General features: G+C 46.7%; 1 protein-coding gene across 1 annotated transcript; it reads left to right on the top strand.

Annotated features, from left to right (window-relative positions):
- Window positions 1-22,445: 22,445 nt before the first annotated feature.
- On the top strand, window positions 22,446-69,148 carry tnmd (tenomodulin). The gene is made up of 7 exons (XM_023794854.2): window positions 22,446-22,757; window positions 26,500-26,631; window positions 52,699-52,839; window positions 54,914-55,021; window positions 59,795-59,948; window positions 62,449-62,555; window positions 68,006-69,148. Exons 1-7 carry the CDS (start codon window positions 22,683-22,685, stop codon window positions 68,213-68,215), a joined length of 927 nt encoding a protein of 308 aa, XP_023650622.2. The 5' UTR covers window positions 22,446-22,682; the 3' UTR covers window positions 68,216-69,148.
- The last annotated feature ends 2,941 nt before the right edge of the window (window positions 69,149-72,089 follow it).

Raw genomic sequence — 72,089 nt, 5'->3', positions numbered from 1 at the left:
AACGCTGTGACCCGTTGGGCCGGGACTCACCCTAACAGGAGGTGAAGGCTCGCGTCGTACAGCTGTCATGCTTAAGAATTCTGCGGGACCAGCTCTGCCGGGTCATCAGTGAATGGCGGGCAGAGAGCCTCCTGCATGACAGCGCCCCACGCTGGTGGGGTATTGAGTTGTCGTCCACACGAATCACTGTCTATAACACGTAAAGCGAGGTGCTGTTTTATTAAGAGCATAGCAGTAGATTTACATTGATCTGGGTCATAAGGGACTCGCTGTGTACATATCCACCATATCCCCAGTCAGTAACCCCCCCCCCCCACAACGGCCAGGCACATCACGCTTAGCCCCGCCCCCCACGTGATGTGTCGCCTTTTATCGATACTTATCCTCCATGACATTTTAATAAAGAAAAATACCCCAAGCATAAATCCAGTGGCGCTCCATTTCGGCACAAATGGTCAATATTCATTCCCGTTATATCATTTGCTATCGTCGTGTCGGGAGTGCGGTGCAGAGCATCGCGGGAGGGGGGGGGGGGGGGCGGGGATTAATGGATCACAGCTACCTCGTTAGACGCACAAATCTCGCCTTTGGAACAATGAGCCAGACGACAGGCTGCAGGAAATCTCCAAAGTGCTGGAAGGGCAGCAGAGGAGAGGTGTCCTGCATGCAAGACGGGACAGGCGCGGGGGTGGGGGTGGGGTATCACGGGCACGGTGCCCTTGCCGGGGAGAGGGGGGATGAGGAGGGGGTGGAGTGGCAGGAGACTTAGGAAAGTCAAGCGTACACTTCAGAGTGGCAAAGGCACGGCAGCTGACAAGGAACATGTGGTTGATGCTAGCCCAAAAGGGGGGGGGGGGGGGCGTGGGCTAGATGCAGGAGGGCAGATGAGCAGGGTGGAGATGGGCTGCATGTGTGCAAAGTGGGGGGGGGGGGAGGGGGTTGGATTGTATCCTGTACATAGTGTACTCAGCGGGCAAAGTTGTCTTTGCTGGACTTCAATGCTGCAATTGACCTCCGGACAGCAGTCACCTATTCAGCAGGAACAGCGTCACAGAGCCGTCACACACGCCATAGTATTTACTGTATACTATTATAAATTATCTGCTCCTGTAGCCTTTTATGCACTTTTGAGGTGACAATTAACTTTTACTGCGTGTTCGCGTTGTGAAAGCAATTATCAATAATGTGATGTAATTATTGGTAAAAGCAATTATGGAAAATTGCAGTTATTTTCAAAGATGTTATCATTAACATTTAAAAATATATTTTCTATTACATTTTAAAATCTTTAAAACTTTTTAATGGCCCTTAAAGGACTCTGAATGTCACACGTGAGCGTGAATTCTGTATTCCACTGGTGAGCATAAAAAATGCATGGGAGCCGACGCGGGGCGGCCGCGTTCGAGGTGTTTCTCAGCTTCCTGTCACACTAATGACTGGAAACGGTGCCCTTTAAGCATTCTGAAAACACGGAGCAGGAGGACGGGCTGTGCCACACAACCCTGTCATCCGAAATTGCCAGCGATCCCTCCTCTAGGCACCGTATCACCCCCCAAGGCCACGTGAGGCCCCCACAGTTGGGCCCCCACCTCCACCAAACGCATTCCTGCCACACGTTCCATCTTCCCCATTCCCCACAGATCTGCACAGACCTCGGCACGTTGCAGTTTGATCCCTGAAACTTACTGCCCCTGTTTCGTATTTCCGAAGCTCGCTCGCCTGTGATATTTATCTGTTGTAATTTATACCTTTGCTACCAAAAGCTATTTCAATCTTTGTTAATTTTCCTCTTCAAACTGTAAATAAATATCAATATCACATAACAGCACAGAACACAGCTATTAGTGGCTTAACAACAGAAAACAACAAAAGCAGTGGTCATGAAAAGAGATATTGCTTTTATATTAAATGAGTTTATTCATTCATTCTAGTTCAGAGGTACTCCTGTAGCCATTGTGCCCCTCATAGCCCTAGACGAACAATTTGAACTGCAGAAAAAAAAATCCATTAAACTTAGAAGGTCCCACTAATCACAGTCTAATTATATCACAGAGTAATTACACAGCAATTACGTCCCACTATTCTGTGTGAATCGAGCAAATTCATAAAAAGGAGAACATATGGCTTGAGTAGAATTATACATGAGATCATCTGTATGAGGAAGTGTCAGTGGAATCTGCTATGCTCGATCCAGATGTGGGTGGGATCAGGGCGTGGGGACTGTGGACCTCCACCAATCAGGGACCAGGTGTTCATCTTCTGCAGCCAATTGGAGGACTGAGCTCAAGCCAGTTCCTGCGTCCAGCCCATGCTGGTGCAAATATGTATCTCTATACAGTGATAATATGACTGCTGCTGTTTGTGTTTTCATTAAAAGCCCCATTATCCAGTGACTCTACAGGTGCCTTTATCCACAGTGGCTCCAGTGTTACACTCATTAACCTGATTGTTTTACTGGGACGTTTCTCCAGAGTCCAACAGCAAGTTCAAACCCGGGACCTTCCAGTTATAATTTACAAATTGCAGTTGAATGTCCCACTTCTTTGAGGGGAGTGAGAGCACTCCAGGCCTGTCCTGACTTCTTCTTCCATTCCTGTTGTTGGAAACAGGGCCATGCAAGGTCACGGATCGCATCATAATGAAGATGGAGATCGGTTTGCGGCCGTGGCAAATTTCCCGTGGATGCGGGTCTTATTCACATCCGTCTCCCCGGTTATCTCGCCTGGTGTGAGTCGCTTCTCCGTCACACGGTCATTTTCTGGGTTCCAGGAAAAACTACAATCAGATTTGAATGTGTATTAAAGGATTCCAGGTGTCTCTTTATTTAGCTTGTTACGCTTTACTTTCTTAACATGCCATGTTATTAAGTATGAAAACCAATCAAGAATTGTACTCTGCACCCTCCCCCCCCCAATAATTTATATGCAAAACACCTGCTTCATTCTTGCCCCCCTAGTCTGGTCCTTTACTCACGCTAATGTGACCTGGGCCGCATCTGTCGGCTCTGATCGATCACGCCCCGTGTCGGCTGCAGGCCGGCGTCGCCTGCTCCTGCCCGTGCAGCCCAGAACTACGGCCATGAGCTTTCTGTCGCTTCTGCTTAGACCTGCTGGTCACAGTCCCTTAATTGTGCTGCATTAGGTGCGGTTGGTTTGGTCGTTATCATATTGTCTTCAAGTTATGAGTGCTAATTAAGCAAAAGTGTTCAAAACAACTGCCACCTCAATCCGTAACAAACAGACAGGTAATACTTTGTCGGACCAGTAGGTGGCACTGTAGTTGAGGAATGGACCTCAGCCTGAAATCGCAGGAGGGTATTCTCTAGGGTATGGTGAAATCATCCAAAAGAATGGATAGGCTGTAGTCTGTGCTTCACGCAGTCATCACTCAACTGATGATTAAAAGTAAGAATGGGAATATCCCAGCTACAGAGCTGTTACCGTTATTCCTGTTTTTGTTGTCATTTTTTCAAGGGGCCAGGCAAAGCCCCAGTGGCTTCCAGTGAGGCGTGCTTCCTTCTAAAATATCGAGACAATGTTCTCTCAGCAGGAAATGACATTGATTTTCTGCATAGAGACCAACAGACCCACCAGCACATCCGTGCAAATGATGCATAACCAGCTCAATCTGTCGTAAGTACTGGCGGGCCTGTTAGCACTGCCTTCTCCACAAATCGCCGCCACTTGCCCTAAATACTTCTTTAGATACAATTATTCGCATTTTCTTTTGTCACCAGCGTGATCGTAATTGCAGTGTCTGAGGGTGGCGCGTATCACAAGTAAAGCACACGCCATTTTGCACACCGGAATGCCGACCACTGCTAAGACTGAACGCACCTCGGAGGTGCACATCCCCCGCTGCCTCACCTATTGACCTCCTCGTGATGGGGACACCGCCGTGACACCGCATGTCTGATGCCAGTGGATCCCCGTGGGGAACCCTTGCCATGCCAGTTTCCCAATGAATCCGAGAGCCCTTGCACACATTGGACTGGTGACCGTGTGCAGGGTTTAAATATAGATGATGCAAGACTGACCCCAGCTCCACCTCCTATGTCCAAATCGCACCTTGCCGGGGCACAGCTCTGCTCCCTTCATCATTAACCTTTTTTTTCTTAATGTGCCAAAAATTAGCAAAAGATTCAAAGTGAAGAGTATAATAAAAGGTCAGTTTTGTGTTAAAAGTCCTGTGTTTTCATAAGGTTTAATGTTAATTTTCATTAGCAGCTTTGACCAGACATTCATTTCTCGAGTGGATGAGATATTCCTTCAGGTCCCATTGATTTCTCTTCTCTGTTTTACTTATGGTGCTTTTCCACTGCCACCAAGAATGGAGCCGTAGCCCAGCAGTACCGCAAACTGACGCTTTTCCATTGTAAATAATGCGAGCTGTACCTGAACTGTACCCTGGTCCTGCTTATTAGTGTCACATCTCAGAACCACCTGCTTAAAAATACTACATACCAGCTCAACAGAATGGATTCGCAATGCAAATTCACACAAACGAATGTTAATTCCCCTTGTGTTTCATTCTAACATAAGGCAGTGATTCTCACAGACCTCCATGCAGAAATTAACACCATACACCATGTGAACAGTAAATAAATGTCTTTGGTTTTACGTCACTGTTGCTGTCGAAACCCGACAACGCCTTCACTGAGCCGATCCCTCGGCAGTGGGGAACCGAGGCGAGCGGAATGACTCTAGCTCCATTCCTGTACGCCAGTGGAAAAGCACCACCAGACCCTGCTAGAGGAAAAAGCCATCTTTGAATTACTTCTTTTAATATTTTAATGCGTTTTCACAGGGACATTATGAATGAATAATAAAGTATATTACTTGCAGTGATAAGCCATTGTGATGCATTTCTAAGTTTCATTTTCATGGTATTTTTCAAAAATTCAAGTACTGTTTAAGCATTTGATATGTCCATTACCCATACAAAATAAACATACAGTACTTTTTTATACAGTATTTTTCCATCGCATTTTTTAGTTTACCTTGTATTACGTCTTTAAGATTGTGATCATAAATACATATGATAACCAATAAACCAATGTACAGAGTGGCTGATTCAGGACCCCCCCCCCCCCATAAATGACAGGGCTCCCCCTCCTCTCCGGTTCTGATTAAACCCCTGACTGCATGTAGCACAGCATGCAGCAAACCACAGCCCCTCGAGTCTGCTGCATGACATTCGGGCTGCAATCTCAGAAGTAACAGGGCCAGCAAATCTACGGATCTTAATGAGGCCGAGATGTAATTGTGGCACAGAGTGGCTGGCAGCCCGTTACAGAGCAGAGACTCAAACTGCAGGCAGGAGGTGGGGGGGTCCCGGCCCGAGCCGGTCTCTGCCTCGCATTCGAGGGATCTTGATCTGAGGAACGCGGCGGCGGTGCTGACAGAGGCACAGTGACATAACTGACGCAATGGGGCCGCGAGCGCGAGCCGAGACAGCAGGGCGGCGCCGCCGAGCGCACAGCTTCTGTGGCCAGACCTCTGACAGCCCTTTGTGCTCCTCGCCATGGCGGGACGGCGGAGAGCCCCACGGAGATCTTGCTCCCTCCACCTCCTCCGAGCTCCTCCAAGCCATCCCTCATCTCTGTCATGCAGTTTGTGTAGATCATGTTTCCGTCTCTGGTGTCGAGCGAGAAGGCCTATTACCAACAATACTGTACATTTACTAACAGCTTTTCCAGAATTCTCCCTGCCAGCTCCCCTGTTACTATTATGGGATGCAGTCGTGCCGACTCCAAACGTGCGATGAAGCTTAATCGCCTGATATAACATGGCTTTCTTAAACAGGCCTTACAGGTGAGCTGGCTCTCCCTCTGTCATCCTGCCACCCTGCAAGCAACAATAACACCTTTGGGTTTCTCCCGGTATAAAGGCGCTTTCAGGTTATTTTAATCCTACTCCCACGCTCAGTGTCTAAGTCGAAATCCACACCATTTTTGCTGTGTTAAATTCACTATAGACAAACTTTTAAGTGTAACTAGTCAAAGATCACCATTCAGCCTGCGTGACTGCTGGGTGCTAATTAATGCAACAAGCACCAGACACGCTCGTCTGTGGGCATGGCCATGCCGGTGGGTGGGTCACAGAGCTCCGTACTGCCTGATAGTGTTTCACCATGAAAGAACCAGAGTGACACGATTCTAACAAACACTCTAACTGCTTGGATTCATGCAACAGAAGCATGAGTAGTGTTTCTGCTGCAATTTGGGGGTATAACACTGTACTATAATACTCCATAATATTGTACTATAATACTGCATTAAAATTCAGTACTATAATATTATACTATAAAACTACAGTATAATACTGAACTGTAATACTGTGTAATACTGCACTGTAATACTACACTATAATTCTGTACTATAATACTGTATATTATTGCACTATAATTCTGTACTATAATACTATCTAAGAATATTGTATAATACTGCGCTGTAATACCATATAATACTGCTCTATAATTCTGTACTATATCACTGTATATTACTGCACTATAATTCTGTACTATATCACTGTATATTACTGCACTATAATTCTGTACTATAATACTGCCTTTGTGGTTGCAAAATCAAAACCTTCCAGGTGGCTAAATTCGTAATGCTAACAGCTAAGAAAACTGTGAAGGAAAAGCAGGAAGTGAAAACAGCAGGGCGTGTTAAGGAACGTGACCATGGTAACGAGCCGGGGTCCAGGATTTGCCTTCCATGCTTTTACGGAATAGCAGGATGTCAACGTTGGGCATGGCACCAAAACATACCTGCCATCCCAAGGTGAAGTGGCATCCATGTCCCAGCTCGACGAGGGGAGCAGACAGCCAGGCTCTTCGGCGATAACAGACAAGTGACTGAGTGTGGCCCTTCCACAATAACGACATAAGTCATGTATATTCTGAGCGAGCTTCTGATTTGTGCAGCCCCTATAATGACAAACAGGCAGGATGCGTGAGCGTTAGCTGGCGTTAGCGCTGCACGCTAATTTAACGCCACATAATAGACTGTACCTGCACAGGCCCAGACAGCACACCTCCATCTCCACACAGCGAGAGTGGGCAGTGAGGTCCCCAAACACATCACGCCAGGCGACGGGAGACCACCGGCTGCTGGGGTAATTTTAGCCTGTGTCTGTCAAAGCTGCGCACCGCTCTCAGTACCGAGCCAAACTCAGGTAGCTACAGAAATAACAGGCCCCGTGTGTCACTTTAAGACACGTCTTGTAGGGTTACGGAGGAAAAGAAGTGTGATTCGGCAGCCTGGGGTAGACAGGGGCACGTGTGTGTGTGTGTGTGTGTGTGTGTGTGAGTGCGCGCGCGTGCGTGTGTGTGTATGTGTGTCAAGGCACAAGTTTAAAAACTTTGCTTTGGTGTCACAGGGAGCTATCTGACTTTCTCTGGGGTCACCTTGGGTATTAATGAAACAAGGGTAATAAAATGGCAAAAGCAGTTATTCAATTATACTCCTTAATTAAAACGGTGATAAATTACGTCCATTCGTCTTCAGCTACACGCGCGAGCGGAATAGGGCCGTGTTCACACCGCCGAGGTTCCCTTGTTAATTCTCATCTGATGAAAGGGCCAGCAGAATATGACTGCATTAAAATAATTTAGGGGTCATGTTTCAATAAAGGAGCCGCTGCCGTGAATGACGGCTATTTAAACGGAAGAGACGTCCATTTAATGTCCTGTTTTTCAAACCGTGTCTCAGATTATCTTCATTAATTCATAATGAAGGGGGTTGTTTTCCTATCTGACATAAAATGAATGGGGGAAAAAAAGCAGACATTTTGTGTCCGGCCTCAGACATTTGTAAACGGCGCCCTCGACCTTAACAAAAGCAGAAGTGCTTATTTGCAAAGGTATTGCACATGCATATGAATATGGATATGAATATGCGTGTTCTTGGGCAGAAAAGGGACTGAGAACGATTCTCCAATTTGTCTAAATGGCTCTTTGGTTTCTTGAAGGTTTTGTGTTTAGGGCAGCAGGTACAGATTACCGGGTTTCTGATGTGTCTGACAATGCGGACACCCGTCCTCATACGTCAGTCAGGGCTCCGCTGCTGGAAGGGTCCGGAAAAACCGTGTGAAATGTGTTCTCTCTCCACGCTTATGACCATGTGGCCAGCATCTCAGATGGACCTGCTGCAGATGAGTGGCCAGCACATGTTCACGCTGACTAGGTGCCCTCACGGGAAACGTGTCCTCAAAACTGTGTACAGCTGCCATGCATTTAGACTTCAATATGATGATTATTTTTTAAAAGTACTGGATGGATGGATGGATGGATGGATGGATGGATGTAGATTATACATTCACTCAACCATTTTCCACACCTGCTTATCTAGTGCATTATGAAAATATACTGCATCAAATGTTTATGAAGAAAAAATGTAGCACTTTCAGGGTATACAGTGATGGCTGTGATGATGGTGAGGAAACCAGAAAAGCCCCCAGTTCCTCTAAAACTGATCATTCATTCAGACAAGTCTGCTCTTTGGCTAACTTTATTACCAGGCCTGGCTCTCCGTACCGTCAAAACAGACAGCATTTCAAAGTGACTGTTTCACTGTTATTTTGCCATTGTGTGACATTTTAACATTTTCCCACCTGCCCTTGAAGTCAGCGTTCAGAAGGTTTAAGAACCGCCGCACAAATGAATCACAGAGGGAGAGCCCAAAAAAAAAAGGATCATATATGGAGGAAATGATCTTCCCATTGGATACGGGGCCCAGGGCTGACAGTGACCAAGCCGTTCCTCAGTCACACCATCTATTTATTTCCTAGCGTTGTACACAAAGCTCGCTCCTGGACCAAACAGCTAGCTGTCTTAATGAACACGTCTCCACGGGTCTCCCGCAGTCTCCCGCCGCGGCTCGGCAACAGTTGCCTGGAAACGTGTCCCGTGTCACCCTTGGCGCCCTGGTCGCCGCTCATTGTATGACTTTATTTACTTGATTCCCAGACATGCGAGGCCACAGATCGGCCCCCGTGCGGCTCGTACCCTGCTGCTCTATCACTCTTTTCCGGGGAAGTTTATTAGCCTCGATTCAACAAACAGTTATTTACCTGCATTGATAAAGCAGATGGGTGATCTGTAGGGGATTTCTGTCCCGAGTGAAAAATGATCCCACATTTATAATCCAGTTAATGAATGTGCACTGGTCCAGTGACTGGGAAGAGCTTTTATTTATTATGATAACACGGCTGTAACCATGGAGGAGGGTAATAGTTACCGTGGTATGACATATGTTTACTCGACAGAACTTTACATGCATTCACATTCACTTGACCCGCACCCTATAAGGCATCATTATATTTCTAAAACAATTTCATTTATTAGTCAGTCAGTCTGATTATTAATGGGTGAAAAACTGTTAAAGTAGAAAATTTAAACTGCTAATTACAGTGTGTGAGCCGTACCCAGCAGCATCCCCAAAATACCTTTCTGGTTATGAATACCTTAATTAGCCGGTGACTTAATGGGTCATGGCGACTCGACGGTCAGCAGAGTCTACCACGCTGGTCAGCAGGGATTCTGGAGGTGTCCGTAGGGGGTGTGTATATGTCTGTCTGCGGCAAATTTCACCAAATGAATATTTTCTGAACATCTGGCAAAATGCAGGCTGTCTTAGAATATTCTTTATAAAAATGTAATAGTAACATGCTGCACCCCATCCTGGGTTGTTCCCTGCCGCCATAGCCTCCAGACCCCATGCAACCCTGAACAGGAACAGTGGTCACAGAGTATGGAGGGAAGGAATAATAACACATTTTGTATTAACAATTAGTACTTGATCCCCATGGAGAAATTCTCTTTTTTGCCTCCTCCCACTTGCCCTGTGTAGATAAGGTCAAGCTGGCCGCAAAGGGTAAAGAGACCGATGGCAGCGGCCAGGGAACTGGGGGGGGGGGGAGAGTGGGTGGTAAGGGCCTCGCTGAAGGACCTGCAGATATACCCAGATTGGGCTCAAACCAGCAACATTCTGTCTATAGGCACAGAGGCTTAGCCCACTGAGCCACACACTGCCTGTCACACCCGGCTCGTCCGATCCTCATGTGTACCACACCCCCCTCGTTACCGTGTGTTACTTCCTGATTGTGATCAACTGTTGCCTGTTATTTTCTGCTTGTCTTGTGTATTTAGTCCACGTCTGAGTTAGTTTTCCCCAGATCGGTCATTTATGTTGTCTGCCATGTTTCCTCGTCTTCCCTAATAAACCGTGTTTGCCTCGTCTCTCCTGTGTACCTGCTGGTCTGCACAACGGGCGTCACAGAATGACCAATCTCCCAAACGCGCCTCCTCAGACCGAGGATCAACGCATCGGCCTCCTACAGGAGGTCATATACTGGCTGAATCTGCCCGAGGTCTGGGAGGACCCCGTGGCCCTGGAGTTGGCCAGCCGGAGCGGAACTCGTTGCTGCCCGGGAACGCGCACTGCATCGCGGAAGTGCGCGATAACCTCCGGCAGCTGGTGACAAGGGTAAGAGAGAAGCGGCTCCAGCCGCTCGCTCCCTCCTCTCGGTCGCCATCCATCGTCCTCGAAACGACGCAGCCGCCCGCCACCCACTGGAGGAAAAAGAAGAGGCGTAAGGAGATCACACCAGTAGATGAACCGGCCATCTTCCTGAGGGCCTGCTCTCTCTCCACAGGGCTCACCTCGGACAGCCCCACTGCCTCGCTTTTACAGGTGCCCAAAGCCCGCCTAGCCACTATAGAGCAGCCACCTTTGGCAGCTTATCCCTTTAGGGAAGCACGCCTAGCTCTTAAAGGGGCCAGCGTGGTATGGGACGCTATCCCGCGGGTCCCACGGGCTTTTAAAGGGGCAACGCCTGTCCTGCCCGTCCCGCCTGACTCGCTGGCGCTGCCTGTCCTGCCCGTCCTGCCTAACTCGCTGGCGCCACCTGTCCTGCCTGTCCTGCTTGTTCCGGCGGCCGCCATACCGCCCAGTGAGACTCCGGCTGCTGCGGCACCCCCTGCTGGCCACGAGTTGGTGGTGCCTGCTGCCGCCGCTATGCCTGCAGCCCGCCTGCCGGCTGCAACCGCTACGCCCGCCCGGCCTGTCTCACCAGCTCCGCCCGTCCTGCCTGTCTCGCCGGTTGACACTCCAGCCCCTGTGGCTTAGGTCCCTGCGGCACCTCCGCCTGCAGCTATGCCCAAGATCCCAGCGCCGCCTCCGCCTGCAGCTACGCCCGCACCTGCCACTCCACCGGAGGTCCCAGCGCCGCCCGTTGCTCAGCCTGCTGCTGCACCCGGGGATCCTGCTGTAGCTCTGTGTCCACCTGCAGCTACACCCAGGGCTCCTGCGCCAGCCCCGTCTCCGCCTGAGGTCCTGGCGCTGCTGCTCCGTCCGAGGCCCCACCTCCGGCTGCTGCTCTGCCCCCTGCAGCGCCCAAGGTCTGCTCCGCCCACACCTGTTACTCCTGTTCCTGTGACCCCGGTCCATGTCCCCGAGGAGGTCCCAGACTTCTCGACCACCGCTCCTTCCCACTTGGAGGAGGAGCTTGAGTAGGAACCCTCGTGGACCTCCCTCATGACTCCTCTGCCCTCACCCCGGCAAGGTCGATCCCGGCAAGAGCCCAGCCTGTCAGTGTCCTGAAAGGGGAGAGGACACAGGCGCAGGGCCAGGGTCCCACCCGCCCTGCCCCCTGGCTCACCCCTTGCTTGCCTTCGCTGGGGCTCGAGGGGCGCCTGCGGGTCCTGCGGCTCTGTGTCGGTGGTCGCCTGCGGGGTCCCCCTCCGAAGCCTCGTAGCCTGGCCTTGGTCCTGCCTCCGACTCCTCGTCGGTCGCCTGCGGGTCCCCCTGCTCCGGCGCATCGATGGATGGCGCCTTTGCCTTTGCCAGCTATGGCTTACCCCCCCTCCTTACCTTCGCCGGTGCCCCCTCCGACTCCCTCCTCGTCCCCTTCGTCTGTCCATCGGCTTGTCTCCTTGCCCCCTTCATAGTTCCCTCCTGCTCCTGCCTCCCTGTCGCCTGCAGCCCCTCCAGCCGCCACCCGCCTTGGCTCCCTTGGGCTCCCCTTTGTCCCCTGTCCGTTCCTGTCTGGCCTCCCTTGTCTGCTCCTCATCCCTTTGTCCCTCCTGTCTCTGCTCCTCGTCCCTCTGTGCCTCCCACGTTCACTCCTCGCCCTTTCGTTCCGCCTGTTGCTGTTCCCCCTGTGTCTCCCTTCCTCATCTGCCTGTCTGTGTTTCCCGTTCTTTGTCAGGTGTTGTCGTGGCTGTTGCCCCTGTGCTTGTTCTGTGTTTCTGTTCTGTTTCCGGTCCCTCGTTGATGTTTTTGGTCTTGTTTTTCAGGTCCCGAGTCCCTGGTCTCGTCTCGTCTGTCTCCTCCCCTGAGGCCCAGAGTTCACACCTTTGGGGGGGGGGGTTCTGTCACGCTTGGCTCGTCCAATCCTCGTGTGTGCCACGCCCCCCTCGTTACCTCGTGTTACATCTCGATTGTGATCACCTGTTGCCTATTATTTTCTGCTTGTCTTGTGTATTTTGTCTGTGTTTGAGTTAGTTTTCCCCAGATCGGTCATTGATGTTGTCTGCCGTGTTTCCTCGTCTTCCCTAATAAACCCCTTTTGCCCATATTTACGGCTCGATTCTCCGGTGTACCTGCTCGTCTGCACAACGGCCATCACACTGCCCTTATAGAGCAGTGAAAATAATAATAATGAGAACAACAACAAAACAACAACAACAATAATAATAATAATAATAATAATAATAATAAAAAGCATATCAAAGATGGTGACCTAATTCATTAATATGTAACAAAAAAATTATGTTAAATTTATGTAACATAAAAGCAAAATATTCACAGATTACTTTAGGTGACACATGGGACATTTTGACACTTTTGGTAACCTTTTTTCCAACTGATACAGTTTACCGTAAGCGAAAGCAGGACAGCTCATTGGCTGCAGTAAAAGCATGACCCCCCAGTGCAGCTGAGTGCTGACTCAAGAAAGCTGTCCAGGTCAGTGGGTATAAAGGCCTCCCCCAGGGTGGACAGGTGACCCCCTCAGCGGCCGCGGCAAAGGTGGCCCCGCCCTCTGCTGCCACCGAAGGCGCCAGCTGAGCTTAAGTGCCACTTTGGCAAGTGCACCAGCTGACGGTTAAGTACGGACTTGGCGAGAGAATCAAGACAAAAGCAATCAAGCAAGAGTCGGGCATTACGCTTTTAATATTTTAGCGGCGAACTCGTGTTTACACAGCCTGAGTGTGATCTGGCGGATAGTAGTGATATACCCTCTCAGATGGACTGCATTATTGAAGATGCCCGTGTGTGACGTAGCACACGGGAACGGACGAGTCTGCGGCAAGTGGCAGCTTCTCAACTTTAAAATGAACTCCGAGGCGCTTCCATGACACAAGTTCTTGGGGGAAATTCAGCGGCACCGTAGTGAGCAGCAGAACCATGTTCTGGAGGACAGGCCCGCTGCGGGCTCCTGGCAGGATCCGATTGGATTCTACTCGTGACAAATTACCGCTACTGTACTAAATTAGTCAAGTCCTTAAAAAAAAGGCCAAAATAAATTCATCAATACCAAAGTCATTTCTGCTGAAGCCTAAATAAACATTAGAACATTGCTACACATGAATGCTAAATGAAAAGAAACTCAGCTGTGACTGTAGGATGTTGGTTTGTTGGTAACTGGCGATTAGTTTTACCCATTTATGAGGAGTTTGCTTTCTTTACAGGGAGGAAGGAGATACCATCAATGGAAAATTAATTACACAGGTGAACACAATGGCAGGCCAGCACTGGTCAACTCGCCTAGGGCACCAGCTCCTGAGGGGGTGCTGACTTAACCAGCCGATACCACTTTGCCTCAGTCGGGGGGGACGGGGGTGAAGACTGCCTATGGTGCCAGATGGATCGACCGACATCGACGCAGGCTCTTTTGGATTAATCTGCGAAGGCTTATTTGCATCTCAGGCCCCACTGACATGTGACACGAAGCAGCTGTTTGGATTGGTTGTAAGCTCACACACATCATCCCTGCAATGGGGGGGGGGGGGGGGGTTTGGGCCAGGATTCAGAGGGATCTTTCCAGGTAAAATCGAGCAAACTCACGGGCCGTGTCCATGTGGGTCTGCTTCCTCGATCAGCTCAGAAAACAAAACCAAAATATATTTACTCTGTCATGTCTCCCTCCACAACCCCTGGCATTCTTTAGAAAATGAAGAATTTATTAACCATCATGCATTGTTGTGCTATAACGAGCTACTGATAAATTATCCCTGTGAATAACGGCCTGACTATGGTAATAAACAGTGACGTACCTATATTAGGGTTATAAACGCCGCCCGAGGCACTGATGGTGCCCAAATGAATGGGATGTCTGCTATATGATGATGTCGTTGCTCAGCTGATGGCCTTTATCTCATGGTTTCATGAATTCAGCTGAATATTTTTCATCGGTGCAATTGCAGCAAATTATCATTACCAAGGACACGGCTGCGGACGACTACGCCCGGGACCTAACCCTGACACCATCAGGTGGTGGGACGTGTCCCCAGTACGCTGGGGGCTGTCTCCACAGAGAGGTGCCTTAATTGCTGTGTGATCGTGTCTCGCAGCAGGTCTGGTGTCACTGTCCCAGAGACCTGTGGCTCATGGAGGGGGGGGGGACTTTGATCACGGTTGTCACCCATGCGCAGCGTATCTGTGGAACAAGAGCCAAGCAGGGGAGAGGGACAGCGTGTGTCACTGAACACCTGGGGTCAGCGCTGTATCTCGTGGTGTTCGTTGACCAAACCCAGCGCTCGTGTGAACAGCCATGTGCTCTGGGAAAGCTACTAATTGTGCATGTTCACTTGAAGGCTCATTTTCTTTTCATTAACTTTATTGCTGCCTGTTGGCTCACAAAGGCAAATGTGTTTCTCTGCATGATCATTTCATGTTAAAAAAGACGGTGCTCACAAGAAAGACGCAACACCGTTTTCCGCTTTTATGGAGACAAAAGGTTCTTGCTGAGGTTGTCAGGAATCGGGGACTCTCCATGGTTCAATGAGAGACGGTGAAACCGTCTCAGTGGCTGTTTGTTGTCGAGTACGGCGATCAAACGAGGCTGTTTGATACCTTTATTGTTACCGTGCAGCGATGGGGATTTAAGCTGAAATATACTGCTGTCTGTGTGCAACCCAAACTGTTGTTTAGTTTCTAACTTTTTTTTATATAAAATGCAGCTTGCAGCAGAATTCAGGGCGGCTGTTAGCTGACTTGTTTCTGTGCCACCAGTTATTTTGCTCTTTTCTGGCAGAGAGTGGTGAAGTGCATGGAAAACGATTTTACAATATTGCTGTCAAGATCATTTTTTCTGATGTGCTTTTCTTTCTGGCTCTGAGTCGTATTAACTTTTAATCACATTATGAACTGGATGAGGAGCAACAGGATACAACAAAGTCCCAGAGTAAATAGACCGGTACGACGTAGCAGGGAGATACGGGGCCGGGCGCAGGGGGAGTCTTACCCTCTGGGGGGGGGGGGGAGATATGGGGCCTGGGTACAGGGAGAGTCTTACCCTCCGGGGGGGAGATATGCGGCCCAGATGCAGGGAGAATCTTTCCCTTCATGGGGTGGAATACGGTGCCTGGCTTCAGGGACAGCCTTTCCCTCTGCAGGGGGAGATATAGGGGCCCAGATGCAGGGAGAACCTTTCCCTCCAGGAGGAGATGCGGGGCCCGGGTGCAGGGAGAGCCTGGATGAGTTTTGCCGGGTCGGCTGTGCCCTAATCCGACATCCCGTGTCCGTCCTCTTTAACCTAATCACCTCGTGAGTCTGGAGAAATCTTGATGCCAGGTTTAGTAAGCAGTGCTTTAACAGCGCTCTGTCGGGTTACATACACCTGTGTTACCACCTTCTGAAAGGGCACCAACTCAGCCAGCCGATTTCACTCAGAAGGGGGGGGGCTGGGTTTTAATCATCCCTAAACTTGCAGACATAAAGTTTATATATGTTTGTGTAGTTTTAGTATGTACTTTCACACCAATTCAGATTTCTTAACAGCATTTATCACAAAATTTTCGATTCATCCCAATTTTTTATATCGGAGATGTTTGTTTCAGTGTTGTCAATAGCTAGGCACTTTATGCAAAATATTGAGATTAATTATGAATGCTGTTTTTAATGAATCATGTGATGCATTAGCGGCTCGCACTGTGATTGGTCTCGTGCTGTCAGCTGCCCGTTCTGGTTGCTTTTTTTGCGTTTCCTAACGCTTCATGATTGTACTTATTTGGGTCAAGCTGTGACGGGTCTTCATACTACCGAAACAAATGTTTGGCAATTATAGGTACCCTCACAACTCGTTTGGAGTGGCAGCACTTGGCGTTAAGGGATGCCAGGCCTCCTGTTTGGGGCGACCACAGTCACCCATCGTGGGAAATCATTATCAGCCTCTGATAAAAAAATATCTCACGCTTGTACCGCAAGCTTGTTTAGCGCACAGCTCACTCCCCCTTCGCGATCAAAATGATGTCGCACAGGGTGTGATGTGGTGGAAATGAAGAGAATTGCCTAAAGCACACACTGATTGGTCAGCCTATATTGCATTTTTCTGTCTTTGTTGCTGTGCATGCACTGCGCTGCCCGGAACAGGAGGCGTAGTAAACATCGCAGGCATGAACAAGCATCCGCGTCTCGGCTGAAAGGCATCACACCACGCACACGGCCAAGTAATTGCCTTAACCACTCATTTAAACCAAGTCCAACTGTGATGTGGAGGGCATTCCATGTGATAAATTAATAAGCTGCCAGTTTAACTATTTAAATCGCCATCATGTTGTATTTAGAAAATGCAGCTAAGCTGGACAACTTGATTGTACATATTTCCGTTTTTTTTTGCATCATTATGCAATGTTTGGTACGCAGGATTGTGTTCTCCATGTATTACCATACATGGCATGGCTTTGCTTTTATTGGACGATCCAAGGACACGCCCCTTGTTTAAGATCGAAATTAATTGACAATTGGACTGATGCAGGGTGGAAATTAGCTCACAAGCTACTTGGCTGAATGTGATGTCACATGTTTGTGGAAGAATTATATTTGCAGCGCTCAATAAACTTGATAAATGAGGGCCAATCATTCTCTCCATAACAGACATGCTGCACCTTCCATCTCTTTTCAGAGAAATAGATTACTTTTAGACAAGTGTGCACCTAAAATGATTATTTTTACTGGCTTATTAAATTAAGGTAATGACTCATGTACGTGTATATATATTAATGAGGCATAATTAGCTATTGCAGTCCCGCATCCGTCTTCTTCACCATGTACAGGAATGCCGCGTGTGTGTGTGTATGTGTGTGGGTTTGCATAGATCACATTTGAGGACCAAATTGTCCCCAAAGTGTACTAAAACCTGAAATTTCCCTACTTTTGGGGACATCTTTTGAGGTCCCCATTTGGATAACCTCAGTTTTATAAAAATCTGTGAATGTAATCAAAAAAGTAAAAATGCCAAAAGTCTTGTATTTGGGTTGGTTACTTATGGTTAAGGTTAGGGATGGGTAGGGGTTAAGGGTGTCGTGATTGGGATTAGGGTTTTTCCCATAGGAGTTAATGGACAGTCCCCATTTAGATAGAAAGACCAACTTGTGTGTGTGTGTGTGTGTGTTGGGGGGGGGGGGGGGGGGGTATGCCAGTGTGTGTATGTGTGTGTGGGTGCATGTGTGTGTGTGGGGGGGGGGTATGCCAACACATTTTCCTCACAGAAAATCCATCCTGAGCGTCACGTGGCCCTCGGCGGCATTCCAGAGCTCCGCATTTCTGTGCCTGCATCCTTTTCTGTGGTCTTTGGTTCTCCGCTTCACGATCCTGCCCCAGGTTCTGCTCTCTCCTGCCTGAGCTTGCAGCGCATCCATCCACCATAACTGTTTACCCCTTGGGGGCTGCAGAGGGGCAGTGTCTGCACAGCCTGCATCCCTGCCTCCACGGAGCAGGCCCCTGTCGGGGGCAGGCGGAGCGCTCAGCCAGGTAATGGACTCCTGGAGGGGATAATGGACCGTTCTGACATGCAGCCAGGCTGGCGCTGGACAGCCAGGCTTCTATACTGTACGTCACGTGGCTCAGGGGTCGGTCCCAAACCTTTTGACCCCCTGGGGTAAACACGCCCCTTCGCCACCCACGCAGTGCCTCCAGAAACCACGCCTCCGGACTGTGGGGCTTTACGGGAGGCGGTCACATCACCGGAGTGCGGATATGCTTAAGACGTGCGTTTTTTTATTGCCGTTTTAAGAAGCGACTCTCAAAAGCTCTGCAGCTTTGGGCCATTTGCATCTCTATCGCCTCCGACTTATTCCTTCTCCCTAGACTTAGAAAAGCTGTTTATGCGCCTCAGCCTCTGCTCCTGACGAAAGGGTGCCCATCGCCGTGCCTGAATCCCACAAAAACAAGTGATAAGGTCTGGGACTTAATCAAATTCTTATCGGTGCTAGGAGGGGCGAGCACTCGAGTCTTAAGTGGAAACAGCAAATGTTTATTCTCTAATTCCTCCAGGTTTACCCAGGCATCTTCAGCCAGCTCAGCGCTAATCTGCCGCTATCTGGTGTTCGCTTTGCCCTAAATTGCTGTTTATTATTATCTCCGGGTGTGTGGAACCTTCTCCTCTCACCAGCTGCTGCCGTGGGATTGGACTCGTCTTCCGGCCAATCCAGAGCTCGTTCCACACTATTCTTGAAAGGGCCAGCTTGATTTACCCAGGCAAACTGCTCTGGTAATTGCTGAGATTTATATAAATGGGGAACAGCTGAGTTAGGCCCTCTGGCTATCAGATCTGACAGGCCTAATGTCTGTTCAAACGTTCCCCTGCCATAACAAACCACGTCGATCTGACCGGGGCGGGCACACGCTGATGGGATGGAGAAAAAAACACTCTCTGCAACAATGGTGTGTGTGCATATGCAGGGAAAGGGTAAAAAACAGAGCCACACAGACAAGGGGGCTGTCACATGACCGATCTCCTGCCAAAGGCTCTCAGTGGGATGAAGTGATGAACCTGTACCTGGCAAGGCAGTATGGGGGGGGGGCTTTATCCCCTGCCTTGGAGACAAAGACACCAGTGATGCTGATGTGTACCCCACCCCCCCACGGGATGCTGGGGACAGGAGGACCGGCACCTCAGATGTCCGCTCTCCAATCTTGCTTCTCCTGAAACTATTTGCAACCTCAGTGACAATGCAGGGATGTCTAATTGGTCAGTTTCTCTCTCTCGGGGGGGGGGAGTTTGATGTGCACCCCCCCATATCGTCATGCTCCCACATTCTGCCCTGCACCCATCTCATTTAACCTCACAGGTCACGATCCGGAAGCTTCTTCCCCGCCAAGCCTGTGGAGACAGACGATGTGCTGTGTGATTACTGGTATATAACAGACTCTAACTAGCAAATCCACTCAGGGCTGCAACCCATAGCCAGTCTGTGATTGGCTACTCATCACCCAGATCCATACCAAGCAGCCCCAATACCAGAGTCCCAGGCTTCGGGCCTATGGTCTGGTGCCCAGTGGCATCTTTGCTAAATGAACATCATGCAAGGAGACAGAAAATGTGCTAGCCTAGTGCACCTCGAACCCCCAGCCATTCTCCATCCAAAATGACTTTCACTCCCTTCGGTCTCTCCTTTTCTATTTTTTTCCTTTATGAACTCCAGGAATGCACTGTGGCAACTTAATTTTACTTTGAAATGCATATTAGCAATTATGTGAATGATTACAGAGCAGCTAATTTTCTACAGCCTGATTAGAAGTGTAGGAATACAGATAATCTTCCATTTTGCCTGTCGAATTCGTCGCATTGAATTCTTAATTTTATAACCTTCTCTTACCGTCCCTGTTTCCACGGTTACAGTGAGTATCAAAAACAAATTGTCATATATTGGTACGCCCAGCTGAGCTGATTCGAAACACCTGCGTTCACATTAATCATGGCAGTCGTTGTCCTTTAATTGTTAGTGCCTTAATTATGCTGTTCATTGAGTAGAAGGCTATCTTTGATAATAAATAGGATTTTATGATATGATTTATTTACCCCTCCCCATGTCAGTGAAATGGTGAAGAGGCCTTCATGCAGCAGCCGGGGGGAGCTAGATGGCGTGGTGTTTATGCGAGGTCTCTTACAAAAACAAACATCTTTGCCATTTTGCATTTTTATGCACCTTTCCTGCTATATTATCACATCTGCCCCCTAATGAGAAACCAGAGAGAACCACTCAGCCACCCCACGCTGTTACTTTGTGTGGTCTGACGCTACATGGCTGAGTTTCTGTTGTTCCTGAACGCTTCCACTTTGCAATAATAGCACTTACAGTTGACCATGGAATATCTAGCAGGAATCAGCTGTATTATTGTAAAGGTGGCATCCTATGACTGTACCAGGCTTGAATTCACTGAGCTCTTCAGAACGACCCATTCTGTCAGAAATGTTTGTAAACCTGCCTGCATGGCTGGGTGCTTGATTTTACACCTGTGGCAAATGATCTGAATCACATGAATTCAGTGATTAAGAGATGTGTCCAAATGCTTTTGTCCTTATAGTATTTTTTTTAATCCAGGTTAACAGGCCAAAAGCAATCTGCCCTGTTTTGTGCCCCTGTACTTCTCTGTGAAACTAGGGACCTGTATCACAAAGCCATATTTCTTGCTTAGCTGGATAACTTGATGGATTTAAAGTACCCCAGTTTAACTGGACTTTATCATTGTTCACTATCATTTAGCCCAGCCTGACAAGTTAACTTGCTAACGCGAATATCCAGCTGCGTGAGACAGGCCCCTGGACAGTTTGCAAGCTCTTCTTTTGCCTCATACTTGTTTGACGTCATCCTGGATGTGACCTCCTGTGGGTTTATCCTCCCTCTGGTGCTCATCTCTCAGGAAATAGCTCCTGTGACAAAACCCCTTTTCACCTCGTGTTCAGCTTTTATTAGGTGTGTGACCGACACTGTGGACAGTCCCCTATTTCTTTACTGTTTCCATACCCTGGACATCCATGATGGCCGCTTGTGCCATTATCAAGTGACACAGCACATAAATACTGAGAAATGCTCTCTAAAACGGGGTGAGGTTTCCATGCAATTACCTGTTATCTGAGATGTGACCGTTTGGAGTAAATATTGCTGCCATTACCTCACTTTCTGCTTATTACCAGGCAACAAATGCCACAAATGTTCCTGATCAGAGTGGTACCTGCACGATAAGGCTCATCACTAGGTGTGCTTAGGGGAGGTGAGGGAAACTTACATACGGGTCATGTCACTATTCCCATGATCCTCTCCTGTTTTGAAGAGAAATGTTATTTATCACAGGGGCAGATTTGTTGTTCCTGGGACAGAAGGTCACTCCCTCCCTGCCTTCAGCCTCCTCAGATGTTTTAAATCTAAATAACTGGGCGAGTCAGAGAGTCAGAAGATGGTAGGGAGTTAGCAAAACACGCTGCTTCAGCACCATCGTAAGGAATGCATTTATTTAATATTTAGGGCAGTTTGGTTCGAGTGGTGGCAAACGCTGCTGATTAAGCAGACATTTCACTGGCTGCTACGTTTGCTCTCATTCTGTACGTCTGTACATCTGTGTTACATTCTAATCAAGAGATCCGGCACTGCGCGGATGTTACTTCCCTCAGAAGATGGATTTGTTTGGATGCTGAGGGCTTCGTGCCACATCATGCTAGGACCACAAGTGTTCCATCCGCGCCAAGGCGACAGAAACTCAAGTAGGAATAATTAACGTGCTTCTTATAAATGATGGCGGGGTGTCACGGCACATTAATAACGGGCGTCTTCCAGATTTTCAGCTCAAGGACACCATGGCAGGCAGATCCCCCCAGCTAGACGGCTCCGTGACTCGTCCTCCCCGGGTTCCCCTTCACATGGGCCATAGAGGGTTGCCAGATCCCTCCAGATGTTACCCATCCCCGTGCCAAGCTCCGTGTTAAATTGCAGGAGCATCAGAGCTGCAAGAAGCCGAGAGACGAACTGGGGGATACAGGGCGTGCAAGGAGGAAGCAAGGCACCATCAGGAGGTGTTGGCAGGTAAGGCATGCAGGTAGGAGATGCTCAGAGAAGGTGCGGGTGCTAGAATGAGGTGCGGGCCCTGTTACTTTTCCCTTTGCATGTCTCCAGAGGTATCATAGGCCCTGGACATAAATCCACCATTAGCACTGGGGTCAAGGACCTACACATGTGACTAAAACGGTCATTAACTGCTCTTGCCATTATAGACGAAAGCTAGAGATCCTCGACTGGGGTGTAGCAAAGTGTCAAGTGACATTCCAAGAATCTGAGAGGAACATTCCAGACTCCCTGTGGTTCTGCGTGAATTCCTGCATTTGTTTTATTCTTGCTCCTTATTTGTCTTTCTTTGTCTTCTTCCTTTGCTTTTCAAACCCCACCAGAGCCATGTGACTAACCTGGTGGATGAACAGCTTATCACAAGCCCTTCTACATCCAGAACGTATTTGTATTTTCTGCTTTATGGCTGTGTTTACAGCACTGCTTTGGTCTCCCAGAGAAAGGAGACTCTGCTCGTAGCAAAATCTTCCTTATTTGCCATGGAAATAGCAGGCATTTCCTCGCACCGGCAGGCCATTTGAAACCTCCCCCCCCTCTCAGTCACTGGAGGAGGAGTACAGTGGGGACGGGATACAGAGCTGTGTCTCTGTCAAAGAGAAAGGCAGTGAAAGCAGATGAACGAGGGCTTCTCTGAAGGAGAGATGGAAACTGATCGCCGGACCTGCAGTCAGCAAGCCCTACACAAAGATGTGAGTCCAAACTCAATGTACTTTCTGGGAAAACAGATAATCACACGTAACTAAGAGAGAAACTTCCATCTGTAACTCCCTCGACCTTTGCACTGAATGCTACCTGGGACCATTTAAGATGTTTCATATTCAGACTCAATTTAATGCCTGGTATTTTTCAAGGCTGTGGAAAATGGAAAAACAGTAAGTGTGTGAATATTGAAAGAGCATAATTATTACTTGATGAAACTGAGATCTTTGAAATGCTCTGATTGAACAGTTTTTAAAAGCCTCCTTTTAAAGGATCCGATTATTTTAGTTCTTGTAAACTTTCAATAATGAACAATCCAAGTTTATCCAAGTTCAGCCTTCTGAAGACTTTCAGTTCAGCTAATGCACCTGTATTTTTGTTTAATTTTAATGTATGCAGTAATTTCAAATGTTTCCCTCTTGGGTTGAAAAAATGGGAAAAATTTGAGTGGGTATCTTAATGATATTAACAGAGCACTCTGCTTAAAAAAGGTTTGAGAAATATCAGATAAACTGACTTCAGCTCGGGGTCTGGGAACTTTGTTTGTTTTTTTTTAGATTACCTCATGTGCATGTAGTACCCAATAATCTGCTCGCTTGACCAAAAAACTCACACAGCAGGCAGCGGGCAGGGGTGCCATACTGTCACGGAATAAATAACTGAGCCCGGCCAAATATTTTCCACTCGGCATGAGGGGAAAAGTGCCTTGTGCACAGAATTGCTTTGATCCCTGCCTCCCTCCCCCCTCTGCTGGCAAGGATTCAGCCGCTCTTTAATAATGATATCCATGGGAAATATGATAAGTCCCGTGTTGTTGTTTTTCCCTCTTCGGTGGCAGAGTTGTGGTTCTCCGTGTTGCTGATGTGAATTGCGCGTTTTGCATGCTCTGTTCAGGATTTGTCCGTACATCGCCCGTATGTTGTCCATATGCTGTCCATGCTCTGTCCATGCATTGTCCATGTCTGTCCCTGCATTGCTTACGCATTGTCCACCTGCTCTCCATGCATTGTCAATGCAATGCCCATGCATTGTTAATACATTTGCCATACACTGTCCATGTATTGTCTACACATTGTCCATGTGCTCTCCATGCTCTGTCTATGCAATGTCAATGCATTGTCCATGCACTGTCCATATATTGCCCATGTGCTGTCCATGCACTGTCCATATATTGTCCATGTGTTGTCCATGCAGTGTTCAGGAGTTGTCCATATACTGTCCCTGTCATTTCCATTTCTGATCAGCACAGCCCCATAAACTTGCGTGCTATTATTTTCTTTCACCTTGTCACCAACTGCTGCAACTTCTGGCAGATTCTGGGGCTGGTGGCCAGGAAATAGGGGGCGCTGCTGCTTAGGCTCATGCCCCTCCCACAAATCTCAAAGGCATGTTTTCCTCCACGAAACTGGCCGGTGACTGGGGTTACCATGACAACAGCCTTTCACGGTGCCCTTCCCAGCCAAAAAGACCAGCATCCCTGGTGTCCTCCTGCTTCTCTATTCAGACTCCTACCTGAGAGGCAGGTAAACATCAAATGTCCTCTGTGTCTCTCGCCTCCGTGTACCCTGGCACAGTGCAGTCACTCTCCTGGCGTTTTGACAGCTCTGACCGCGTGGGTGGGGGCTGGGGTGGGTGGTGGTGGGTGTGGGTACGTTCTCTGACATGCCTGATCTCACGCCACCTGAGAGATCGGCTCCTCTACTCTCAGCCTTTATCTTGCGTTGTTTTTTTTTGCTTCCTTGAGCTACTTACAGAATTTTATTCCCTAGGAAAGTTTCCACAACAGCCCCCTTTTCTCCTGCACCTCCCTACCATCCCCTTCTGTTTTCACTCCCTTCTCCATGATATTGAGCTCTTCTCTTCTTCCCTCCCCACCGTGTGTGGGGGTGACCTCTCCCTTGTCCACATCACGCAGTGCTGGTTCCGTGCTGGGAATTTCGTTTGTGTGGCTCAGGAATTGACCGGGACACACTGGCTTCTCTGAAGATTTGCTCAGGCATTAGTTTGACATCTCAGGGGTCCTGCTTGGGCCTGCTGGTCAGCCCCGCCCTAACGTGGCCACTTTATTAAAGTGAAAGGACACTCACATCTACCTTTGATGTCTCTTTGATGGTCTGTATTTTTGGGTCTGTCCAGCTTTAACAGTTATTTTAACTCTGCAAGCTTCTTTCCCTGTTGAAATCAAAAGCAGCTTCATTCTTAAATCTTTAATCCCTCCCCAGAGGTGACAAATTACCTCCTTAAAGTCGTCACATAATCAGCTGAAACTGATTTAGGATGCAGGGCGGGAACGTAGCCTTGTTTCCCGCTGTTCAGCCTGTGACTGCAGGCAAAATGTTTTGTAGCACATGATGTCAGTGGGCCGTCTGTGGTCTTTTCATGGGCAGTCTGCATTCTTTTTATGGGCAGTTTGTGGTCATTTTGTGAGCAGTCTGTAGTCATTTTGAGGGCAGTCTGTGGTCTTTTGTAGGGCAGCCTGCAGTCATTTTGAGGGCAGTCTGTGGTCGTTTTATGAGCAGTCTGCAGTCATTTTGTAGGCAGTCTGTTCAATTTATGAACAGTCTGTGGTCATTTTGTGGGTAGTTTGCAGTCATTTTTAGGACAGTCTGTTCCATTTATGGGTAGTCTGTGTTCATTTTGTGGGCAGTTTGCAGTCATTTCTGAGCAGTATGAATCATTTTGAGGGAAGTCTACGGTCATTTTGTGAGCAGCTTCAGTCATTTTGAGGGCAGTCTGTGGTCATTTTGTTGGTTGTCTGCAGTCATTTTGAGGTCAGTCTGTGGTATTTTGAGGGCAGTCTGTTGTCATTTTTTGAGAAGTCTGCGGTCATTATGAAGGCAGTCTGCAGTTGTTTTGCAGTATTTTCACAGTCTATATGCAGCCTTGTCCTTAAAGCCTATATTTGTAGCAGCTCCTGGGGTAACGTTGGGGGTGTCTGGCCCCCACTCACTCACTCCTCAGCACTAATGCAATTTCAGCTCGTCCCTTTTCTGCATTTTATACTTCCTCTAGCCGTCATCCTCAGAGAACCCCCTCCCCCACCCCGCCAGACCCTCATCTGTCAGTCACAGCTTTTATTGGGGGAAAAGACCTCCTTTATCCCTCTGTAAACTCAAATATTTGGCAGTTAGCTTCAGCAGGGAAAAAATAACAACATGATCTTTATTAAGCACCCAGAATTCCCACTTACCAGCAAATTTGAGTTTTTATTTTTTTACTTTCTTTCTGTAACCAAAATTCCTGCATCCATGCGTCACTGTCAGTTTGGAGACTCTCAAGCTCGTCTCCCAAGCTAATGCCATGCAGGTGAGCCTTTTAGTTATGATTCATTGATGCTACACTCACCCCTGGCAGCAGTGAATCTGCAGTATTGCTGTGCCGGGTGTAAAAAAATTAAAAAACACATACAACTCTGAAACAAATAACTAGGCACATGTGCAGCAAATTGTATTTTAATTTGCAACTGCTGGAAAATCATGTTTGTCAAAAAGTACTGCTTCTAACTATAATTGGATTTAAACTGAATGTTTTGTGGGTATGTTCAGATCCCACATATTCCTTTAAAGTTGGCAGTAAGTAAAACTTGATTTGAGCTCATTATGGATTCTGGACATTAGTAACATTGGAAGATGGGAATAGGTTTCTGCTCTGATAACTGAAGGTGGTGCCATGGTAAGGCCGTCCTGGGCAGGGGCATCTCCTAACTGCCCTGGCTGCTCCTGGTTGTTCCAGGTGGAGGGAAAGGAGAGGAGGTGTCAGACGTGCCGCTCCCATCTCTGGCTGGTGGCCCTCGGCTTGGTCCTCCTGTCCCTGACTCTCTGCATTTTCAGCTTGAAGTACTTCTGGAGCCCAGGTCCCAGGAAGGTGAGGAAAGCATCTGGGATGAGGTGGATGGTGAGTAGGGTGCCCACCTAATCCATGTTGGGGGATGGACACTATGAGCTACTCTTGGTCTTACGAATTGCATTAAAACTGAAAGGCTCCTCTGCTCGGCTAATTAGTTCAGTTATTGTGCTTTTACTGGTTTGTTTCCTTGATTGAAAGACTCATCCAGCTGTTTCACATTAACATTAGTGACACATGCATCATTATAAGAGACTGACTAATCAGCACACAGCAAATACTCAGTAAAGTGAAATTCCGGTCTTTTTAATTGAAACGGTAGTTTACAAACCCTGTCCTGGCTCATACCCTCCCCCTAGACATGGATTAGGTGGTCATCCTAGTAGTGGGTGAAATGAAACTTTACGTGTCATTTGTACAATAATGTATCCCATCATGCATCCTTTTTAACAAATGCATACATATAAATGTGGAAAGCCTGCCTCCTCACCTAAAGCGAGTAATTCAAGCGAAGGGCCTGTACAAAACCCCGAACACCAGCTAGTAAAAAGAAATTAATGTCAGGCTAAATTTTTTTTTACTGAAATAGCCCAGATGGCTAGTAGCCGGTCTTAAGTGCCACCCCTGTATAGAGGGGCACTTGGGGTCTGACTACAGGGTCAGCTGTTTGTCCACCATCCAGCAACCCTGGAGCATTTTTCATGGTTAAAGATCCCAGTATAGAGATCACTTTGCTGGGCATACAGGTAGGATTCAAACCAGTGATCCTGGCTTTAGACCACTACACTCTAACCAAATGAGCTAACTGGTGATGCCTAGCAGGGGGCAGCATAGAGCTCATAGGGTGGAAGAGGGAGCCCTTCTGTTGTACCCTAGAGTGAGATAACCAGAGGGTGTTTCATCTGGTGGACAGTGTCTGAAGGAAAAGCATGGAGATCTGAGTAAAAGATGGAGGACAGACCAGTGGAGTTAAATACGTCTAACAAGTCGGAGGCTAGAGTATTGAGGTTAGATCACACAGAAAGGATGTCCCTTCTCGCCTTTTCACCTTCCTTTTAATTCATTACCCAAGGTAATTGTTTTTAATTACACATTCACATTTTAATAACTGCAATCCCTGAGGTCAGCAAGACGGTGGTCAAAGAGACCTACTTCCATCTCTGCATGTCTCTGTAGCCTATTTCCCTACTCAGTTATAAGGTAAGAAAGGTAGGCCAAGCTTTATTCTCTCAAAACTAAAGGCGCATGTTTTTCTGGTCAAATGCATTTTTCCTCTGAAAGACCATCACCTTGAGGGCGGCTGTGTGCTTCACAGTGTTCTTTCATAAACTGGAAAAAAAAAAAAAAATCAAACTCGCACAAACTTAAAAATTTAAATACTTCCCTGCGGAGTTTCTGTCTTTCTGGCATTTTTCAAGTACGGTTCGAAACTTGGATCTTTTACGCACCAAAGGCGCAGACGCGCACACGTGCACGCACACACACACACTCCTGCTGCAGTCGGGTGTCTGCGCGTGTCAGTTAAGAGTGTCTGCTGGCATCTTCTGTTGCAACCTAAGCTGTCACTATAAACAGGAATGTAAACGATGAGTTAGTGAGGCAGCTCTCGACTTACGTAAATCCAGACTTATGCAAAAAATATCCATGATTAATAGAGTAGTGCAAAAAGGCAACAAACACGCCATCCATCCATCCATCCATCCATTTTCCATTTAGAGGCAGCAGCCTAAGTAGGGATGCCCCAACCTCCCTCTCCCCAGCCACCATTTCTAGCTCCTCTGGGGGCTCATAGAAATAGCACGGAATCCTCAGGCCAGCCGAGATGATCTCTTCCTGGTTGGATATGCCTGAAACACCTCCCCAGGAAGCATCCAGGAGGCATCCTAGACATATGCCGGAACCACCTCAGATGGTTCCTTTTGATGCAGAGGAAAAGTGGCTCTACATCGAGTCCCTCTTAAATATCCAAGCTCTTCACCCTATCTCTAAGGCTGAGCCCAGACACACTATGAAGGAGACTCATTTCTGCCGCTTGTATCTGCAATCTCATTCTTTTAATCACTCCCCAAAGTTTGCAACCATAGGTGAGGGTAGGAATGTAGACCAAAGAGTAAACTGATAGCTTCGTTTTCCAGCTCAGCTCTCGCATCACCATCGTAACTGCTGACGCTGCACGATCCACATGTTGATTTTCTGCTCCATTCTTCCCTCACTTGTGAACAAGACGCCAAGATATTTAAGCTTCTTTGGTTGAAGCAGTAACTCATCCCCAACCTCAAGGAGGCAATCCACCCTTCTCCAGTAGAGAACCATGTCCTCAGGTTCAGAAGTACTGATCCTCGTTCTGGTCACTTCACACTCAGATGCAAACTGGCCCAGTGCACACTGAAGGTTTTAGCTCGATGTAGCCAACAGGACCGCATCTCCTGCAAATAGCAAAGATGCGATCCTGAGCTCACCAAACCGGATCCCCTCCACCTCTACACTGTGCCTAGAAATTCCGTCAATAAAAGACTGGTTGGGCCGACTCCCATGAACCCTCTTGAGAGGGAAAGAGTTGTTCCAGTGCTCCATGTCCAGCACAGACTCCTCATTGCTCCTTTTGAATCCAAGGTTCGACCAATGAATGGACCTTCTTGGCATAGGTCTTCCTAAGGAGGTGTCTGCCAATCCAAAGGCCTGTCCCTGACCTCCATGCAATATTGAACCTTCAGGAACTCAGGTCAAATCTCATCCACTGCTGGTGTCTTACTACTGGAGAGTCTTTTGCCTAGTTCAGTGACCTAGTGATGGGTAAGTCCCTCCCTGAGTCCTCTGGTTCTACTTCCTCCCACGAGGATGTGTCAGTGGGGTTCAGGAGCTCCTTCCACTTATTTCCACCGCTTGACTATATCCCCAAGGTCAACAGCACTCCATCCCCATGGAGAATAGCATGGGCAGAGCCGGGATTCCCCCTGCGCAGTGATCTTTGCTGGAATCTCTTCAATGCAGCCATTTTCCATGGCCATACCAAACTCCTCCCACACCCAAGATTTTGCTCCAGGACCTGCCGCAGCCACTTTCCGCTTGTCCTGCCCATACCTGTCAGCTGCTTAAGGAGTCCCACAAGCTAGCCCAGCTCAAAAGGCCTCTTTACCGCTGATGTCCGCCACTAGGTTCAGGGTTTGCTGCCACGACAGGCACAAACAACCTTACGGCCAGGGCAACAAACTTGGCATTTTTTTGGGGGGGGGGGTGGTGCCAGGCCACTAGGGGCACACTGGGAGGGTTGCATTAATATTGGCCATCCCGGGGCAACTATATTCAATACACTGCATACAGTGATGTGAAAAAACGCTATATAAAAGGTTTTATAAAAGTAAAATAAATAAAACAAAACAAAAGTAAATGATATAAAGAGAAAACTTGTGGCTTGGTTGTGACCAATACACAGAAAGTAAAATGGTTGTGAGCAGCCTGCTGTCTGTTATGAGGATGATGTTAATCATCTGGTTTATTATTATTATTATTATTATTATTAATCAATTGTCAAGCTGTGGCCTAAGGTCCTGAGACGCCATGTGCCATTATGAACACCATAATGTTCGAACACAGTGTTTGTAATGTGAGAAGTCCGATAACAAAGCACCACTCGGGGTCAGATGATTGGGCGGAATGTCCTGCCCAATCACACGCCTCCAGGTTTCACGGTCATTACCCACGTAAGCATTGAAGTCCCTCAACAGAACAATGGAGTGCCCACAGGGGGTACCTTCCAGGACCCCACCCAAAGTATCCAAGGCGGTCAATACTCTGAACAAATGTTCAGTGCATAAGCATAGAAAACAGTCAGATCCTGTCCCCAAACAAAGTCAAAGGGATGCAATCCTTCACTGGGGTGAACTCCAAGATACTGGCACCAAACCAGGGGGCTATGAGTAGACTCACACCTGCCCGCCACCTCCACCTAGGGCAACATGTGCCTATAAGTAAATTTTTATGAAAATACAATATTTAAAATCTTTTCATTATTTTTTGTGTGTTCTTTAGTACATTTGACTAGTTTCATTTTGGCCCATGTGCTTTTTGGTATAAGATGTCTTGAATGGCATGGGGGTTGTACCCCACTGATGTAAATTGTGGCAATTGGCAGCGTCTCCTGCTTCACCTTGTTCTTTTGTACTGCTGTCTTAGAAACGTTGAGCCTGGAAGCAGCCTGACTCGCGGTGTAGCCTTCTGCCAGCAGAACCAGGATTAAACCAGGATTTTTAAAAAATATGGAGTGGTATCATTTTTTTCCAGAGCTGTATGTCCGTATAGGGAAGCGGGGGTCTGTAATGGGAATATCCTGGGATGATTCCCCCCCCTTTTTCAAGCCTGGGTGTGTGGACTGGTAGCATTAAACGTGGTGGATTGTGCTGTTTTTAGCGATACGCTGCAGCTGCCCCACAGAGGGGTGCCGCCGGTGGGGCTCAAACTCTGGTCTCCAGCCTAAAAGCTGGTCCTGAGCCCCCACCTGCAGCTCCACCTTCGGGTTTGGGTCTTTCGGTGAGGCAGCTTGAGCTGATCATGCAGCAATCCGCCCTCCTGTAATGTAAACAGGCTCACTCTACCGCAGCCCAAAACCACATGTGTTCTGTGTCCTGTGACGGGCTGACGCTCTGTGTGTGGTGTGTCCCTCTGTCAACACCGCCCCCCCTCCCCCAACCACCACCTTTCCTCCATGCTTTGGTGCTAATGGAAACTGCATAGTTTTCTATTCTGAAAACCATTTTGTTATATTACAGCAGAAGCCAACCAAACAGAAGGATAAAATGACTTTCAGATAGTCATGCACTTAAATTACTCATTGTTTTTATTTTTAATTATATAAAGCTTCGGGTATCAGGCCTGCCTCACCATTCAGAGATATTGGAGATAGATCACTGTTCATTATGTGAGCTGTATACGATAAAACTAATTTTCTTTCCCTCGGTCTTATAAACTGGTTCCCCTCAGTGTAAAACCAGCACTGAATTACCGTCAAATTGGAAATGACCTCTGAATAGTTAGAAAAGTGGAATGGAAAAAAAGAATGTGTGGAAAAATATGAAGTTAACAGCTGTCTTGGCCTCTTTCTCTGTCAGTCTCTGAAACACATTTAATAAAATGAATTATAGTTTTCTGCATTCTGCAGCGAATGGTATTTACAAATATATTATTTAAATTTGTACAGGTACAAACAGTCTACCGGCTCTAAAACAAATTATTAACAAGCATAATGTTTAATGGAGAACATTGTATGGAAGATGTTCCACAAAGAAAAATATGTGTGTGGAAATTAAAGGAATTTGACATGTATCGGAAATAGACAAAACAGCTGATTCCCACTGTCAGTATAGTAGAGTATGTATGGAGTAAAGTACTGTGTGGTGAGGGAGATGACCCATTCATGCTTACATTACTGTTCTTTCTTTCTTAAGAAGTGTAGCCATTTACTCATCAGCACATGCATTATATCTAATTAAGCAAATGTGCTTAATTAAGGCACTATGTAGTTTCCATCCGCTGCGAACCATTACCTGCATGCTGTGGGTGGATTTGAGCTATCAGCTTTCCTGTATTTCGGGACCAAAAGCTTTATATCAACGCTGGCAATTACCACATGTGTCCGTATGCAAATCCTGTCAGCCATATAACATGTGGCTTTTGCACCAATTTCTGGTCCGCAGGACTTAAACCTTCCCCCTGCTGTAATTGGAGAGCCTCCGCCTGACTGTCCATCCTGCAAAATGACATGTTCTCACGCTCGATGGAAAGTGGGGGGGGGGGTAGGTGTCTAATTTTTTCCCGTCCCCGTCAGAGATGGGGAAATAAGCCAGCTCAGGGGCACTGAAGAGCTCATCAGTAATTCTAAACAAGGGCAGCCATTGTAAGCTCTGCCTTTTCTCAGAAAGCACCTTTTAATGGAAAAAAGCCCTTCATTCCACAACCAGAAATAAATATTCAGCCAGGCTGTGTGGCTGCTAAACAGATACAGTGATCGTTTCTCATCTTGTGTGATGAATTCGTTTTTTCTTCTCTCTCTAGCACGGACGGCAGTCATAAATTATGTGGCGTGCGGCATTTTCAGATTTTCAAAAGCCGTGAAGGATTTTTCGCCGTGCATTTAAACAGTGAGAGAATAATACTCCTCAGATTCTGTGCCTCGATCAAATAATCTCTCCGTTAGCGGCAGATGTTTGATAGCCTTCCGGGGGGAGGTCAGGAAAGGCACTGGACCACCACATTGTCCTTGTGTGAGCGGGGCAGCCACATTGTACACGCACTGAGGGTTATGAAGGCTAATCTGGCCACGGGGAATATGTTTGCGTTTAAAGATGCTCCATATCGACAGTATTAGAGCCAGACCACTCTCTCCCGCCGGGACTGGCCGGGTCAGGGGGTGTGACCGGGAGGATAGATGGTTCACCGTTAATCAGCCTGCTCATGGACAGTTACCGGCGTGTTTGCAGCCTCCTCCCCAGGATTAATTAGCTGCGTGCTCTATTCTTTGTCCTTGGTAAATATTTAATGACGACGGTGGGTGAGCTATTGCGTCGACTGTAATAAAGGGGGTCAGCTCTGACCAGTGGCCCTCGTTTCGATTGCTGGGACACCAGAGCAGCCAGCCCCTAAAATAACCAGAGGGCTCCCTATGTCCAGTAACCCCTAATGGGGTCACTGGGGGAGGGGACTGTCCGTGGCCCCCGGCGATGCAGCACCTCGGAGCTCTGCTATTATCTGTGTGTGTGATCACCGCCGAGGGGGAAACAGCGATGTGATTTTCAGAATGTTATGGTTGGAGGAGGTGGATGTGGGGTTGGGGGTGAGGGGGGTGATCGCTCACATGAAAAATCAGGTGTGATTTTTTTTGGTGGGATATTTCACTACTGTTGCTGCGTGCGTCTTGTTTCTACATTTAGACAGCCGTTTCGAGTGCTTCTCTCTTCACGTAAAAAAAAAAGGAATGGAAGAAAAACAACCGCAGCATTGCATTATCCTGCATCTGGGGTGCCAATCGGGGCTGGGGGGTAGCAGGTTTTTTTAACATGACCCCGTTTTAATGCTGTCGTTTAGCCCAGTTCTCAAACAGCCAGCGAGAGACCCCTGAAGGTGACCGTAAGGTCGCGGTGACCTGGGCAGTCGCCGTGGTTACCGCTCGCACCCGTTTCCCGGAGCACACAAAGGAGCTCCTCTTTTGTCTTTCGGCAGTGGCGCAGAGCTGCGTTTTTCCACACGGGGGCCCTGAAGGAGCTGGCCACGTGGCAGATGGATCCCAGGACTTATATATCACCACAGCGCCACGTGGCCCGGGGTAAATATCCACCCCCCGCCCCCCCCCCCCCCCCACAGTGAGGGCCAGCCCCTGCTGCCGTCTCCTGCGCCTGGCTTTGCATTAACTGCCACAGAAAGGTAATTTGTTCACTGAATTGTATTTCAATATGACATTGTAGCCACTTGGGGACTTTTTTTTAATTACTTACAAACATATGTTCTTACCAGTGGCTGGGGGGAGAGGGAGAGCGAGTTTGCCATCATTTTTCCTGCCAATTTATGTTTATGCTTGAGAGGCGACTCCCCCGACGCTGAGTCCTGGCTCGGGGCAGGAATCATGCTGCCCTCCCCCCAAACAATATTATCCAATATTACCCAGCAATGCATACACTGCACCTGTTACTGGTCAAGGCTCGATCGTTCCTGATTTTCCTCTGTTACAATAAATCCTGTTAATTATTAACTGTGTCTTTGAAGTTTAAATTAAGCCTTTTTATTCAGACCTTGTGCTTTTAAATAATTGCTTTCAAAAAGTAATGTGATATTGACTTGCTGTACCATTTTGTCAAAATGGGGTTGCTCACGGTCACATGGGCCATTGGATATGGGACGGTCAGCCGCTCCATCTTCACCAGTCGAGTCCCGCTCTTACCGTGTGCCGCCATAGGAACAGTGATACTGTCTAAGGGTGTCTTTTCCGGCAGCTTCCGTGCAGCTCGGTGTAGTTTGTGTGTAATCAGGTTGGGAACGGGGCGGGAAATGCGCATTACCCGAGACAAAGGATAAAGCCTGGGCGAATCGGGCTCCCACTTCCGCGTTCCCATTACGGAAAGGTGGAATATTTTGTATTGTTACTTGCTGCTGGCAGTCTCTGGAGAGGCGGAGGTAGTGAAATCCCCCCACACAAGCAATCACCCCTGATTTGACACATCAGGCTCCTGCTTGGGCTCCGTCAGCCCCGGATGAAGCGCTGCTTGGGGGTTTCACTGCCCCCAGAACCTGAGGGGTAATGTAGACATTTCCATAGACCAGCTTTATGATGCAAGACTTCCAGGCAAAAGCTGAACGAGCTGGGAGTGGCTTCTGTTGCACTATCCCCCCCCCCCCCGGAAGAGAGAGTTTCTCGGAAGTGTCGTTACCAAGGAAGTCCAGCTGCCCGGCTTCCCGGGGGCCCATGGCACGGTGCCCATGGGTACGCTGCCCGTCTCCCTGGCAGTCCTGCGGCGTAGACCTGGCTGAGCTTTCACATTTCACATCCTGTTTGCCGCAGTCTGCGGCTGCTGTCATTACGCATCGCGGGCTGCCCCGTCCCACCTCGCGGCCCCGGTCTGCAGACCCCCTCCTCCCCACCCCAGCATCCACTTCTGTACAAGATGCTCATTTACGACCTGTAAACCTTTGAAGGAGCTATGTTACCTGTGAGGTTACCTTCCCCGAAAATGCAGCACCGCCTGCGTATCACTTTTCCCTTGACAGGTGGCCCCCCTCCCTCAGGGGATCAGGGACCAGCAGGTTCAAATCCCACGAGAGAGTTGGTGGCTGGATTCTTAAGAAAATCTTGCAACCTCTGTTGTTTGTGTGCGACATTAATCAGGATTTGTATGTGGATTGGTGACGCCTTTAAAGGCCTTGTCATAGACGGTCTGTGATACCAATGCCTTTGTTTCTTAGGGTCAGTCCTGGTGGTCAGTCAGTATTTGGTTCTATCACTCACATTATTTCTTAAAGCAGCTGATTTGTGTTTTGCTGTTAGTGCATAAGCGTGTGAGTGACATATGGGAACAAACTGCACGTGTGTGACGCTAAAGGTGCTTCTGCGGAACTTCATGAGGTAGATGTCAATCATCGAGTCAGGCAAAGATGTTCTTCACAGAGTCACTTGTGTGATTTGGTTGACGCACCATGACTGATAGACTCTCATTGTGTTCTGCCGGAGCGTTCCAGACGCACATAGCTGGAAGGGCTTGGTCCGTTGGGGGATCCACCGGCAGGCTGCTGGGAATGTTGAGTATTGTGTGTCATATTGCTGCTTCCACGAGGCGCCGTTCCTGCTCGCTCTCGATCCCGAGACTAGATGGCGTTTCTGCTCGGCTAAACGGCAACTTTCCCAGCCAGATGTTCCTAATTCGCTTCGCTGGGCGCCCGTGTCATTGTCGGGGGTGTCACTTCCTTTCAGAGTAGTCTCTGAAGATGTTGAGGAATGCAGCTACCCCCCCCCCACACCACCACCACCACCACCACCAAGACTGGACATGCTGATGAAGAGTAACTAGAGCAGAACCAAGCACCAACTTCACATGGGTGGAGATCTCTGTGAGACAGGCCAGTGGGGGCAGCATTTTCCCTAAAAATCCTGGCGGAAAAAATGAACGGTATACAATGGAGAAAAAAAAAAACAAGCACAGGGGGAAAATGAAATTAACATGAGCAAGCATTGCATCGGAATCTCATTTGCTTTACGATGCAAAACATGACATACTTATGGCACCTTGAAAATTACCGCCGGAATTTGAGAGGACGTGTTTCTCATCCGTAAATAAACAAACATCACGGAGCAATGCCGCATGTCTTTTCCTGCGGATCCAATCCCATCCTCAGGTGCCTTCCGGTTGATGATTGTGAAGCTTATCCTGAAATCTCTTTTTCATTTTTTTGAATGCCTGATATACGCATCCTCCGATGAGCTTGAGAAATTGAAATGTGTAACCTGACGTCTAGTGCTGCCAGCCTCAGCAGATCCATCTCTGAGATGTCGCTTGGACTCCCTGGGCATGTCTCCCATAGTCGATCCGCTCGCCGGGTCATCCCCTCGCCGCCAAGGCCGGGTGGGATATCGAGACGCGGTCATGGTTGACGAGCTCAGCTGGCGAATCGAATCCCAGGAAGATGAGGCTCATCCCTTCACTTCCGAGATAAAGACGGAGAGGAAATCTCTGAGCATCTTCTCCCTGCATCTCCAACCTTTTCGGGTCCCAGGATAGGCATCTCTGTCTGAAATTAGATTTGGTTGGGAGATCGCATTCCAAAACACATTGTCCTTGGACGCCATAATGCTCAGCTGTTTGACTTTAGTGCTGTCAAAGCTCTCTGCTTTCTATTACAGTCTTATGTTGCCGTGGAAATAGACACGACACGATACTGCGTTCATCCTCTTTTTTAGTCTTTTTTATTATTTCGTCGAATTGCCTTAAAGCAGCCCGAAGGCCTTGGCTCGGTCCATGACTCATATCTGCCTGCGCACACGCCGCAGCTGAACCTCGAGCCCATCTGCAGAGTATCTAATAAAAGGATTTGCTGAAACTCACCCCATGAAAAGGGTTCCTCTGGCAGCATTCTTCAGTGTCCTTGTCAGTAAGAGGGCTCTTGCCGCATTCAATGGTAAAGGTTTGGCAATAAATGATGTAACCTGCATTGTGACCTTCAAAGAGTCTGATATCATACTTTTGAAAAAATGCCTCCTGCATTTCCCACTGTTTCCAGGCTCAGTCGTGTTGCTTTCACTGTACAGTAATGCCTTTGAACTTGACCAAATGACTTGGTGGACTCATCGCCATAGAGATCACCATCATCCAGGCTTTTCCATTGAATAGTTTGCAATGCCAGCCTAGGGTGTCTCAATATCAGGTTATTATTATCTATCTATTATATTGAATAATGAAAAAAATGATACATCAATTGAGTAAATATTCAGAGAATTTAATGCGGTCATTAAGACTCAGAGTCTCCTAACTTTGGCTCGTTGTGTGTTTTCTGCGCCCGATTACCTTAGCAGGTTAGCGCAGGCGCTCACAAGTCACCCGGGATGATCACAAGTCACCTGGGTGCTCACTAGTCACCCGGGCGCTCACTAGTCACCCGGGACGCTGACAAGTCATCTGGGTGCTCACTAGTCACCCGGGCACTCACTAGTCACCCGGGACGCTCACAAGTCACCTGGGTGCTCACTAGTCACCCGGGCGCTCACAAGTCACCCGGGCGCTCACAAGTCACCCGGGCGCTCACTAGTCACCGGGGCGCTCACTAGTCACCCGGGCGCCCACTAGTCACCCGGGACGCTCACAAGTCACCTGGGTGCTCACTAGTCACCCGGGCGCTCACAAGTCACCCGGGCGCTCACTAGTCACCGGGGCGCTCACTAGTCACCCGGGACGCTGACAAGTCACCTGGGTGCTCACTAGTCACCCGGGCGCTCACAAGTCACCCGGGCGCTCACTAGTCACGGGGGCGCTCACTAGTCACCCGTACCACGGCGGTTTTCACATCCTTTTTGCAGATCCTCAGTAGCACTGAAATGAGGGCTCTGACGAGGCTCTTCAAGGACGCCCCTTTGTTGTGATGAAGCCGCTCAGCTATCATTTTTGCCTTCTGTTTTCCGTGGCTGCGTTCCTCTTTTACCAACTCCGATTGCATTGGCTTAGTGCTCTGTGCGTGGGTAGTTGTGTATATGCATTTTATATATACTGTAAATATATAATATAATGTTTGACTGAGTTTCAGATATAATGTGCCAGAAGACCGTGGGGGGAAAGGCTGCTTTAGATGACTTTAGTTGATATTTATACCATCCTCTCACCGGTGTAATGAAACCGCAGGTTAGTCCTACCTTCACATCTATTCTCGACCGGTGTACTGTGGGCCAGGCGGGGGTGGGTGGCAGTGCAGGCAGCGGTGGCTTTCATGGCCAGAAGGCCTGCGAACGCCAGGTCGGGTGTTTCAGGGGGTCCTGTCCTCCTCTTCCGCTTCCGAATGAAAGCAGCGCAGGTGCCGGGCCAACCCCAAACCAGCAGGGGCGGCGGCCCCGCTCTTACTCTCCATTTAAATCAGTTCCATTGGGTTTATTTTATATATAGCCTCCTTCAGCTGGCCCACTTCAGGCACTGAAAATAGGATCTGGCATTAGGAGCAGACCTGAAAGCATAAAAATTAGTAAGAAATATTGTACATAGATAGGAAAGCAATTAGCATTATACAGTTCTAAATGTCAGTGTTAATAAAAAAAAATGTAAAAAAACAAAAGTGGGGTCAGTGGCAGGATAGACATGCAGAAACAGGAGGGGGGGACATAGCTTACACAACCAGGATGGAGGGGCGGGCATTGCGGGGGCAGCTTGCCTACTGTTGACTTCTGGTTGGTTTTTTTGGTCAACAAGCAGTCACCTGGTCAAGTGAGACTGGTTCCAAGGTCTCGCATGTATCACTTGAGCAGTAAACACAAATCCAACAGACACCTGAAGCTGTTTAAACCCCTGACTGTATTTGACTCTGTTGAAACTAATTCACTTTTTGCGAAGCAGAGTCAAACCGGTTTAAGATAAGAAAAGCATCTCTGCTCGACTGGGAGCATATCACAGATCCCATTAAGACAATGCGGCGGTCAAGTGGCGCCATCACCCTGCCAGCCAATTGCTGGTCTCCGTGGTTACTTTACTCCCTGCTGTTCGCTGAATTTGGTTTTGCGAGCTGGAAACATTGAAATGAAGATTAAATTAAGACTAAATTTTAGAGAAGAGGGAAGAGGAGAGGCATATTAAAGAGGTGTAATAAAAGAGTGAATAAGCCCTTATGTTAGGCTTGGGACTCATCTACGGGCAGCAGAGTGACAGTAAAAGGGAGAGGATGGATGAAGCAGAATCGCAGTGGAGTTTGGGTGCCATATTCAAACAGCAGGAAGCCAGAGACACACAGCTAATGGGTGGAGGAGGAGTAAGAGAGGAAGATTATATAGATGTTTTGGTAGCACTTTACTTAAGGCCATGTTTTTAGTCACTTATAAACACATTCAAAATGCTTTATAATGCATTGACAAAGCTTTATAATCATTTATAATCATGGCTATAAATCAGGCACTGATGTTGGACGAGAAGGCCTGACTCTAATACATCCCAAAGGTGTTCTATAGGGTTGAGGTCAGGGCTCTGTGCAGGCCAGTCAAGTTCCTCCACACTAGACTCGCTCATCCATGTCCTTGTGGACCTTGCTTTGTGCACTGGTGTGCAGTCATGTTGGAACAGGAAGGGGCCATCACCAAACTGTTCCCACAAAGTTTGGAGCATGAAATTGTCTAAAATGGCTTCAAATGCTGCAGCATTAAGAGTTGCTTTCACTGGAACTAAGGGGCCAAGCCCAACCCCTGAAAAACACCCCCACACCATAATCCCCCCTCCACCAAACTTTACACTTTACAGGCAAGTACCGTTCTCCTGGCATCCGCCAAACCCAGACTCGTCCATCGGATTGCAAGACAGGGAAGTGTGATTCATCACTCCAGAGAACACATCTTTCACTGCTCTAGAATTCAGTGGCAGTGTGCTTTACACCACTGCATCTGACACTTTGCATTGTACTTGGTGATATAAGGCTTGGATGCAGTTGCTCAGCCATGGAAACTCATTCCATGAAGTTCTCTACGCACTGTTCTTGAGCTAATCTGAAGGCCACACGAAGTTTTGAGGTCTGTAGCTATTGACTCTGCAGATAGTTGGCGACTTCTGCACACTGTGCACCTTAGCATGCGGCCTACCACTTTATGGCTGAGTTGCTGTTGTTCCTAATTGCTTCCACTTTGTTATAATGCCACTAACAGTTGACTGTGGAATATTTAGTAGCGAGGAAATTTCACAAATGGACTTATTGCACAGGTGGCATCCTATCACGGTACCACGCTTGAATTCACTGAGCTCCTGACAGTGACCCATTCTTTCACAAATGTTTGTAGAAGCAGTCTGCATGCCCAGGTGCTTGATTTTATACAGCGGTGGCTATGGAAATGATTGGAACACCTGAATTCAATGATTTTGAGGGGTGTCCCAATACTTTTGGCAATATAGCGTATCTATGGTGCATTAAAGATGAGCGCTGTCATGGATCTGGGCGGCTTGGGCGCGAGAACGAGGCATGGTGCACAACAAAGGGTGGACGACCCACTGGCGGCTTCCAGGAAAAAAAACGGGGTTTATTAAATAAAACAGAAAACACTACAAACACAATAAAACCAAAAGGACCACGTGGGGTCAAAAAATTAAAGGGGATAAATAAAGACTACAAATCACAAATAAACATAAACTGGGCAGGGAAACGTAATACAGATCTAACTTCAAAACCGTAAGACAATCACATCTGAAGACAATCACAATCAACAACGAACCACTAGAGATCAGAACAGAAGCAGGGACTTAAATACAGAAAACCAAGACTGGGTAATAAGACTAACACAGGACAGGTGAGACTAATTAACAGAGACCAGGACAACAGGGCACAGGTGAAACTAATAAACTCAAAGGAGCAACACAGGGAAACAGAAACCAACACTAGGGGATTAAACAGGTAAAGACACAAGCAGGGGCACAAGGAACAAAACCAAAACCAACTACAAAATCAGACACAAGAACTAAAGAAACTGAAATGAAACACTAGGGAGCAAAATACAAAAACAGAGGAGGCAGGATTCAAACACAGGACAGAAGGGTACTCAGGACAGAAGGGTACACAGACAACCACATGCTCAACACATTGAGCCACATGACCAGACAGGCAACAGAGGAGAACAAAGACTAACATGAAGGACGGGATGACCAGCAATGCCTGCTGGCCAAACGGGGAAGGGACACGGTAGGACCACAGGGGCTGACCCTGACAGAGCGCTTTACAGTATAAAGCATTCATAATGCACAATATACGTACCTTTTGATAAATATATAGCCATGTTTATAATGCTTTATGAATGCATTATTATTTATTATGAATGTGTTTATAAATGGCCTTAAGTAAAGTGTTACTGATGTTTTTATTGATTTCTTACTAGGTTGCAAAGCATTCAAAGGAAGCTGTAATCGGAGTTGGAACTTCTGTCACGGAGCTAACTGCGTTAATACTATAGCAGGTATAATGATAGCGATGTGTGTCTCAGAGGCTTGTGATTCATTGCCTTTGATCAGAAGGCCACTGGTACAAATCCCAGGATTGGCAGAGTGATGTCACCGTAGGGCCCCTGAGAGAGGCCCTGAACCCTCAACTGCACCAGGGACTGGCTGATTCTGCTTTCTCAAAAATGTATGTTGCTTTGGATAAAAGTTCCTGCTAAATAAGTAAATGTAGATAATAAGAATTATGTGGTTGCATATCCGGTGACTCGAGCCGCTCACGTGCCGCCCACACGGTTAATGCTTGGTCGATAGACAGGATGGCTCCGCGCGTCTCAGCCGTAAATTTGCATTACGCCTACAGGTCCGCATTACTATCGCAAAGTCCATTAACTCCAGGGCCGTACGGTACTGCGGTTCATGGCGAAACTCCGGGTACTAAAAATAGGCGTTCCGTGCTCTCCAGTGCCTGTCTAAACTGGACTTCGGAATGAAGCTCTGTGTTCTGCACATTCTGCATTCCGAGGCATAATTTTCCGGTCCTGGAGCAACAGAGCTCCACATCTTGCCAGAGAATAATGCAAGCAGCCCTTTGGCCCCGAAGGTTTGGTATAAAAAACCTTTAAAATGTAAGCCACAGCCCAGGTCAGAAAAAGCTTTTTATTCTATTTCATTTTGGGAAACAGATAACATAGTTAAGGACATATTTTCAACATTAAGTCTGCCAGTTCATTCCCAAGAGGCCCCCTGCTGGACTACCTTGGATTACCCTAGTAAAATATCCGGATGTATATAAGTTGCTTTAGGGAAAAGAAAGTGGTTAAGAATAATGGTAGAGCTCTTCGCTGTAGCGGATGGAATGTCCCTGTCCAAGTGGATGTTGCTTTTCGCAAAGCGTCTGACACTGATGAATGAGCTACCAGGTTTGATGGAAGAGGAGGGAGCCCTGACGACTTTCAGCTTCCACGGCTTATCGATACACTTGTCCTCGGAAAGACGTGCTCACGCGTGAAGCTGCAGATCTCTATCTATGTGCCGGCATCCGCCACTCTGCAAATGGCTCCACCTCGGTCCGATCCCCTTGTCCTTTAGTGCAGTGTGTTGGTGACCTGACAGCTCCAAAGGCTGAACTCAAGGTGATATACCCCCAGAGACATTGTGGGTAATCATGGGCACCGCTAAGGGTTCGAAGCCCACAAACCGGGATTATCCCAAAGAATCAGAAGGATGCAGTCAAAAATCCAGTCTGTTTGAAACAAATATATTTGCTCTCATTTTTGAAGTAGAGCTGTATTCTTTCCTGCCTTTTCAGTGCAGTTGTTTAACAATAAGAGGCGCGGAGTTGGGTCAGGTAGGATTTTGTGTTTATCGTATTTACGTGCCAAGCGTATCAAAACAATACCCACTTAAAGTTGTTGTTCCATATTAAGAACAAAAATCACAACTTTGCTGACGGAGTTGCCCTTTCAGCCCACATATTCTCGCATCTTCCCCCCCCCCCCTCCCTTTTCCCTGCTGGCTTAAAAAACATCTCAGTCCTCATTAGCAGTTTGTGCTGTTTTCAGCTGGCCAAATTAGCCTGGTGCGTCTGAGCAATGCAAAAACACCGACTTGCAGTCCTTGCGCGTGGGCCTTAAATGTCGCCAAGCCACAGGAGTGCAAGCAGTGAGATAAATTATCAGTCCGGGAGGTGTGGGGGGGGGGGGGGGATGGGAGGGGGCACAACTGGATGAGAGTGACGGGCATTTGAGCCTGTGACTAAAGCAGCCCATCTCACCCCCCAGCGACCTGCTGGCTTATAATTCAGTGCCTTGAATGGACATTTGCCTCAATATTTGGTCTTGCAAAGGCATGTTCATGAAGATGCATCGGAGTGTGCCATTGTCTGTGGGGAGGATGTAGATGAATATTTAATGCTACATCAACCGGACATTTATTATACAAGATTACTTGCATTCAGCTACCAAGAATGAATTCAGATGAACTGACACTTCCAGTGTGTTCTTCACGTAGGCGCCGATGGCGTCCTTGAGCTCGCCAGACCCCGAGGCCACTGGCGTGATGCCTGCAAACGCAGTGTCTCGTTTCTCCAGCTCTGCCTCCTCTTTCCTCGACGAGTTTCTTCGGTGCGCCGCGACAGGAGTGTAGCATCGATCGTGGCGAAAGGGGCCCGCCAGACCTTCAGCGGGGGCACCAGATAGTCCGAGAGGGGACTGCTTTGTTCCACGTCGTTTGGGACCCAGGGGAGACGGGCAGATATGGAACGCAAGACGGCGGCCACGGGAGGTCGTGGCGGTGGCAGGCTCATAATAGCCTGTGAGATCGAGTCTCGCCGGGGGAGAATTGTGAGGCGGCTGATCGCGATGTCCCGGGGGCATAGGGGCGGCGCCTTTCACCCACAGAACTAACTTGGGGGGGGGGGGGGGCTGTGTTAAAGCCACTGTGTGCCATTGTCTTCCTGTATATGGGTCCCCACCTGTAAATAATGTAGTGCGTTTTTCAGGACGTCCCCTCTGCCAAAACAAAAGGGAAGGGCAGTGAAGCGATACCGGGTATCGTGTAGAAGAATGGCGAGTTGAAAGCAGTCCCGCGACACGGCACACTGGGTTTTCTTTTGTTCAGGACATAAAACACAATCGATACTTCAGACAACAATGCGTCGTGGTGCCTGAGTTGGGCTTGGAACAGCCCGCTGACCGTCAAGAGATCAAGCTGGTCCCTGGCTCCGTCATCCCTCCCCCCCACTACGCCATTAATGGCACGGAGGCTTGTGCGAAGGTGATTTATGGCCAGGCGGGGCTCAAGTTGTTCAAACCGGCTACTGTGATTAGTCATGTACGCCGCAGAGCCGAGGAGAGGGGCCGCAGCGCCCCCCCCCCCTCCCCACAAATCAAACCCGGTCTCAGACGTGAGCCGACCACAGCAAGGTGGTCAAATGTAGCTGGTGATGGAGTCCCACCTGGGGGTTGTGGGAGAAAAGTGGGTCATTAAGGCAGTCTTCAGAGCGGGGGGAACCGGGGATGGAGTGATGTTCTAAAATGAGGGAAAAGCCAGCTTTTGTGGTGTTTCGTGAGCATTAGTGCCGCACTGTTTTTAAATCACTGTCTGTAGCTTCCAAGGACCACGCAGCACACGTCAACCTCTGCTCCACAGAGCTCTTTCTCCTGCCAGACAAGCTTCATGTTTGTGTTGGTCCACGGTCCAAGCTGTGATACAAAAATACATTATGGAATCTCTAGCGTTATCCTTTTCCTGGCGTCTCAAACTCGCTTTTATCCCCAGCTGCACGGTACCGGGTTCCGTGCAGTGGAACCCATTCTGCAAGCATTGCCAACACTTCTAAGAAAAATTCTTGGAGAAGCACGAAAGCAATGCATATAAAAACCTTAAAATAGTGGCTGCTCTTATTTATTCAAAGACGCATACATATATATGCACCGGCAATTAAAACCACCACAAAAAAGCATGTATTTTTAAAGCAATAATTCAAAGCGCACATCAGAAGTACAGGCTTATTTGGAGAAATGCTCTCTGATGTTTCCTCTAGTTTAAAGTGGCAGATTGCTCACAGTGGCCTACTTCACAGGGACAAATATGCCGTGGCCGTACTGGACAAGGACGAACAAGGTGATTTTACTTTTGGGTCGGGGAGCCTCTCTTTTCCTAGAAGAGTCGCAGACCCTGAGCGAACCAGCACTCCCCGTCTTGGGTCTGTGGAGGTGGGCGGCTGGTTCCGGAACAAACGGAATACGAGAGCAAGAGGCATGCAGGTTATGTTCCCGTATTTTTTTTGGCTTCCTTGAAAGTGGAACTGAAATAAACTGCATCTTCACACAGGAAAGTCTTGTTCAGCACCTCAGCTGATAATTGCAGCCACTGTAAAAACACATGTTCAGCAAAAAAAGGAAAGCACCTTATAGCATTGTGTATTAATTTATGTTATTTATCTGACTTGCTCCTGCTTTCACTAACCAACTTGCACAGAATAAAAAAAAAAACCTCTTTATTCAGATTAGCCGCAGTTGCTAAGATCCCACATTGAGATTTGAATCCAGGGACCTTAATATACCTGGTTCTTTAGGCCCCTCACTGACTACATCTCTACCCCTTTCCAATGATGTGTAACAGTGAGGCAGGCCGCTGTGCTTTGCTTTAGGCCTGTGTTCTGATGGTCAACCTCAACAGGGATGATTCGATTGGCCGCCGATGCATCCACCCGTTCCGGGACAGCAGACGATCCAGAAACGTCTGAAAGTGACCACTCGGTACGACATACCGATAAGCTTTCCTCCGCTCAGTTTATCCGCGGCGCTCGACTGCCGTCCCGCAGTTTTTGCCGTCAAGCTCCAGTGGTGCTCGCTCCTGAAATCAGAGAGCTGGATTTATCTCCCTTCTTCGACACGGAAGGTCCGGACGGCGAGAATGCTATGCAGACTCCCGTGCCCTTGCCACGGGCTGTCTAAACATGCAATGCCAGCCGTAAGACAAGGATCAGACATGGCCCAGGCGTAAGTTATGGATCAGGAAGGCAACATCCGCTTCATGGGAAATCTCCATCCCTCTTGGAGGTGCCAGTAGCCGTGATGTTTGCCTTCTGTCAGTGGTGGTTGTAGCCAGTGCTTAATTTGTAAATCACAAGGTCCTGGAACGCGAAGGGCATACAAGAGCGGAGGGGTAACGAGACGGGCGCAGGTCCCGGAATGCAAGACACGCTGCTGAAAACATGCATGTATTTTTAAGAATAAATCTAAAAGTAATAAAGCATGTGAAATTGAGTGAAAATTGATCTATAAATTAAAATACATACTTATTTTATTATAGGTTTCTTCATCTTATTGTTTTTGTTTTGTTTTTACCCAGAGGGCTGCCAGATACGCACAAATTGATGCCAGAATGCATACATTCAACAACAGAGAGTTCCACAAATGGGTTCTGGCAGGATCCAGCACAAATTAAGTTCCGGGTGTAGCGGTAATCTTGGTGGGAGTAACCACAGCAATGGCAGTAGTATTTTATCAGGTAGCGGGGCTGTTTCTCTTAGGTACACCTGATCCCCGACTGTTCTCCATGTTCCTGACTAAGCACCAATCACGCTAGCCTGCCCCCTTCCCCCCCCAACCACAGCAGCACACCAAGCTTTGCCAGCCAATGGAGTACGCTGTGGGGGGAGGGGGGGGGATAAGACTTTCAGCATGACAGGCAACAGAAGTTCATTCGGTGGACTTTGACATTCCAAACACAGACACCCATCTGCTGCTCCGTCTCCGACTGATGTACAAACGGAGACGCCGCGTCCCTTATGATTACGCTGCTCTCAACAGTGTGTCCAGAGCTATACTTTTAACTGCGTCTGATGTCTCATCTTTCACAGAGAAGCGTCTCCTCTCGTTTTCTTTTCATTACTTTCCGTCTTTTTCTCCACCGCGAACCCGTCTGTCTTAACATAAGGAGAAGTCTTCATGAGGGAGGCGTGCTCGAGATCACTTTCCCTGCCCGTCCTCAGGGGAACGAATGCCACTGTGCCTCGGTAAAGCCTCCTGACGTACTTAGTGAGCAGTGCTAGTAGGTGTCGAGTCTCTGTGACAGTACGCTTAGCGACTGTAGAGCCGGTGATCGTAGCTTTAACTGTGCTCTGGTGATAGTTATAACTGGTAACCCTACTCATAATTGCTGTTGTAGTAGTAATTATAGTTGCTGTAGCAGGAGTACTTTTGGAAAGCCTAAAGCACTTGAGTGCTATGAAGAATGACTGTTTATGATAGAATTGTAAATCAAGAGTCAGTTTTGGTATCCAACGATCGGTCCGACACGAGTCATTTTCCTCCGCAGGGTGTCTAGGCTCAGCCTTACAGATAGGAGGAGCTTGTACATTAGGTGGGGCTCCGAGTACAACCGCTGCTCCTCCGCATTGAAAGGAGCCAGCTGAGGTGGTTCGGGCATCTATATAGGATGCCTCCTGGACAGCTCCATGGGGAGGTGTTTTTGGGTTTGTCCAACTGGGAGGAGACCCCAGAGCAGACCTAGGACACACTGCAGAGATTATGTCTCTTGGCTGGCCTGGGATCGCCTTGGTATCCCCCCGGAGGAGCTGAAGGAGGTGGCTGAGGAGAGGGAGGTCTGGGCATCCCTGCTTAGACTGCTGCCCCCGAGACCAGACCCCATATAAATGGAGGATAATGGATGGATGGATAGATGGATGGATGGATATAAATCTAGACAGTCAGAGGCAGTGGGAGCAGAATGATGGTGAAGGGTTAACCCTGGGCTACACTCTGTTCTGACGTATTCCTCTCTTTAGCCAGGCTCCAGCACTGGGCATGCCGCCCCGCAGAGTATAATACAGAAAGTCTCACATGAGTCAGAAGTGGAAGTCAGAAGATGACAGGGACAGGGCTCCCAAGAAGGTCCAAGGAAAGAAGCGAAAATCCTTGGGGGCCCAAGGCCAGCTCACTGCTTAACCCCCTGGGAAAATACCTTTAAAATACCTTTATAAAATATTTCAGAGAGCCCCTCCCACCATGTCCCTGCGAATTGAGAAATCGCTGTGAAAGCACAGTGAGCAGGAGGCTCGCTACTCAGCAGCGGCGGTTCCGTGCTGAGGGTCCAAAGGTAGCTCTGCCAGACGGGCGGGAAGGAAACATTTTCCCTTTGCCTGCTGGCGTTGACCCAGAGTAGAACAACTGGCTGCAGAATCCACAAAGCTGTCAAGTTCAAAGCTGCAGAGGCATGCTTAAAGAAGGGAGGATGGGCTAGGATAGGCGGGGGTGGGGGTGGGGGGGGGGGGTGCTATATTTGTTGATTTTTTTGCTCCTTTGCCCAGCTCCAAGGCCGAGGGCAGGAGGATCTTGGACGGATTTTTCTATAATCTGTCCTAATTTAATGCAGCTGCTTCAGCTACACTCTGGCTATCGATAACGCGACGTGCTTCTCGATAACGCGACGTGCTTCTCGATGACGCGACGTGCTTCTCGATAATGCGACGTGCTTCTCGATGAGATGCCCCCCCGGTGCAGTCCCAGGAGGTGCCTTGGTTTTTTTCTGCCCCTATCCCCCTTTGCAGTGCCATCACAATGCCCACTAAACTGGTGGCATAAATGTGGCACGGTCTGTGGCCTCGGGTGCAGTTGACAGATGTGAGCTGTCTGTACATCTGACTCTAACCGTCCCGGCACCTCCCACCGCTGCGACTGAAATGGAGGGTAGGAGGTGACATCAGCGGTGACGCCACGGTTACACATGGAAGTGAGCGTGTGCCCATGGCCAGCAGCTCCTGTTCATTCAAGTAACCGCCGTGCCTCTTCCTGAGGTCGCTCGCCTCCATGGTAACCGCCGTGCCTCTTCCTGAGGTCGCTCGCCTCCATAGTAACCGCCGTGCCTCTTCCTGAGGCCGCTCGCCTCCATAGTAACCGCCGTGCCTCTTCCTGAGGCCGCTCGCCTCCATAGTAACCGCCGTGCCTCTTCCTGAGGCCGCTCGCCTCCATAGTAACCGCCGTGCCTCTTCCTGAGGCCGCTCGCCTCCATAGTAACCGCCGTGCCTCTTCCTGAGGTCGCTCGCCTCCATGGGCCGAATGGCCTCCTCTCGTTTGTAAATTTCTTATGTTCTAACCGCCGTGCCTCTTCCTGAGGTCGCTCGCCTCCATGATATCCATTATCAGTGTATCCGAGCATGATTGACAGCTGTCAGGCTGTGCTTCAGTGATCAGTGGGAGGGGGGGGGGTCAGACTTCCTCCCCTAGTCCTCCATGTTCCTCCACACCCCCTCTCCGAGGGGCCCATGTCACCACCAGCCCAGGGACTTTGTTCACCTTGTTGCATTTCATTCCTTTTCACTTACTCCATCACCATGGTAACGGGAGGCAGAGGTCTTTGGGGGGGGGGGGACTTACACATATCTCACGAGATGTGTGACTAGCATACACACAGGTCGAGACATTTGCTGCCTCTCAAGGTGAGCGGCCTGCCCCCCCAGCACTACCCTGGATCATGTCCTCAGGAATTCGTTTACACACCCCAGTGGGAGACTGGCATCGGCGACAGGTTTTCCCATCGAGTGTGATGGGATGCTGGGTGGGGCCACACCCCCTCTCCGCCTCCTGTTTTTGGCTGCCGTACAACTAGTTAACACGTACCGGATTACCGTAGCAAGGAAATTCTCTAAGGCCTAATTTCAGTTGGAGCTTGATAGAGAGGTGTGTTTGTGCCATGCCTGAGTGCAGCCAGAGACTCTCTGCTTCCTCATGGTGGCGCTGTGGTCCCTGGGGTCATTAGAGCAGTCAAAGCCAATCTTATCTCAAACCTCTCAGACCAAGATCCTCCCATACTGTTATGGTGTAAAGTCCTGAAGTGCAGAAAGAAAACATGGGCTGATGCTTCTGGAGGGTTAGGGAAGCCTGCTGAGAACATTATGAGAGTGGTCAAATTGATGATCGAATTTAGCCCCTGGGTTTTACAGCTGAAGTATTTAAAGATGATTGTGCATAAATTTGCATATGAAATAGCCAAACACAGTCCCAGATCACAGTCTGCCATTTTGTTGTTTATCTGAATTCGTTGAATCACAACATCTAAAAAGCGTCGGAAAAAAGCCTCCTCACGGTCTGGCTCGTGCCCGTCGTAAACGGGTCTGGCGCTTTCGTAATTCCCATCGATATTAAGCTCCGTCTTGTGAAGGGACACGTGCACGACTGCCCACGCTTCTTTCTGATTCATTTCGCTTATCTCGGCGCCTTGTGCGGCTATGGCCTGTCCCTCTTAGCCTGGGTGTCGCTCCAGCTTCACGGAGCGAGATTCGCGTTGTTTGTTTCCCTTCCCGGTGAACAGCCCCGTTATTCATAATTTGAAATAATGTGCTGTTGTCACAGCAGCTTTCAAAATGTAACAGGAACAATAATTTCCGGCTCATTCTTATGCATGGCAGAGAACGAGAGGTGACAGGACGGGCCCTGGAAAATCTCAATCTTGCCTTTTATATGAGTCGACATCTATTTCAACATATAGGCAATTAATGGAGCAGTGCATGAGAATGACGTGGGAGCGAAGATTTAAACGTCTTTTACAGTGGCAGCATCTAGGAGTCAAGTTCACATATAGGCTAAAGAACGGAGAACCGGCTCAAACAGCACGAGCTCTCCCAAGGAATACCTTCACCTGCCATTTGCTGTGAGAGGAGATGCCTTATGAATGAGCACAAACTTTATCATACGCGTAATTATGGCTTGGCTGATGCTGTCTGTCCCTACAGCGATGCGAGAGCGGCTGTTTCCCGCCTGAACCGGCGTGCCGGTAGCAAAGTGACAGGGAAGCTAAACAGCTTCCATTATCGCTGCTTCTGTGAGACGCCGAAACCTCTGGTTCCACTGGCAGGCTGCCATCGCCGTTGAGAGGGGTGGATGGGTGATTTTTTTTTTGGGGGGGGGGGGCGGTGTGTGAAGGTAGCACTAGCCAACATCATATACAAATACCCCCTCAAGGCCAAACAAAAAGACAAAACTTTTTTTTCCCCCTCGATTTAATTTAATTTAATTTTTAAAATCCTCCCTTATTCTCCGTGGACCAATGTGTCAGCCATCCTAGGTCTATTTTGTGATAAAAAGCCTCCGTTAAAAAAAAAAGGGGGGGGGGGGAAAAGCCTGCTGCTCTCAAAAACATTACCCTTAACCCTGACATGCCCCCCCACCCCCACCTCTACTGCTGCACTGGAGATTGCGGCGTCCTTAGGGATCTGCACTCTCTGTGTCTCTAACGCCTAATTGCAGGAGCGCCGTCTTGAAAGCAGCAATTCCTCCTTTCGGCTGGATAGCGGCTTGACGGCGTCCTCAGCGGGAGGCTCGTGGACCCGGCCCGCTAAGCAGGAGCCTGCTGATAATATGATATTCCACATTATTATAAATCAACAGCCCGCTGCAGCTATAATCCTCTCTGGTTCTCTTAATACGTTAATGCAGGCATGCCTAACAGGGTCTTCAAAGTGCAGTACGGGCAGAGCACACTTGAGTGGCATAATGACTGCAAATGGGGCAGCACGATGTAGTTAAGCCACTCCAGTTCTTGCAGATGGTCGTTGGTTCAAATCCCAAAATTTGATCCAAATGACCCTCAACTCCAAAAACAGTATGTAAGTATGTGTTAAAAATATGCAGGACAGAAAGAGTAAGCTGGTGCTAGTGATTCTGGATGATGATCAAATATTGACGAATGATTAAGTCTTCTCATTTTCCATATTTGTTTTTTCTGCAATTATAACCAGCATTCGGATTCGATTTCCATTTTGTGCCCGTTCACCTCTCAGAGCTCTTTGGTGGCTGGTGGTCTGTCACCCTCACCCTGTCTGCTTCCCATTCCATTACGCTCACGCTCCGCTCACAGACTGACAATAACAAGGGGGCCGCAAACCGCAGAAGCCTACTCTGCCTTCATGGCTGACAGAGGGCCCTGTGCTCTGGTCTGGGCGTGGTCACATGACCCAGCCAGGGTCCCCCTTCACGCGGCGATGTGCTCCTGAGACGGACGGCAACGACCTCAGCAATAAATTCCTCATTATAACAATTCACCCGCATAAAAATGCGCCGTGTGCTTCAGGCAGCAAAGCATGAATCATTTTTGTAGGCAGTGGATTTTTAAACATTCCCTATGTGCACTGAAGCGTAGCGCTCCAGTGAGTCCTTGATAAACACAGTTACCTTTCGACTGGAACAGTGAAAATACCAGGCACTACCTGTGGAGTGCTCCCCGTTCACACCGACGCCGCCTGGTCCGTCTCTCGTCTGTCGATTTTACGTTTAACCAATAAATGTTAGCGTGTTAGCACTGTTTCATGTTTGTTTTCAAACTTGTCTGCTGTTCCTCCTGATGTGTGGTCAGAATCGACTGTGCGTGGTGCCTCTGCATCCTGCCGTTTGTTGGCCCTAATGAAAGCAGCTTGTGTGATTTGCAGTGTATCTGACTGTCTTTTCAGGTGTACAAGCACCAGTATAAGGTCCTGCTGGATGGCGTAGAGATGGACAGTGTGATGGAGATTGACCCGAACCGTCTGATGGAAATGTTCAAGGTCGGCAACGGCAGCGACGAAGTACTGGAGGTCCATGACTTCAAAAACGTGAGCTGTGACTTGCAACCTGCACACACCATGTTCTAAGAAACTAAATTATATTCTTACTTCACCATGTTTCAAAAAGCAAAGCTAATTAATTTAGCACCTAAGTACTGTGCTATCCTCTCCGGATCTCACACTGTACATCTGTTTCAGCTTAAATGCTAGGTAACCTGTTATTTTTCAAGGGAGAAAATAAATCCTCATTTTTTATTACACAATAAGAGCAGATGGCAAACGATAACTCACATATAACTCTGCTTTGCTGGTAGTCTGAGCCGCACTAGAAATGATCATCAGCTGCACACACATACACACACAAACACACATACACACGCACGCACTCACACACACACACATGCACGCACTCACACACACACATACACACGCACTCACACACACACATACACACGCACGCACAAACACAGTACATTCACTTTCTCACTTAGCCTGTTGCAACGTTCTCCTCCATCCGAGGCCTAAATTACCCACTTCAGTCAGTGAAGCAAATCCAGTCTGGAGATTTGTTTGGTTCCAGGCTCCGCCACGGGACACTGGGAGAGCAGAGGGGCGAGGGATACCTCAAACCACACAGTGATTAAATAGGAATGGGGCGAAAGAAAACACAAACCTTATTATAAGTTATACTAAGTGTTAGCTGAAGGCAGAGTTCGGAATTGATTTTTATAAAGAAAGGATGTTGCAAGTCATTACACACTCTAAAGCCACCTTAGAAACAATCTCCGCCGAGCCCAAGGGCTCGTATGAGGAATGGAAATGGGAAGATAATGCCATCAGGACCAGCGGCGAAATCCCTTTTCTATTGTTCCAGGCTAATACTGTGAACATCCTGTGGAACTGGGGGGGGGGGGCAGGGGGGGGAAGGGCGGGGGTGAAGACAGGAATTCCCAAACATCACCTTAGAGGAGACATGCATGGAAACAGCGGCTTGTATTCAGAGTATTATACTAAATGGATTGGGCAGCAGTGAGCTTGTTGGTAGCAGGACCAGGAGCCAAGGGTTCGAATCCTGGAGAGAGGTCATGGCGGTGACCGGCTGCAGCAGGGCATCCACCTGTTCCTGCACGCCCATGTCCAGCTGGCCATAAGGTGGCGCCGCATGTGGGGACATCCTGACAGAGCAGAAGTGTGGGGGAGTGTCCCGCTGGAATCCCACAGAAACAGTGCCATGGCGACAGAAAAGACCCCCAAATGACCATGATGCCTGATGTCGCTGGTCAAATAATCACTCACAAAAATGTAATGGTGAGAAAAGAAGAGGCTCCATTATGGGTATTAATACTAGGTCCCTTTTCTGAATTCTCGTAATAGTCATTTCTGGCTGTTCGGTGATATAAGTCATTGGAATGGACTGACTTTTAAGAGGCAGATCTGTCTGCACTGCAAAGTTGATGTCAGATGCCACTACCTATATGGGACTGAGACAGATCTGTGGAGACCAGACACTATCGTGACCCATGCAGATATTACCTTCCATTGTAAACCTTGTGATGATACAGAGCACAGGCTGGAGATCACTTGGTCACCAAGGGTTAATGCGCCTGCCTGCCGCTATCACTCTGATCCCATGGAGACCCATATTATAAGGAGAAGAAGCTTCTCAAGGAGGTGAAACATTCCTGTCTGTTAAGATGTGTTTTGTTTTCGCTCTGTCCGCCTCTGCAAAGGCAGGAAGCACATACTGCCGCTGTTAATCAGAGAGTCTAGAAGTCAGGAGGAGAGTCGCAGGCTGTCCGGCTGACATTGTTAATCATGCCGCTCCATTTATAGTGTGTGCCAGCTCTCAGTTTACAAAAACACTTCAAACGGCCGCGTCTGACCATTGTATAAAATCTAGCACTCATTCTTTTCAAAAACGGAGCTAATGGCTAGTCTTGACCCCCAGTGGAAAAGGCCGCCTTTGTGTTTGCCAGCATCTTGCCTCTACTCCTACTCTTGTTTTAAAATGCTTCACAGCAGTCAGAACATATTGATTACTGTGTCTGCACGTCGCCTTGAAATTACCGCAAAAAAGTGTAAATGCACAAATCCTCCGTGTTCGTTTTATTATTTTCCAAAGGGACTGACAGGAATCCGATTCGCCAAACATCAGAGATGCTACATCAGGCCACAGCCCAGAGACCTGCCCGAAATCGCGGAGCTGGATGTCGACCATGGCCGCAACTCGGTATGTACCCCCCTGTCTCTCCTCCTGCCTCTCTGTGAGATGAGCGCCGGGGGAGTGACTGCCCCCCCCCCCCCCCCCAGGGTAGTGTACACACATCCTCCCGTTGTCTCATTTTCCACAGCAGTTTGAAGTTGGGTCTCTGGAGTGCAGCATGAGAAAAAGGCTGGTAAAGATACGCCCAAAGCCCACAAGGTATACATCTAATGATGTGTGCTGTCAATCTCGAACTAATATTAATTTTTAATCATATCCTCCTAAAGGCTCAGTCCAAATAGCCTTAAGGAAAGGGAGAGAGCAGTCCTGTGAACAGGTAAAGCCATTAAAATGGGATTTAGAGATGTTTACTCTGTAAATTTCATATGGCTCCTGGTTTGTCCAATTCATCTGGCTCATCTCACTCTAATGGCCATTTGTGTTTCACGGCTGGTGCTGATGGGCAGATGGGCGTGATCGTCTTTTTAACAAAACTGATCAATTTCTCCAGTGTCACAATATGATATGGGAATTGTGAACTGCGCGGAGAAAAATCCATTTCTTTCACAGAACCCGCGGCATTGCTACCCTGTTCGATTATTAAAGCCGCTGGCCCATTGCTATGCCACCGCCGTCCTCGGTACCCTGGGTGACTTCAGGAACAGAAGCCACAACAGCAAAAACCAGATTCTGTTTCCTATACCCGCTCATTTTTTTAATGTCTAATTCATGTTTACAGATACTAATTGCCTTGCTGGTGCCATATGTCCTGGCCATTCTTGTCTGTTTTTTTTTTTTAGTTCACTATGAAACCTAATTAGATTTTTCTGTTTAGCCTTAATTCCCAGCTGTTAAGCAAGGCAGAGCAGAGCAGAGCTGTAAGAGAGCCAAAGGTACGCCAGCAAGGAAAGGAGGTCACATTGTCATGGACCGCAGTGAGATTTATGCAAGAAACCCACCGAAGGGCTGACTTACAGTCATCGCTTAATTCCCGATCGCTAAAGAGCGCCTACCATACATAACCCACATTCTGTGTCACGAAACAATGCCAGCCGCACCACTACCAATCTCCTCATCAGAATCTTCCAAACTGGAAGCCACCACATCCCAGAATGCACCTGGACTGAGCGATGGAACCCATATTAAAGTCAGGCAAGGTGATGCCACAGTAGCGCAGCAGACGTCAACAGAGCAGCAGAGAGAGGGAAGTGCTACGGCGGCGTTCAGAGTACGAGGGGCCAGGGTGGGGTGTGGCAGGGGACATACATCATGACCCACATGGTCCCACAAAGGCAGCAAAGTGTCACCAAAATAACAATATCTGCCAAACAGAAGAAGTAAGCATCAAAAGCAGATGTGACCAAAGCCGGCACTAATATGCCCGTATCTATCCGGGGGTGGAGAAGGTGAGCAGATGGCTCCAGGTACTGTATCATGACATAGATTACTGGCTTTTAAAAGACACCGCGTTTCATCACAGACCATAATTGTTTATGAGGCAGCTTGCTTTTTGGGTCAGGAAAGGTGTTCGTTCTTGGGCAGAACCCATATGTTACGGCACTCGTCTAAAGGGTGAAATTCCTATCCTAAAACTGATAATCGGGGTCAATTTGATCCCTGAGAAATGTATGGCAGACATATTATTCAAACTTAAGAAGTTATTTGCTTATTTATGGAATAGCAAACTAACATGCAGTGAAATTTGCTTAGGCATGTTACAAAAAGCTAGTAATAATAATAATAATAATAATAATGCATTTTATTTATATAGCACTTTTACATGAACTCAAAGATGCTTACAGAGAAAGTACACAAAGAACAGATAACGCTTTATGCATATGAAAGGTTAAATGTCTTGGTAAAAAGAGTTTTTTTTTCTTGGTAAAAAGAGGAAAAAAACTAATTAAACAAATGATAAAGAATTTAAATCTTGTACATTGTAATACATCATATTATGGTATAAAGATGAGGCAAAAAATGAGAAGTATTTGACATATTTAAAGTAAAACATTAAAGAAAATAGCTTGATAGCAAAACTTGAAACAACAAGTATTTATTTTATCACTATTAAACAATGTCATGTGGTTTTAACAAATTGCTCCATGTTGTATTTTATGCTAACGTGCTCTGCATGTTTGTGACTGCAACAGTTCAGGGCAGGTGGAGTTTCTCTTCTGCAGTCCATGCAGATGATGTGCAGCTCAGTTCGGCAGCCGCCCTCAAGGCCTCCAGCTCATTCTGAAAGTGTCTATTTCCTTTGACACGGCAGTTGGCGTTCGGCCATTGTCTCCGTCTCGGAGTCTCACATGATTTCCAGGGGTACTGTGTGTGACGGTCTTTTCTGTAAAAGATGTAGCTTGTCTGACAGGAGAAGTGACCGTCTCCGTGTCTTTGCAGATTGTGCACGTTACCATAAGTTTGGCAACTTGTATGTATGTAAGATTTTATATTAGCTGGCATTTTAAGCAGTAATGGATCTGCGGATAAAGTCTCATTATGCCAGGTGTGGTGAGTCTCTACATGCTCACTCTGCTTAAGAAGGTCTCCTTTGACATTCCAGTAAACGTTCATTCTGAATAGAAGCATCAACTCGCAAATGAAATCCAGGTGTAAAGTGTTTACTTACTATGTTCCGGATTAATGTATCCTGGATGACAGATAACTAGAAGCAGAGTGATTTACATAGTGATTTGTTTTTATAATAATCCAGCAGTTGTTTCCAATGGTAATTAATGGTATAAATCTTGGTTTTTAGTCCAGATAGGGAAACCAAGACCCCTGTAAAGAGTAGTGGGCTATCCTTCAGACACCCTTCATGCAACTCTTCTACAAATAAATAGATATTGATCTTCTGGGACTCAAGCAGTTCACCTAAGGCTAAAGTTACTCTAGGATCCCTTAGCCTGACAGAAATCAGTGTGTGTTTTGGCCTGTAATAACTGCCACAAACCTCCATGAAAATAAGACAGTAGAGGAGGTGATGTGGGATTTTCCATCCTTCCTCCAATTATCCTCATAGGAAACCTAGAGCTTATCCAGTATAGGGCAAAGGCTGGGGTACACCCTGGATGGGATGCCTGTCCATCTGAACGCACACATGCACACATACACACATGTCGGGTAAACATATCTTTATGGGGACTGCCCATTCATTTCTATGGGACAAATGCTAACGCTAACTATGACAACCTTAACCCCTACCCAGCCCTAACCATAAGTAACCAAACAAAATTTTTGAATTTTTAGTTTTTTCATTGCAGTCACAGATTTCTATTAATTTCTGGTATTCTTCACGTTGTGAGGACATTGTGTCCCCATAAGGTTAGGTACACCCGATCACACACACACACACACACACACACACACAGTAAGTAATTCAGTGACACCAAATGGCCAAAAAACACATCTTTGGAACACGGGAGGAAAACAACGCGCCAAAGAGAGAACATGCCGGCTGCACACACATTGAAAGCCTGAACCCTGGAGGTGTGATGGGCAGTGTTACCCATTGAGCCATCAGGTTTTTATTAGACTAATTTTAAAATAATTAAATAGCACAGGCCATTAAGAATGAAATTAGGATGAAGACATAACATTCTGTTAGTTCTCTGCAGGTATTTCTGATGAAAAACTGTGATGATACCACGAATAAACAAACAAATATTTTTGTTTGTTTATTTGCAGTGTAGTCAGCGTTTTGGTTATATAAACCATAATGCACAGATGAGAATCGGATTGTCCTGCACCTAGTATTAGCCGTGAGGTCATAATTATCCCATCTTGGTTGCATGGGAACCTGCCTTATGCAAAAAGCTACAATTCCTGCTCTTTCTGCACTGAACACTCCGGTGATGACCTTGGAAGCTCCCACGAGGCCTGCCACGATGCAGGCCTGCCATGTCTCAGACATCACGTCAGGCCTGATGCATGTTGTGGCCTCTGTCTAGGTGTGAGGTAAGCTCACTGAGGTTTGGTAGCTAAAACAAGCCAAGGTAACAGCAGGAGAGGATCTTCACTGTAGGCCTCGGGGCAGGGTTCTGCATGTAGGTGGCTTTCAGGCAGACCTATCATGTGCAGCCAAGAAGAGAGCAGATCTCTGTGGGTGGTGGTGGTTTCATATCGCAATCAATGGGGATGCTGTTTGAGAAATGCCCAGCATCTAGGAACTTAATAATTTGAAAGAGAGAATGAAAAAAACTACTATACATGATGTAAAATTCACACAGCAGACCTTGGATTCTGTATAAAGATTAAAACTCCACAAATAGACCTTAATACTGGAAGAAAATCACCTTCCAGAAACATTTGTCAAGTGAAACGGTTTCTCTGCTCTCCGCTAATTAACAAGAGATCGTGAAGCACATTTGTTTGCTTACGTATTAACATATATACGAAAAAAACAAATATCTGCACTGCTAAGGAATACATTACCAAAGGCCTTTCATATGTCTCTATTAGATCGATGTGACACGCATTCCCTATCATTAAGCAATAATAGTTTACTTTACAGCTCATGAACTACAGTATCAACAAATTAAGTGTATTAATAGTGCTTTCTTCAGGCTGTTCCAGCAGCAGAAGCCGGAGGAGGGCCATCGTATTATGGTTTATTGTATCTGTCAGACCAATTTTAAATAACACATCAGCCCTCTTCCACATTTGCATTTAAGTTGTTTTAAACTAATATTTTTTCAATTTGCTAAGGTGCTTGACTCAAGGCTCGTATCACCCAAACAAAGTGGTATATGTGAAGCACCGACTGAATCTGCAGGAGCTGAGGGCTGTTCTCTCTCTGGCAAGGTGGACGAGACACTGGACCCGCAGGTGGAGGACATGCACGAGTGGATCCCCGCCGAAGAGCCCATCGACGATCACACCTTCCTTCTCAACTCCAAGATCTGGGAGATCTGTAATCAGATGCCCATACACTGGATGCATCCTTCAGCAAAGAAAGGTAGGCCTACCTGCATTGTTTCATCCTAGGATCTGAACAGACCTGCAGAAGATGCCATGGAGTACACCTAATTCTTTTCATAAAAATGATAAACATACATTTATAGAAATCTGACATAAAACTAAACCTACTTAACTACTTCCATATATCTTGCTGTAAGGTGAGACCAAATGAATAATGCATACACTGTACCTTTAAATGCTTTGGAAGCATTCCTCAGGGAGAAAGTAAAGAAAGCACCCCTTACCAAATATGGTAATTATAAAAACTATCCATATATTCCCAGTTGGGGATATTAAATCATACACAGATACATTCATATTTATGGCCAAAACCAACAGAGATGTGGAATTTTCATATAGCTTGTATTCCTCCCCTTATTTTTGTACAGAATATATATGGGTGTGTGTGTGTGTGTGTGTGTGTGTGTGTGTGTATATGAGAGAGCAGGTATACCATAATACCAATATCCCCACAACATGATGAATACTAGTTTTTTTCCCTTATGGGGACTAGTTTCCTGGTTCCCATAAGGAAAAAAATCAATTTAATAAAAATCCGTGGCTGGAATGAAAAAAATTAAAATGCAAAAACTCTTGTATTTTGCTTGGTTACTTATGGTTATGATTAGGGATGGATAGGGGTTAAGGTTGTCATAGTTAGCATTAGCATTTTTCCCATAAAAATGAATGAGCGGGCCCCATAAAAATATGTCTACCCGACATATGTGTGTGTGTGTGTGTGTAACATATATATATTAATTGTATAGGAAGATATGTTGCATTAATTAACTCCAAACTGTAATATTTTCCTGTGTACGCCAAACTTTTAATATATGTATAACTGAGGTTGATGTGATACTAAGCCTAGCTAAACTCAAAATAAATAAATCACAGGGGCCTGATGGCATCTTACCTTTAGTCTTGAAAGAGATGAGGGATATTATTAGCCAACCTTTGACTTTAATATTCCAGAAATCGTTATCTGCGGGTGTGGTACCATCAGATTGGAAGCATGCTAATATAACACCCATATTCAAAAAAGGGGATAGAAGTAATCCGGCAAACTATAGGCCAATCAGTTTAACTAGCATTACTGGAAAAATAATGGAAGCTATAATTCAAGTGAAAATGGTAGATTACCTAGATGCAAATAACATTATAAAGGATAGCCAACATGGATTTAGGAGAGGTAGATCCTGCTTAACGAATCTGCTTGAGTTCTTTGAGGAAGCTACAAGTGAAATTGATCACAAAAAGGCCTATGATGTGATTTACTTAGATTTCCAGAAAGCCTTTGATGTTGTCCCCCACAAACGGCTCTTGTTAAAGCTTAAAGCTGCAGGAATTTTAGGAACTGTGGCAGCTTGGATCAAAAACTGGCTAACTGATAGGAAGCAGCGAGTAGTTATTAGAGGCACTATGTCACAGTGGGCCTCCGTTTATAGTGGGGTACCGCAGGGTTCAATTTTAGGACCACTATTGTTCCTAATTTACATTAATGATATTGACACGAATACATACAGTAAACTGGTTAAATTTGCAGACGACACTAAGGTGGGCGGGGTAGCAGATACTAATCTAGCAGCAGAGAGGCTCCAACGGGATCTGGATTTAATTAGCGAATGGGCTGATACTTGGCAGATGAAATTTAACACAGATAAATGTAAGGTAATCCATGCAGGGAGCAGAAATATACAGTACAGATATTTTATGGGTTCCACTGAAATAAAGGTAGCTGATTACGAGAAAGATCTCGGTATGTATGTTGATGCTTCCATGTCCCACTCTCGCCAATGTGGGGAAGCAATAAAAAAGGCGAACAGAATGTTGGGTTATATCTCTAGATGTGTGGAGTTTAAGTCAAGGGAGGTGATGTTACATTTATATAATTCCTTGGTAAGACCCCACCTAGAATACTGTGTGCAGGTTTGGTCACCATACCTCAAGAAGGACATTGCTGCCTTAGAAAAGGTGCAACGAAGAGCTACGAGAATGATTCCTGGTCTTAGAGGAATGTCTTACGAGGAGAGGTTAGCGGAACTGAATCTGTTCAGCCTTGAGCAAAGGAGACTAAGGGGGGATATGATTCAGGTCTATAAGATTCTAACGGGTCTGGATGCCGTTCAGCCAAATGACTATTTCAATATTAGTCTAAATACTAGAACTCGTGGCCATAAGTGGAAATTAGCGGGAGGACATTTTAAAACAAATTTGAGGAAGCACTTCTTTACACAGCGTGTAGTCAGAGTATGGAATAGTCTTCCTGCTATTGTAGTGGAAGCTAAAACCATGGGTTCCTTTAAATCAGAGCTAGATAAGATTTTAACAACTCTGAGCTATTAGCTAAGTTCTCCCCAAACGAGCTTGATGGGCCGAATGGCCTCCTCTCGTTTGTAAATTTCTTATGTTCTTATGTTCTTATGTAACTGCAGCAGCTAGTACTGGTATCAGCCGAGAATTATTTTCCCCCTGCACACTGGCTATTTGTGATCCTACAGAGACCAAGATCCATGAGCTGGAAGATGCGGAGGAGTCTCCTGGGGAAGAGACCAGAGGCCAGCGTCAGGCGAGGGACGTCATGGATTACCAACCTGTCAACGACTACGTAAGATGCAGCCTGGGGGGTGGCTCACGTTGAGGTGCTTTCTAGAAATTATTCATTAATGGTCCGCCTGCTATCATGAGGTAACCGGCTTTATGGACCAAAAGCTTTAAAATTGCCCCATATATCTATTTAAGGCCAGTTCAGTTAGACGTCCTTAATGTCTTTCAGTTAATGAAGAGGAATATTTAGCCTTCAAAGTGGGCATCTCTTTTTCCCAACAGTCCCATCTGAGCCAGTCTGTTGCATCTTCTTTGGCTTTTTTAGGTCACAAGAAGCTGTTTTTTTTACTGGGGAACCCTTTTGAGGCAAGACGCTCATTAATGAAATTTTTTTTTAATCATGCCTTAATTATAAGACGAAATTTTAAAGGCATCAGTAGGCCAAATACTTTCCTTCTGAAAAAAAGTGGACTAGCTGTTCAAATTAAGCTGCAGTATTGTGTCTAATTAGAAGACAAACACAAACTGGTGAAGTGAGCTGATGGGAGGTTCCGGTTTAATTTCTGCTGGATTTTCACAGACGTACAGAAACACAAAATGTTTGAAGGACTGCCTTAAGTAGCAAATGCAGCCTTGATATAACTTAATTTAACAAAAACGTGGCAGCGACTTGGTACAGAGGTGAAGGTAGATCAGCATTTTTTGTGTTTTGCATCACGCCATTTACATTTAAAGGCCTCTTGAACCTTGTAACATTTTCCTCCTCAGTGAGGCTCCATCCTCAAGCTGTATCGGCTGGTGTCAGCAGCTCGACACCAGACGGGAATAAAGTCCCCCTTTTCTCAGGATGCTGAGTGTAAATGGGAACCTTGCTAACCACATCTGGTCAACCCATGAGGAATGAGATAAATCTGGAGAGTTTGAAACACACCTTGGAAGGTCACAGGGAGATGTTCTTTTTCCATCAGTTGCAAAGCAGATGCTTTCATTTAAAGTGACATACATAGAATAGTACACGCTGTCTGCAGAGCTGAATATTCCACTGATGAAACTGTGTATAAAGTATCTTGCTGAAGTCTGACAAGCCTGGTTCTATAACCTTACATTTCCAAATATAGTTTCCAAATATAGATTATTTGATGTTTATTTCAAAGGATAAAAACACAGGTAGCAAGTACCCAGAGAGCTCGATTCACGTAAATTGCCTTCATTTTATTCTTCCGTATCCCTTCAAAATGTTAGAAAAGTATCAAATGTATGATAACTTATTGTAATTTAATATCTGTAAAAGTATAATGTATGATAACTTATTGTAATTTAATATCTATAAAAGACTCTGCATTGTACTTCTATTCCATTCAGCTAGAGTAGGGAACAAACATCCTTTTAAAGATCAGGTCATCTGACTGTGCTCTGTGCAGAAAATTGTTTGCTTTATTTTAATATAGCCAAAGAGCATCACTGTACATGGCTTCCTGGCAACAACAAAACATTTTCTCATTAGAATGTGAAAGGTGCTACTTGTTTATGCATCTCTTATTCCTGATGAATGTCTGCAGAATAACAGACTGTATGGTTCAGAAAGTACAGTTTTAAATTATAGTTTTAATATTCATGTTATTATTTTGAGGGTTTGTCATTTCAATTTTATTTCAGCTGGTGAGAAACGCATAAAAAAAATCATTAAATTGTTTAAAATCTTTATTCTGTTAACTCTGGGGATAAAATTACCATCTTCCATAACAGCTTATCCAGGATGAGGATGAGGGTGCAGTGACATAGTGGAACTGTATCCTTGAGTTTGGAGTCATTGACTTTCCAAGTGAGTTCTAAAGGGTCTTTGTACGGAGAGCAATAATTAATGTTTTTGTGACCATAAAAGAGGATGTGCGAGAGTCATTAGGAGACTGAAATCAAGGTCAACAACACCAGGAAGTCTGCTGTTACAGCCCGTTTACTCATGGCCCAGATCTGCACACACGTTACAGACATCCCAGCCTCATCTGCTGCACACTTTTCATAAATAATCATTAAAGTGGCACCTGAGATAGAGGTCAAAGTGGGTCACACTCCACACCTTTTTGAAATACGACAGGAAAGAGCTTCCATCCACTTTTCAAACTGGATTACCGTTGTCCGGAAGCGTGCCGTCCTTCACCTACATTTCTGTGGCCGAGCTTTACGCTCCACACCCTCGACTTTGGAAATATAACCCAAGTGAGAGTTTTGGCACAGGTTAACGGGTCTCTGCGTGACCCCACGGCTTCTGTCAGCCAGGACTCTAATTATACGAGAGTCCTTCCTGTGTCCAGCTCCCCAAGTCCAAATGAGGAGATGGGGCAGAAGGCAGGCTGAGAACATCCAGGGGCGGTGAGAACACTTGCCAGACTTTGCCCCAGAGTATCTCCTCCACGCGTCTCACAGAAATGCATACATTTGGCCAGTCGCTTTATTTAACAAGTCAATAACAAAAAAAGACAGTGCAGCTTAAATTAGCTCAGGGATTTGAAAACACTAGTGCGAGACAGCTCAGCTCACCTTAAGGAAACTCTTCCTTATACTAATCGCTGCATTTTATTCCTTCGTTTTAAACTAAAGCCATTTTGATTTTGTGACTAAATTGTACTACACCATACATTGTGCTCAGTAAATTTAAATCGTTTTCCTCCTTCTATGTTTTACATTTTATGGAGTTTTTTGTCTCCGGTTTGTAAGTAAAAAGCTTCCATTGTTAATTAACACTCCTCCATTGTCAGTGGTTGGACAGCTCTCTTGCAGCACTTGGTTCCAATCACAGCCTCCCCATGCATGGAAATTAAAATGCAAAGTGATTAACACAAGCGCTGCTTTAAAGGGACTTGCTTTGATTGAATTGTCTCTGAAGAATAACACCGTCTTGTCTCAGTGTGTTTTCCTAATTGTCGATTATCTGACTTGAATACCACTTGCCAGTTTACAAAGCACAGATTTTGATTTTGTAATTTTTCACTTTGTGTACTCCTGATAACACCATCGCATGGGGCTGACATCCCCGCTCGTTTCAGGAAAGCGTTGTTGCCTGTAGGCTGATGACCCAAAACTTGACTAACATAATAAATCAATAATCGCGCACCTGCATGAGTAATAAATCAAATGCCATGCAATTTCCGCTTTATATACTTTTATATATGAATTTTCCTACATAAAGAGTAAGTAATTTCAGGCTATTCATCATCTGGCAGTACGACTGATGTCTAGGACGTGATGTGAATGTCCTTGAAAAGGAAGTCCTCTCCCAGGACAAGTAAATCCTTTTGTATGTTTACAAAGTTCAGTATGAGAGCAGCTGCAAACGAGACAGATGCTGTTTTACCCTGAAAGGTCTCATCAGATAAGATATCGGGGGGGGGCTCAAAGAGGCACTCTCCCCCTCCCCCAGCAGAGAACCCTTTGAAATTCTCATGTCTGTTGATTAATGCTTTGCTCATTGATAGTGGATTTCGTCTGCGTGTTGCAGAGATGAGGCATGTTTGTTGCATTTCGCTATTCAGCTTTACAAAAGTAGATGGGTGCAGAGGCCCAGACAGCCGAAAGGAAATTAGTATACACTTAAAATTACAGACAAAACAGTCCACACTGTTCTGTCAGTTACAGTGTATTTATAGTGTCCCGATTCAAATAAGGGCAAATTCAATTTCAGTTTGCTTTAGGGTTAATGTTGGTGCTAGCATTGCAGTTATAGCTTGGGCTAGAGTCATCATGAGGGTAAGGTATTTCATTATGGTTAGGGATGGGGCTACAGGTGAGCTTAGCGTTATGGTTAGGGATGGGGCTACAGGTGAGCTTAGCGTTATGGTTAGGGCTAGGGCTACAGGTGAGCTTAGCCTTATGGTTAGGGATAGGGCTACAGGTGAGCTTAGCGTTATGGTTAGGGCTAGGGCTACAGGTGAGCTTAGCGTTATGCTTAGGGATAGGGCTACAGGTGAGCTTAGCCTTATGGTTAGGGCTAGGGCTACAGGTGAGCTTAGCGTTATGGTTAGGGATAGGGCTACAGGTGAGCTTAGCCTTATGGTTAGGGATAGGGCTACAGGTGAGCTTAGCGTTATGGTTAGGGATAGGGCTACAGGTGAGCTTACCGTTATGGTTAGGGATAGGGCTACAGGTGAGCTTAGAATTATGGTTAGGGATAGGGCTACAGGTGAGCTTAGCCTTATGGTTAGGGATAGGGCTACAGGTGAGCTTAGCGTTATGGTTAGGGATAGGGCTACAGGTGAGCTTAGCGTTATGGTTAGGGATAGGGCTACAGGTGAGCTTAGCCTTATGGTTAGGGCTAGGGCTACAGGTGAGCTTAGCGCTATGGTTAGGGATAGGGCTACAGGTGAGCTTAGCCTTATGGTTAGGGATAGGGCTACAGGTGAGCTTAGCGTTATGGTTAGGGATAGGGCTACAGGTGAGCTTAGCCTTATGGTTAGGGCTAGGGCTACAGGTGAGCTTAGCGTTATGGTTAGGGATAGGGCTACAGGTGATCTTAGAATTATGGTTAGGGTTAGGGCTTGAAGGGCGACGGTGAGGTAAAACCAAAGAGACACTTATTTACTGTTCACACGGTGTACAACATGATTTACTATGTGCGAATTTCATAATTTTCTAGCACATCTGTGAGGAATCGGCATGTTATGCAAGCATCAAAGGCTAGCAGCATCAGCTTTGGCTTGTGTGAATTTGCATTATGAATTCATTCCGTTTAGCTTTTCTATAGTACATTTTAAAGTAGTAGGTTGGAAATTTTCAAGTTCCGAGTTATCAGGAATGCACTGGTACAATGTGGTGTGCGATACTATTTATAATAATGAGTAATATATAGAATATACTTTTTTTCAGATAATCCAAGCACAGACCACCGGTATCTCCATGCATTTCAACCAAACAGATAGTGGTGAAGCAAGCAGCTAGGTTTAGTCATGCTTTGTGCCCCGCTAGTGAGCAGGGCCATGTCAGAGAGGGTACGGCTTGGGTACAGCTGGTATACTTTACAATGGAAAGCCACCAATATATGGAATGGCTTGGTTCTTGGTGGCAGTGGAAAAGCCATTAGCACCATTAGATCATGCATTTTAATTAGGATTAGTGTTAGGGTTACAGACAGGGTTAGGGTTGGCATTGGGGTTAGCTTTTAGGTTGTAGGTTTTGGGGTTAGGGTTATGTAAGGGTTAGGGTTAGAGTTAGGGTTATGTAAGCATCACAGTCCTGAAAGTTGCCTATTATACAGTGAAGTCCTTTGCTGCACAAACATAGCATTGGCTTTGTAGGGTGGGATACATTGACACAAGAGTTAAGAGGAATGTCAGGGGCATAGTAAGCAGTTGAGTGCTACATTTCGAGACCTTGTTATTGTAATTCCGCATTTCTGCTCTGTATGTCAATAGTAATACATTTATGTCTTTCTGTTATACGGAGGGTTGTTGCTTTGTATCTCAGAGTAAATGTATTAACACTGTTACTTTATGTCCCTCTCCCCATCCACATCCACAGCGCGACGTCGGCATTGAGCTCGAGAACCAGCTGGACGAAAACGGTTACTGTTGCCAACACTGCCGCCGTGGCTATCGCTTCTGCCGGCGCTACCACGAGCCTCTCGGGGGTTACTGGCCGTACCCATATTACTACCAGGGCGGCCGCGTCATCTGCCAGGTCGTCATGCCCTGCAACTGGTGGATCGCGCGCATGCTGGGAAGGATCTGAGGCTTGGTGTATACGCCTCCACACCACTACAGCAGACTCCAGGTATCGTGGTGCTTTGGTGCCCACCAGCTCATTCCTGTGTTATGGTGCTCTGTTGTGTTTCCTCAGTGCCTTCTGGATAATAGTGAAGACTATAAGATTCCCAAACCTTTTACAAAGCATTTTTGCTAAAAAAAAAAATAAAGCTTTAAAACTCCATGGCTGATGGGTCACTTATACTTAAAAATACTTGATATGCCAAAATAATTTGTGATTACATATCGCAATGCACTTAAACTTTTACCTTTATGTTTAAGGGGGGTGATGGTTCAAAAAAGGTTTACAAAATCAGCAAGGATACATTACCACTAAATAAAAAGCAGCTGTTTATTTGTGGCTTTGTTTGTGGAAAAACTATTACTTGCCCATAGCGTTATATAATCACCATCTGGGACCCAAACTGTGACAACCGCTGTTTAAATGTGTTCCAGCTTTTCATGAACTTCTGGGTATACAGTAGAGTCACTGAAAGCCTGACAGATTAAATGGTACTAAAAATCGGATTTTATTGCACAGAGGGAAAATAATCTGCTCCGTTTTAAATAATAAAATGAGGGTGTGCTTAAAGGTTTTGAAGCCAGGCTTGATGTGTATTACTCTGCCAATCATAACTGCATTGTTTTCATTGTGTTTGCGTGTTCAGTTAGTATGAGATTCAGAGTGTCCTCAAAAGGAACACAGCCCTGCCTATTTCACAGATAAAACGCTGTCTAAATAAGAAAGCGTGATAACTAATCATTTATTCTGCATTTATACCAATGATATGCTAAAAATGTAACCTGCATGGGAAGTGTGAGATTTAGAGAAACTCATCTCTTACGACTGTCTAGATTTTGAAGACTAGTTTGCTTGTTTAATAGATGGAGAAACTAATAAACAATCCTATAAATTGCATCTTCCCTGCGTCTTCAAATTGAACCTATATTCATCACTGACATAAACAGATCATCTACTATAGTCTTTGTATAATGGCAATGCTGACTGAAATAGTATTTTTCTAAATACAACATTCAGCAAAAAAGTTACATCTGCTATGTCGCAATTTCAGAACTTAACTGGGAACTGGGCCAAAGTAACAATCACAAAAAAAACTATTACTGACACTGGTTTCTATCACCAGTGCCTCATTTCTCCGTGTTTGTATATATCAGAATGTTCCAATTCCGTGTTGCCAGTCACCCTGGACCACAGCTCCGTTACGCTGAAGGCGAGTGCCAGTGTAACAAGCTACTTAAGCATGCAGGCTTCACATTCACCTCATCACCATGTGCAGGTTCTGTTTGCTGAACTTTATCAGCCTTTCCCTTGGCCACATAGAAAAATACACACTATTATATATATTATTAACTGAGGTACTCAAGTCATTTGCCAGCAGGAATATCGAAATATTTAAATGCATACATTTCAGGTTGTATTTGTATTATACTACTGCAATAGTGTACATGCATTGTGTTTCTGATCCCATGCATTAGTAGCACGGCAATCATAAGCTGGAAAGGGCTGCATGAAGAACACATCTGACATGAGCAAGGTCCAGGATGTGACCCAAAATGTAATCCTCAGGAATGTAACTGACCTAAAAAAGAGCAGTACGTCATTGTGAATAGGCATCCCATATATATGCACACATTCCATACTTCAACGGTCACGCATATTTTACTATGAAGACTGAATGGAAAATCTAGAACACTAGCATGTGCAAATAGCATGTTTTAATAAAAGCGCAAAATAAAGAATGATTTCAGAACAGGCGTCTTGGAACATATCTTCCTTTTGATGTTGGACTGCATGCTCCCCCTCAATCACTCATCTTTCTAGCCTCCTACAGATGCCAGTCTTTTAAGGGAATATCAATCTTTTCAGGTTAGTAGATTTAAAATGAGCACAGTTCCTTCGGTCGTGCCAGACTAGCTATAGTTTATTAGATTTCACAATGAATACCACTGAGCAGACTTTAGAGGGGAATGATCTCAGTGGCAGGTTTAAAAAGCAAAAAGTCGATTCAGATGTATTAGCGGCACCTAAACTTTGCCAAACACATTATTGCAAGTGCTACACCTTGGAAGATTACCGCTGGGTTTGGACAGGCAGATAAGAATTTAAATCGGGGGGGTCTACATCTGTGCTTGTTAGGAGAGCTTGCCTCTAAGGGCCATGCTGGAAAACTGAACATTTGGGTACAAATTCATAGTGGCACGACATAAGAGAACATGGAGACTTGCCAACATCGGGACTGAACACATTTTACAATGTGCAGATGCTAGTATGTACTCTACCATGTCAGACTCTTTGACAGGTGTGCTCACATGCTTAACAGACTTCGGCACCTGAATAAATTTGTCATATCATTGCTGGTGCCTTGGCACTGACTGCTCCAGGTCTGCTGGATACTGGCTAACCCTGATCTTTGACCAAACTTCACTTCTATGCTGTTCTAAGGGGCAAAAAACAGTTTCTGCTGAATTTAATTTAAATCACTGACGCTGGTCTCTGTCAACATGGGCTACATGGTGTGTCCTCATTATTCCTGACAACCTGATAATGAGCTTGGACATTAGTAGGAATGTCGCGATCTGATCTGTAAGACCACCATCGGAGCTGATGGAATACATGATACTATATCATTGGAGGTGGAGATTTCAGGACCAGAGAGTACAAATCCAGACCACAATTTTGTTTCAACCAAACAGCTGAATACTAAGAACATAAGAACATAAGAACTATACAAACGAGAGGAGGCCATTCGGCCCATCGAGCTCGCTTGGGGAGAACTTAACTAATAGCTCAGAGTTGTTAAAATCTTATCTAGCTCTGATTTAAAGGAACCCAAGGATTCAGCTTGCACTATGTTATCAGGAAGACTATTCCATACTCTGTCTACACGCTGTGTAAAGAAGTGCTTCCTTAAATCCAGTTTGAAATGTTCTCCCGCTAATTTCCACCTATGGCCACGAGTTCTTGTATTTGAACTAATGCTGAAGTAACTATTCGGTTGAACAGCATCCAAACCTGTTAGAATCTTATAGACCTGGATCATGTCCCCCCTCAGTCTCCTTTGCTTGAGGCTGAACAGATTTAGCTCAACTAACCTTTCCTCGTATGACATTCCTCTAAGACCTGGAATCATTCTTGTGGCCCTACGCTGCACCTTTTCTAAGGCCGCAATGTCCTTTTTAAGATATGGTGACCAAACCTGCACACAATCTTCTAGGTGAGGTCTCACCAAGGAATTGTATAACCTTGGCATTACCTCCCTTGACTTAAACTCCACACACCTGGAGATATACCCCAATATCCTATTGGCCTTTTTTATTGCTTCCCCGCACTGGCGAGAATGAGACATGGAAGCATCAACATACACACCAAGGTCTTTCTCATAATCAGCTACCTTTATTTCAGTAGGTCCCATAAAATACCTGTACTTCATATTTCTGCTCCCTACATGGAGTACCTTACATTTGTCTATGTTAAATTTCATCTGCCAGGTGTCGGCCCAGTCACTAATTAAATTAAGATCCCGCTGTAGCTGCTGAGCCGCTAGTTCAGTATCTGCTACACCACCCACCTTGGTGTCATCTGCAAATTTCACCAGTTTACTGTATATATTGGTGTTTATATCATTTACGTAAATTAGGAACAATAGTGGTCCTAAAATTGAACCCTGCGGTACCCCACTATGAACGCAGGCCCACTGTGACATTGTGCCTCTTATAACTACTCGCTGCTTCCTATCCGTTAACCAGTTATCAATCCAGGTCGCTACAGTTCCTAAAATACCTGTCGCTTTGAGTTTAAGTCGGAGCCTCTTGTGGGGGACAACATCAAAAGCCTTTTG

Source organism: Paramormyrops kingsleyae, chromosome 10 (assembly GCF_048594095.1).
Source record: "Paramormyrops kingsleyae isolate MSU_618 chromosome 10, PKINGS_0.4, whole genome shotgun sequence".
NCBI lineage: Eukaryota > Metazoa > Chordata > Actinopteri > Osteoglossiformes > Mormyridae > Paramormyrops > Paramormyrops kingsleyae.
Note: the sequence above shows the minus strand (reverse complement) of the source record. Positions and strands in the feature narration are given on the sequence as shown.

What these genes read in the sequence shown, in the direction of transcription:
- tnmd (XM_023794854.2), top strand. Translation starts at nt 22,683, where the DNA reads ATGAACGAGGGCTTCTCTGAAGGAGAGATGGAAACTGATCGCCGGACC. An exon ending in AGCAAGCCCTACACAAAGAT is followed by an intron (nt 22,758 to 26,499) that starts GTGAGTCCAAAC and finishes TGGTTGTTCCAG; the next exon opens with GTGGAGGGAAAGGAGAGGAG. An exon ending in GCATCCTTCAGCAAAGAAAG is followed by an intron (nt 59,949 to 62,448) that starts GTAGGCCTACCT and finishes GTGATCCTACAG; the next exon opens with AGACCAAGATCCATGAGCTG.